Source organism: Mya arenaria, chromosome 4, assembly GCF_026914265.1.
Source record: "Mya arenaria isolate MELC-2E11 chromosome 4, ASM2691426v1".
Lineage (NCBI taxonomy): Eukaryota > Metazoa > Mollusca > Bivalvia > Myida > Myidae > Mya > Mya arenaria.
This window is the reverse complement of record NC_069125.1, coordinates 7,318,700-7,379,072: the sequence shown is the minus strand read 5'-3', so window position 1 is coordinate 7,379,072 and position 60,373 is coordinate 7,318,700. Positions and strand designations below refer to the sequence as shown.

Here is a 60,373-nt window from a genome sequence, read left to right as displayed (position 1 = left end):
CGGACTCCACACACTTTGACCAGCCCAATTGCGTTCATACCCCGATAATGACATCAAGCCCGCAATTCATTCCCTAAATAAAGAAATAAATGGCATGTTGAATTTGGCCCCTTAATGGCTTCTTATAACCCTACCCGTAACAAGATAACAAAGCTGTTTACAAATTAATAGCTTTATATTAAAGTTGTTTGTTCATTTCAACCAAAACAATACAATTTCAATGTTGACAAATTTCGCCACAATTCTATGTTGACATTATTAGGTTACCTTAATCATACAGGTATCTGTTTACCATGATGATATGGGTATGTTCGACGATGCACTACTAGAGTACTGATGACATGATAAAAATATCGTGTTACCGTTGGATTCTCGACCAACTGATGACACGATAAAAATATCGTGTTACGTTTTTTTTGAAGTAGTAGTAGTAAAAGTAATGTCCGGAATACACGGTTCGTCACGAAGTCTTAGTCGACTATGACGCAATAACTATTAGTTGTCCAACGCTCACTTCGAAAGTCTCCAAGTAAAACAGCATACAAGTTTCAAATGTGATAATAATGAATAACAGTGGTAACAATTCCTTTTCACTAGTTTAAAATGTTCATATATTTTTCAATGTTGATAGGAAATCCTAACAGAGGTGTATCCTCGACGTGGTCAAAACCAGAATTGTTTTATCAATATCTTTTGGTCAGTATCTACCACGTGACTGTCACAAGGCTATTAATTGGTTAATATTTCCATAACTTTTATCCATGCTGGACCGCCGCATTTAGAAATAAGACGTTTTAACTTAGGGCGATATGCATTAAAGATAAACATCTGAAGCATGAACTTGTAACGTGGTGGATACGTAACGAACAAAAGAACATTGTAAAATTGATATGCAATGAACATTTAAATATAGCAAAATATATATGTATTCTTATAAAATAAAATTCAGTGACTGAAATGCTACAAGTAAATTATTGCAAATAATTGGCTTTGTAGCAGTACTGATTGGAATATCTTTTCATTTTTTTTAGTTTCTGAAATTATTTTTAATTATTATGTTATACAATTATTTACATTCCTTATCTTATCACCATGATATGCTTTTCATCATTTCAAAACAAAAAAGAACAAGAGACATATTTTATTGCATTCATACCGCATCTAAGGGACATTTTTTAAAAGTAAAGGACGATGCATTGACATTTGAGGGTTTACGTAAAATAACAATATAAACGATTTTTGTTTATTTCGGATAAAAATGGTCAACTTTATAATGTTCCATATTTGTTTAAGGTGAATTAAACCTTCTTCAGAAGAAAACCATCTTTAATTACCCACAATTTGGTATCATCTAGTTGGGTCATAAAGGATGCTCATGGTGCCTGATTATACTCCCGTCACTTGACATGGGTGCTAAATAGGAATCAGCTTGTCCCGTCCGTCCGCCCGTTCGTCTTTGGACATCAGGACAAGTATTCTTTTCTCCGTAACTCCAACAACAACAACAACAAAAACATTTATTTGCACAATGTAGCCTTCCATATGTTTTTGAGGTATTGACTTCAAACTTCAGACACATATTGACTATGTTGTAAAAAAGTACTATGAAAAAGGAACAATATTTTGTTTAGCATTTATAGAGTTATTTTACTTTAATAAGTTTTATGATTGAAACAAAATCGGCTTTAAAGAAAACTATAGTATATAGAGTAGGTCATGTTAATTATTGAATATACTTCATGTATATGCATTAAATTAAAAGTAGTCCGTTTTCGAGGTCACGTGACCAACTAACCGAATATAGCCACAATTACAAGGCACCTTGTTATTGGATCGTTTTGTATGCAAGTGACAGGATAATATCAGTATATACGTTATACACTTTCCAGGTACAGCTGCTACACGCGTATCTAGGATACAGATTGTGAATATAATGTTATTCTCATTATAAAATATTAAATGAATTTTCATTAAATTTTGATATTACATAGCCTTTGTAATATTTATAAGTCTTGCATTGTTCAGATTTCATTTTGTTTTTAATTATAAACATAGGTGTGAATGTGCGGGGATTGGTGAAACATTTCTCATTCTGAGTTATGAGATGTGAATTTAAAGCGAATAATTGCGATAACAAAAAAAAACAAAAAAACGTGGACGGTTGCTTTGGAATCAAAATCGCTAGTATTAACAAGACGTGATAAATTAACTTGTAGAAGTCTATGGACAATTTTGGGTAAGTTTGCATTCATATACATATAAATAGATTTGGAAAACAACTTGAAAAGTTAAGCAATATGTACTATTTCAAACAGTTTCATCATAACGTTGGTTTGTATTTCGACAAATAGGAGGACTTTCTACGCGCCTCTGCGTTCGGGTCGGCGTCCATGTCCGAGTCAGGTTAAAAAAATCGACAAGTTGGTAATTTTAGTCAAGAACTGTTCTTTCTGTAGACTTGCCACACCACACACTTTTTAGAACTTTCTTCGCATTCGTTGTAAAATATAAAATGTTTAAAGTAGATCCGCGTGACATTTAATTAAGACCTCTCTATATGATGTCGGAATTTTTAAGATCCCTGATTGATTAAGACTGATTTTTAAACCTTTTCGATACTTGGGGATAAAAAATCGTCACTGTAGTTGACATAATACTTCCCGTTAGTTTTCAGGGCATGAAGTTATTCTCATTTCATTTAAAGCTGCACTTTTTTATTTTTTGTCTTGGAACGAGCAAATTTATGCAAAAATGCATGTGAACCAGTCATATAAGACTGCTGACAAAAAATAGATCGCAGATTTTTATATGTAAGTTCAAAAAATGATGTTTTATGCAATTTTCTTAAACCGTTGGAACGAAAATATGAAAATATGCGATCTGATCTTTTGTCAGCTGTCTTTTATCACTGGTTTGTAGATATTTAGGCAAAAATTTGCTCATTCCAAAAAAAATAAAATAAAACAGTTGTAAAAACGGTAAATCTGTGAGAGTGCAGCTTTAATACAACTCTTCATGATTCACAAAACAAGTTATGGCCCTTTATTGACTAAGATAGTTTGGTTGATATTTGAATATATATGATTTTTTTTATCTAAGGTGCTAAGGCCATCAAAGTAAGATAACTCTATGCGATACAAGTAATGGCCCCTGACTTTGACTTGGAAAGTTTGGTTATTTTTTTACGGTAAGTTGGGTAATAAAGGTCATACATAAAAGAGTGTTCATTGAATTGACTTCATCCACTACACAAGTGTTCAGGGCCATCAGAAAAATAAGAAGGGAAACTGTATAAATTATGATTCTGATTATAAACAATGTCCTCTTTCAGTGTGTGTATACCACGTGATAAATTACGTCATATATGCTACGTCGAAAGGCAATACTTTGCTTAAAATGAAGACTTAAATCAAAGATAACTTTTCTTTTACTACACCAATTTAAATGAAATTAAGGGCAATCTATGCCGCTTAAAGAGCCCCGCCTTCGTTTCATTACCGGAGTTTGATGAGGTGATTAATTTTATCAAACACTTCGACAAACCTGTTTCCAAAATTACGTTTTGACTGTGCTCCGTCAGACGGCCGTATTGTGAAAAGGTTTGTCGAAGTGTTTTAAGAAACTAAACTTTCAATCAAACTCTAGTAAAAGACCGAAGGCGTGGCTCCGTAAGCGGCGTAGACTGCGCTATGATTCATTAAAAATGGTAAGGAAATAGTGAAAATATATTTGTTTAAAGACTTCATTCGAAGCAAAATGTTGCCATCCGACGTAGCATTTATGACGCAATTTATCACGTGGTATACACACACTGTCTTATCTCATGGTCAAAGTGGCGTATATAGTCACTGATATCTTACGACAGCTGTTGTATAATGCACCAGTCAATTGTAACCACGCCCCCCCCCCCCAGGGTCGGGGAATAGCCGGGACTTTGACTTTCGGTCCAGCCAACCCCGGGTAGAATCCCCGCTTTGTGGGGACGAACTGATGGTTAAACCCCGGCCAAATGCCCCCGCACCCCAGAGACTTTATATAAGGCCCAATCTCCGCTAAATTTGGCGCTATGACAAAACCACCGTGATCACCCGGCCCTGCGGGGCCACCTGGAAAGTAAAAACACGGCCCTTTCCCCCGGCCATCCCCGGTATACCCCCGGACCTGGGGTGGCCGTGGTTCCAATTGATTGGTGCATAAATTACATTTGATTTCAGAATACAGAGGCATACACCAATGGTTTATTCAGTGCGATGATACTCTATACATATAGAGACAAAACCAACTCTGAACGGAACAAAACATTCATCTATTTCATTTCAAACAGTCAACATAATAATATGCAATGGAAGGTCAAAGTGACCCTCGATCATAGATGAGAACTAATACGTGTTCATTTATACCATTCGGAGCTTCTTGGTCTTTTTTATCGAAAACAACCTCGGATGCATTTGGACGGTTTACATACTCAAAAAGTGGTACGTTTAAGTCCGCTGCAAGTAGATCGCGTAATAATTTTATTTAGCAGTTAAACTTTATGACTTAACTCTCGGGAATCTTAATTATGTTTGCATTAATAGTTCACTGGCAATCAATTTAAACTTAGATAAATAAATACAACTCTAAAAAACTACATTTAATTAATGATATAATTTAAAAAAAAATACGAAATACTTCAACTGATGTACCGGCATACATCCGAGGTTGTTTTCAATAAAAATGGCCGAGGAGTTTCGAATGCATATATACATGGCGATCGGCGATACATGAAGTAAAGGAAAAATTAGAATTTGAGCACACAAAACAGCATAAATTATTATTGTAGAAATGTAAATTAGATTCTAAAATAAATTCAAAAACATGTCAATAGTTTTTCAACGTTTTCTGAAGACACACACACACACGCACGCACGCACGCACGCATGCACAAGCACGTACGCGCATGCGCGCACAATTTCAAGATAACAAGAGAGGCAAAGTTTAAGTTTGTGGATAGTCATGCGCTTTTTCCTCTTTTAAATCTGAGCATGCTTCCGTAGTTTTTAATCATTGACCTCATTTTTGATTGCACCCATACAGCAGCTAAGGGATCTTTTAAATTTTATTAAGTTAAGGTATTACCCATGTAATACAACTCGGAAAACATCGGGTAACATCGACATATATCGCCACTCGCCGTAACAGATCGCGACTAACATCGCGCGTATTCGGCCTGTACTGGATGTTACTATTTTTAGAAACAGAAGGTATTTCCCCGCTATTCATAGGTCAATGATGGAATTTCTACATCGCAGTATTTGGAAACTCGGTGATGTTTTCTCATGAATATACGTTTAAAATAAATAAACACTAAAAGTGCACGCTGACAGTTGATTACGATACATTTAAAGATTTAAGTCAATACAGTTAAACATGGATTATAAGTGAATTATTCCCGTAAGAGGAGATATTCTGTCGAAAAAACGAAATGTCAACAAACATAGCATGGGTAGCCACAATAATGCGCGTATATGGAACGTTTTTAACATTTGGATATTTATTGTGTTCCCTAGAGTCGCCAACAAAAAAATCGTCAAAGACTCTGAAGCGGCTGTTTATATGGATAAGGAACTGGGATATTCAGATATTCTTATCAAAGGGCTATGAATGTAAGTATCCTTGAGCAGTTTTGTACGTTGATGTGTTCATAAACGTTTGTGTTTTAATTTATCTTTGGAATTCTTATATCATTTTGATTAGCTTAATGTTAAGACAGCATGTTGATATCTTTACATGTACTTATGTACATGTTACATATTTTTATATGTACATTATTTATGTAAATTATATAAGTATGTAATCTTTAATTTTATTGTTTTATCTTAGAAAAAACTTAGACTTAAATTGTGTTTAAAAATGATGTGCTTTGATACGTGCCGAATTTTAACATGCCATAATACATGTAGATACCCGTTTATTGTTTACAAAATGCATATTTTCAAAATTAACCTGTGAGAAAATGTTGTACATGTACGCGGTTTGGAGCTTGAAGCCACGACTGCTTGGACACGAGCGACATTCATTTGCTTGGTGGTGTTGGTCTCGTTAAAACACCAGACTGTCGTGAATCATTATTCATCATTTGCACAAAAAACTATGCATTTGTGCCTACCACCCCTTACTCTTGGCTAAATCGGATATACGCGCAGAATTTGAATAATACTTGTGCATTTGTATTTTACGGTGGTAGTTTCTGCTGGATGATAATCAGAAGTCTAATTTCTTTCAGGCAGGAAAAATGACTGAATATTACTAAGTCAACAACACTGGGTTATGAAGAATTCCAGCCTGCAATAGATACTATGTCGGATCCTTGAGAGCGGATTTTACAGCAATGTTTATCCACAAGGCAGTTGCATCTGATAGAGATGATGTGAGTAATAAATCATATTGTACTTGGTTTTTGTTTTTATAAACACACTGTATTCAATATTCAAAGGGTGGTGGTGGTGGTGACCAAGTGCTAGTGGTGGTTGTGGTGGTGAATGTTGATGATGATGATGATGATGATGATGATGATGATGATGATGATGAATATTATTGATAAATTTAATAATTTCCTTTATATATACATATATATATATATATATATATATATATATATATATATATATATATATATATATATATATATATATATATATATATATATCAGCTTGTTGTTTTTTTAGAATAATGTCGAGAAATATTAAACTGTTTATATTTCATTGTGTATATGTATGGCAGTATAATAATTTAATAATTAGTTTGAAAGGCTTTAAAGTGCAACCTTTTTCCTTTACAGCACTAAACATTCTAGATGGGTTAAGTACCTGAAGTGGCATGAAACCAAATCAGCATTGACTCAGCATTGAGTAGTTATCATCTGTGCACACACTTCAAGTACAAACGCATGGGAACAGACCAAACTTCAAACGTTGGAGAGTAAAGACTTATTGTGAAAAAATCTAATTGTTAGAATACCAATGACAAAATAAAACAGATACTACGACATCAAAATACCCACAGAGAGTGTTTACATGTTATCAAATTAAAATACCGGTAACATTAGTTGAGAACTTTCCCTCTGACAATTTGGAGGGGCATTTCCGCCTGCTTAGTATTCTCGTTTCTTCACATATTTTAGCTTAAAAGTACACTCATTCCTTTGAACATTGAGTTAGGATCATAAGTAAAATTAATTTGTTTGAAAAAGTACATTTTATGAATAAGTCCAATTAAGCTTTTTTTAAATTTTTACAATAAAAAGTTTGATTTTTAAGCATTTTATTAGCTATAAAAATGTATGGTCACATGACATTATGTATATTTTCTTCAAAACGGGATGGTAAACTATCACAAATTGTCTTTAAAATTGTTCAATAGACATCATAGATAATACTTAAAATGATTTCGGCAGCTTGCCTTATATTTAACTATTTTTTATGAATTTTATAAAACTGCTATATATTTTCAAACATCGAAAGACTGCTCTTTTCCGAAGAATCATAAGATCAATCAAAATGATTTTTTTCAAAGTATATCAATAATGTGTTCGTTTGAACATAAATTTTCTGTTTACGGAAGTTCATTTTACCAGAAACTGTTGTGTTTATTTCATAATCTCTGATAATGCGAAAATAAATCAAATATAGACAAAATATTTACTTGTCGATCTTTGTAGCCCTTTGAGTTTGGGGGTGGGTGTAATGAAACATAAATAACTTTTTTAATTCACGGTAAAACATCTTCAAAATTTGGATTATAGTCCCATTTAATATGTTGTCGATTAAAGCTTTTATAAAAGTGTGTATTACACGGCTAATACCTTAAGCACAGTGAATTGACATATACTCCATTTGGAATTTATACAGAATATAAACGATTTTCGTGAATTTTGGCTAAAATTGTCAACATGATAACGTTTTGATTTTTTAACGTCTATTAACACTGCTATTGTTCCTAAGCTATCCATTTTTGTCCACAGTTTGATAACAGCTAGTTTGGTAATAAGGGATGTCAAAGGGGCCTTATAATGCTCATTATTTTTACAAGCGTTTTATAGTATGTTTTGCATAAAACTACTCAAACTAGTTTGGACTGGTTTGGACAGTTCACATACCTGGTGGACGCACACATCCAGGACGGAAAGTGTTATCGGGCAACTGAAGTGTACGTGTGTCTTACGGTGATTGATGCGTGGGCGCATTTTTGAGTTAAAGTCATGTGAAGGTGTTTTTGAAAGAAAAGTGTCATTTTTCATGCTGTTAATGCCTTTTCCATTTGTTGTCAATGTCAGAACTCGTATTGCCACCTTAGAGTGAACCTCCATTCACTGGCAACGGATTTTCAAACTCAATCATTTTTTTTTAAATCATCAAAATCATATAATTCCAAACTAAAAATTATTATACCGAAAATATGAAAAAATATTGAAAAATATTTTTGTATAAATATGCACTTTTACTGTTTATATATATACAGTACGAAGTGCATATTTATAAAATTTTTTTTATTTTATTCCCATTTTCGGTATTATAATTTTTAGTTTGGATTTATATGATTTTTTTGGATTTTTTTAAGCGTTTGAAAATCCGGTGCCAATGCCTCCATTCTATGTACAAAGCAATTACGATGAATTCAAACTCTCGTGGCATGCTTATCAACGTGGGCCATCGTCAGGTACCTACGGATGACCCATTTCGTTACACTCAACTTAATCTGTAGCGGAATGGTTCAGCCGTAGGTATCTCAAGATGAAAGTGGTCCGACAATGATAAAAAAAGTCAGATGCAGTCAAAACTCGCTATGTCGAAGTCGTTTTGACCTCGGGAACTACTTCGAGATAACGAACATTCGACATAACCGAACAACAAACAGTACATAACTAAACCCAATACATTCGAAAAACTTTGACATAACCAGAACATTGAGAAAACAGAGTTCGACATAGCGAGTTTTGACTGTACTTCAATCAATAAGCATTTATTCCATGTGTCAAGTACTCTGCTGTCAAGTTCTTGGTACAAAACCAAACATCCACTCATAATTAAACTAAAGCTTCTAAAACGATTTCAGCTAAAATTCAATAATGATGGGGATGTACATCCAGCGTTTGAGAGTGTGCCATTTTTACATTTCTTGTCATTGTCGATCAACGTTGTGATCATGATACGTGCAGCTTATTTGTTATTATTTTGAACACACCAAAACTGCTTTTTCAAGCAGATTGTTCAATTTAAGATGGAACTATGAGCTCTTGTTCAGTGTGTGTATACCACGTTATAAATTACGTCACATATGCTACGTCGGAAGGCAACATTTGGCTTAAAATGAAGACTTAAATCAAAGATAACTTTTCTTTTACTACACCATTTTAAATGCCACGCCTTTATTTTATTACCGAAGTTTGATAATTTGATTAGTTTCATCAAACACTTCGACAAACCCGTTTCCAAAATATTTTTGACAGTGCTCCTTCAGACGGCCGTATTGTGAAAAGGTTTGTCGAAGTGTTTAAAGAAACTAAACCCCCAATCAAACTCTGGTAAAAGACCGATGGCGGGGGTCCGTAAGCGCTGTAGACTGCGCTTTTTTCATTTAAAATGGTGAATAAATGGAGAACTAATCTTTGTTTAAAGTCTTTATTCGAAGCAAAATGTTGCCTTCCGACGAAGTATTTATGACGCAGTTTATCACGTGGTATACACACACTGTTGTTGTCGACAACAGGCTCAAGACCACAGTTATCTGCCCCCCGTTGACCGAAGATCCGGATGTGAATACAGAATACAGAAAAAAAGAGTGCTTGTGTTCAAGTATCAATATTTTATTATAATTGAATGAAAAAGAATCAAAAAATGTTCTTTTTGCAGAGAACTTGACTGAATTTGACACTCTATTGCAGAAATTGATAGTTTTTAGAGTAAATATTGGAAAAATCATAGCTTGTGGAAGTCTGAAAATTAGTTGTTTGTAGCCGATTGACTCCTTGGCGGAAGGGTTATGTATTTGAACTCAATTTTGACAGTCGGGTCAATGGTCAACATGGTGTTTTCTTGTGATTATATTTTGTGTCTTGAATTGTTCCAGAGATGCCATGTCTTTGTTTTTCAATTGGGATGTGTATAAAGTCAAAAGCCAGGTTAGTGTCTATATGAAACATATAGTAACAATAACTGTGGTCTCACGCCATATGGTAAAACGTACAAAAATGACCCTACCTACATTCAATTTGATCAACGCCGAAGGACGCATACCTCAATTTAACGGTAACACTGCCAGTGCTGAAGGTGTGCGTTGACCAGGTGTGTTTGTGTTCATAATATAAATTAAGTTTCAGTGGTTGCGTCATACAGTGCGTATGCAATGAATTCACATCATTCAGATTATTATAGTACACGGATGATTTACATATGTAACTGATGATATCACATAATCATTTACGTAGTAACAGCTGCAGTGGTACTAGACAAGTAAATCAAGTTAATATTGTTGTATTATATTATGTTTTGAAAGTGCAATTGAAATTTCTACTGACAAATGCGAACAGAAACATTCTAAATGGAATATTGTAAATGTGTTTTAAAATGGTTATGAATAAATATGAGAAGAGCATTTTAAAAACGATACTTTAAAACATGAATCTAATATAGATCGCTCCGACTTTAATGTTTCAGTTTCTTAATATTGGATCTAATATAGATTGCTCCGACTTAAATGATTCAGTTTCTTAATATTGGATCTAATATAGATTGCTCCGACTTTAATGTTTCAGTTTCTTAATATTGGATCTAATATAGATCGCTCCGACTTCAATGTTTCAGTTTCTTAATATTGGATCTAATATAGATTGCTCCGACTTTAATGATTCAGTTTCTTAATATTGGATCTAATATAGATCGCTCCGACTTCAATGTTTCAGTTTCTTAATATTGGATCTAATATAGATTGCTCCGACTTAAATGATTCAGTTTCTTAATATTGGATCTAATATAGATTGCTCCGACTTTAATGTTTCAGTTTCTTAATATTGGATCTAATATAGATCGCTCCGACTTCAATGTTTCAGTTTCTTAATATTGGATCTAATATAGATTGCTCCGACTTTAATGTTTCAGTTTCTTAATATTGGATCTAATATAGATTGCTCCGACTTCAATGTTTCAGTTTCTTAATATTTGATCTAATATAGATTGCTCCGACTTTAATGTTTCAGTTTCTTAATATTGGATCTAATATAGATCGCTCTGACTTCAATGTTTCAGTTTCTTAATATTGGATCTAATATAGATTGCTCCGACTTAATATTGAAAGCATTTTGAGTGTGACCATTTGAAGGTAACAAAACATCTTAAGAAGTCTTCCGAATTTTAGGAATATAAAGCAAGAAGAAATGAAGAAACAGATTAAATCGTCAGATATGGAGAAGCCAGTTGAAATAGAGGCCATGCTTGGCCATGCTGAGGACGAATACAACAGTGGCACAACTCCGAGGAGCAGAATGTTGTTTTCATCCACATGTAGCACTTACATGACTCTTTTAGGATTTTCCATCGGCATGTCTGACTTTTGGAGGTTCCCATTCCTCGCATACAGAAATGGTGGAGGTCAGAATGAATTTATATCTCTAAATTTTACTATTTTTGTGTTTGAAATTTTACGTAATTTGCAAAATCCAACACATCTTACACTGCATTCTCACAAATTGACCGTTTTGACAACTTTTTATTTTTTGTCGTGGAACGAGCCAATTTATGCGAAAATGCATGGAAACCAGTCAAATAAGAATGCTGACATCGTAGATGTTCATACACTCGTATAAGTTTTAAAAATGATGTTTTATGCACTTTTCTTAAATCGTTAGCCATTAAACATTAATTTTCGAACGGAAATATGAAAATTTGTGAAATGATCTTTTGTCAGCAGTCTTATATCATAGGTTTGCAGATATTTGCAAAAAGTGGCTCGTTCCAAGACAAAAACAATATATAAAACATTGTCAAAACGGCAAATTTGCGAGAGTGCAGCTTTAATGCATAATATAACGTTCATAACAAAAGCGCGCGTATTAGCTCGCGGATAATGTTCTTTCTAATTTTATTTCAGGTGCATTTCTCATACCTTTTGTTGTTATGATAGTGCTGTGTGGATTTCCCCTTTATTTCCTGGAATACTCGGTTTCAAAGTTTTCCGGAAGAGGCCCGTACAGGATCTGGGATATCTGTCCTATGTTTCGAGGTAAAACTTATAAAAAATAGAAAATTGACCATTTGCTATATACTAGAAACCAACTGATTAACGAAGACCCTGCTCAAAAGAAGAAGTTACCTACAAACACTAAACGAAAAACACACATACTTATGTACCAGTCAATTGTAACCACGCCCCCCCCCCCCGCCAAAGGCCCAGGGGTATACCGGGGATAGCCTGGGAAATGGGACGTGTTTTACCTTCCAGGTTGCCTCGCAGTGCCGGGTGAATGCGGTGGTTTTGTATTCGCACAAAATTTAGCGAGAAATGGGACTTACCTAGGGTCCCTGGGGTGCGGGACATTTGGCAGGAATTTTACCATCAGTTCGTCCCCGCAGGGCGGGGTTTGTACCCGGGCTTGGCTGGACCGAAAGTCAAAATCCCTGCTGAAGGGCCGTGGTTACAATTGACTAGTGCATTACAAAACAACTAAACAGACAACATATACATTAAAATAACTAGTTGCCACCTATCAGTCAAACAAATAAGTAAACCAACAGTAAAATAATAGTTTGCACATTTATGTTTGTCCCTTTCATCCAAAGAAGTCGATGTAATAGTCTTCGCGGCGCCTCAAGCGTGCGACAACTACCTAAGCAATATAACAAACACGTTCAAATTATTCCAATACAAAAAATAAACACATCGAGGGGTGAAAGCGAACATTTTCTATCTTCTTTTTTATTTAAAGTTACTTAGAACCGTTTTGCATTCACCACGACATGTGGCCAGAGACAATATACACTTTGTAGTGGGGCACATAACCCTTACTTTAACAATAGTTGAGTTATGTCCCTTCTCGACTTTAAAACAACAAGCATTAGCTTTGGTATCCCTTTGATCTTGTGTATATGTTATGGTTGAATTAACTGTATGAACAATCTGGCCAAAGAACTTCGATAATCCATTAGGGAGAAAACGCTTCCATAAGCATTTGCTGAATATACTATTTGTTATAGAACTTTAGTTGGAACGGACTTAAATATAACTGAAACTTCTGACTGTTTTGAATGTATTAAGCGTGACCTTGCATAGATAATGCCATTTGTCTGCAACTGTTTTCCTGAAATTAGATCCAAATAGGCATGGCCTTCCTCTTGACTTTGACATTGTAGCATGGTAATCTAAATGATGCGCCCATGAATAATTCATTCACTTGTACTGACTTACTTAACTTATTTAAAACTTAATTGTTTTCGGACATATCTTATTAAATATGTGCACAAATATCAACATGGCGATTTGCAATGACTTCCGTTTAAACCTTTTGTACTCACTTTAAGATCACTGCCCAGAGCACTTAAGCCCATGAATAATTCATTAACTTGTACTGATTAACTTTAACCTACATCACTGTCCTGAACATTTAATGGAATACAATGTAGTTATATCGACAACACTTGAATGCGACGTGACTGTAAAAAAGAATGGCAAATAGCAACTTTTGAGGGAAAAATGATTTGAATGTCAGTAATACAATTAATTTAATGAAAGATTGCACCATGTAGGGTAGATATATAAATGTTCAAATATTGTCGTTAAAGTCGTCGACTTCGAACTGTGTTAGTGACGCAATTTAAAAAAAAAATTGAAAGTCGCAGCGCAGCTGATGAATTAATTATATTACTTTAAATATATAATAGGGTTATAAGTACTACGTTTTGATCCGGGAGGTTGTATTCGACTCGAGTGGATTTTTGCAGATTTAGATTTTAAGAGGCGCAAGCGAATCACAACGCAGTACTAATAACCCTTTTATTATATACATTACTGGCTAGATCACTTAAAAGCCACATGTTTTTCGCAATTAATGTCATTTTAACGACGCGCTATTTTGTTTTATGACGTCATTTTAACATCGCGCAACGATACTTGTTATGACGTGACGTCACAAGAGTGGAATACGACCGTAGTGTACTGGAGTGGAATACGGACTACCGTTATTTGCGACATGTATTGTGTGTGGATTTATGATGGGTATATAATAAAATTTGGTATATATTAAGTGTGTGGGTTCAAGAATCACTCGTTTCAAAATTGCGTACAGTTAATTTACATGTTATACAATATCATCAAGTTTCTATGAGATATACATCAACCCCCTTTTATAAAGCAAAATATTTCATTGAAATTAACATCAGCTGTCTACTATGAATAAACCAATCATTTCGCATGACACTTCTTTTGAAGATGGACAAGCATTCGCTATAAACAAGACATTAAGATATCATTTTACAGGGGTTAAAGCACTTAAACTATCCACACTATTCTCTCTGTTATCAATATCACCGTCTCTGTTTATGACTATTATTTCTGGAATATAATTACAAATCCGGGTTGTCAGCTTGTTTTGATAACCTGTCCGATCTTGAAGCATAATGGGAAACACTATCAGTTTCAGCGCCCGACCTTAAAGCAACTGTGCACCAGATTTTCAATTTGCAAGAAAAAAGAAGATAATTGTCGAAAACTGTCATAAACTTGGTATTAATGTGTACAATGCATTGAAGCTTACTAGCTGAAGTACCACATAGTTTACAATTTTTTTAAGTTTAGCAGATATTTCGTATTTTTCCATTTAAAAAGATTACTGGGTATGTCTACCTACTAGAATTCATTCCTTATGCGTGATTGGCTGGTCGATGTTATCACGTGATATTACCGAGATAGGTTTATAGCTTAATTATGTCACCCAAGTACAGTAACCTTTGTAGCCCATGCGACGCTGGACAGCAACACAGCTCCGACACAATTTTTTTTGTATTTTTTTTATTACATTTTGGTATTATTTTTTTTAAATTATGATATCAACGCGTAACACATTCTATTAAATAATTGTCCTGAGAATCGTTACAGAAAAAAAAACTTTTTTTGGTGCCAAACTGGTGTACAGTCCCTTTAAAATTGTCGAAGTGAACAGTTAATTTCTATATGGTAAAGAAAAGATTGCATTAATTACACCGAAATGCACCACTTTTGACTGAAATAAAAGCCAAACTTTTCTAGAGGAAGTACACTCAAAACCCTCTTTCCACATTGACATCCTATTGGCTCCTAAGGTGCAACCACTCTGACGTCAAATTTATGGGACCGCCCCTGGGAAACATAACTAAAAAAATCCTATAATTAAACAAAATGTAAAGGGGTTTAAAAAGCTAAAAGCAAATATATAGAGGATATTTATTTATTTCAGTGTAAGATCGTATTTTATTTCACGAGTGTCATAGAAAAACATATTTTCACGAGTGGCGAAGCCACGAGTGAAAATGTAGTTTTTTTATGATCACGAGTGAAATTAAATACGATCTTACACTGAAATAAACAAATTTTCTGTTTCTTTTATGCTTATTTTCGGAGTTTTATTTGTTTTTTATTTATTTCTGAATCACCCCCTTTTTTGAAAAGGGTGGGCTTTACGCCGCTACCCGTGGGGCGCCCCTCATGCATAATTATAGCTGTCAACTTTTCCACTTTTGGTTTGCTGAGAAATAGTTCTCTGCTATTCATTCTTATAGCTTAATATTCGCTCGTTTTTTATTGCAAAGCTTTATGAACAGTAAAAAATGAAGTATTATTAGTGCACACATGTTCCAAAAAATAATGAAAACACTTTTTATTTTAACCAGATTACTACGCCGCTATTTATAGAATGAAAATTTGGAAGGTCAAATGTGTTAGCAAAACAAATGTGGATACTCATTGGATTTTAACCATTCTTCTTAGTTTAAGACTGCATATACGCGTGTTTTTATAGTAAGTTAATATTCAGTCATCTTACTGTCAGAGACCAGTCTGTTTCGCTTTAAAATGTTTGTTTTCCAGAAGAGTAAATGACACGCTAGTTTGTTGACACATTTTGAGATGTGGGTGGGGTAAAAAATATCCGATCTATCTGTAAATTGTTGTGTGAATTCTCCAGGAAGCTCATTTTACGTACTACAACGGTTAACAGTTCAAAATACATTTGAACGATGCTATAAAATTTTATTTATGTTCGAACAGTTGTTTTTGTCTGTAATTTGTTTGGAATGAAAGCAAATGTTCGAACATTCAGCTTCAAAGATCAGTAAACTGTTTGATAAACGGGATAACCGGTAATAAACGGTAAGTTGTTAATTTCCAATTATATATTTATTTAAATTTATAATATATTTTTAACATGTTTTGACATAATTTACTGAAGTCCAGTGTTCTGTTTTGACCAAGGCAAGTACATGTAACACCAAAGGATTTTAAAGGTAGTTCTGATAATTGATATTTTCACTCCTTATTTTGCAGTGAAAATATCAAATTGATATTTTCACTGTTGTTATTTCACTGTTAAAACCCCATATTTCATCGTAAAGCATGAAAGAAAAACATTTAAATCAAACGACTTTCGAATGAAATAAATGAAAAAGAAAGACATTATTTCTTTGAATTTATCTTGGAAAAACAATCTTCATATTCTAATATGGATCGGTATTAATTTACCTTCTTGAATAAAGCAAAATAAGTCACCTTTTGCTTAGAAATAATGTCAACATGTTTCGCTGGTTTCTTCAGTATGAATACAATGTTTCACGTACTTATTACATCCTTTTTAGTAATATAGATATCTTGAATTTTTTGTTTTGCAATGCCTTAAAATTACTTGGAACGTTTACAATGGTAAGACGGTGTGGCGTGTGCAAGACTCATGTTTGTCGGTCAAGATTGGCCAAGAACCAATGGTCTATTACTTTTAATTAGGTATGTTCGGACTGTAACTTGGATATTCATTATTCATGGTTCTCTGAAGTATTGATAAATTTTAGCCAACATCAACATTATCATGAAAGAAAACAGTTTAACTAGTTAATATTAAATATCCAAATTAGTGTTGATTTAAAAGATTGTTCATTTTGATGCCAAATGAGTGAATCCCACAGCTGTCTGGGCCGCTATTCATAAAACATTTTAAGTCAATTCGTAACTTAAGTTATTTTCCTATTCCACTTAAGGAATGAAAGTTGTGGTGAAAATATTGGTCATATGATACAATTAATGAAGAAGATCTAATCATTCTCATTAATTTGATGTTATATACGAACTTTTTTGTAAGAAATACCTAACATTTCTTTATATTTGACTAAGAAGATTTTAGGAATTTGACTTCAGGTAAGAAATAACTTAGAATGCTTTAAGAATACCGGACCTGGTCTGCTGTATTAAAATAAAGGCTTACTCTTTTATTCTTTTAGGTATCGGTATAACCATTGTCCTTGCGTACTCTCTCTGGATGATTGGTACCACCGTCCTGCGATGTTGGATCATTGATTTCCTCCTCAACTCCTTCCGGGAGACACTTCCATGGACCCATTGTGATAACCCTTGGAACACCCTTACTTGCAGAGATCTCGAAAACAGTTTTGAACTTGCTTCAAATGTGTCTCAAAGTATCACCAATTCCTCTTTGTTTACGAGTAACGACACATATGTCACAGACAATGCAATGGCAATTAATTCCGGTTTGTCAGATCATCTTCTTTCGAATGCAACTATATTTGACTCGATGGCTAGTTTAGCGGAAGGAATTGCGAGAAACTCGTCCACTTCATCAGCGATAAAACTCCTTGGAGCCAACATGACTTCAGCTGAAGAGTTTTGGCAGTAAGCACGTTATTATTTGTAGTTTATTCATTCTTCTTCTGGTCCTTCCGAACCGCTGAATATACTAAGATTGAGACATCCTGAAAATAGATAACTGTTTCAGCTGTTCCCAGGGAGGAGTTACTAATATTGCACTGAATAGCTTCAAATAAACCATGATTATTCCTTTCATACTTTTGGTGTGATTTTAAGGGTCACCTTTTTATGATTTTAGTTCATGCTTTTCGGGGCTTTATCGGAAATTAACGCTTAATTTTGAATTGATAAACTCAAACAAAGAAATGAAATATCATTTTACTGTTTCTGGCATTCTAGCCAATTTCACTGTACGAATCGAAAGGTAAACGCACCCAGAGTCAGAAATAATAGTCAGTCTTGATTTTTCCGACATAAGGTTATACGGCAAAAATGTTGTCGCGACTTTCCACGAATAATTTTATATCAATTTTCAATTTATTCTTAAAAAATAAGGAGTGAACAGAAATGTTACAGACATGTTTATTTCAGTGTAAGATTGCAATATATTTCACCTCGTGAACACCAAATGTCAAATGCTTAGCAACTAATAAAACACTAGGTGCTTATACACCAGTCAATTGTAACCACGGCCCCTTCAGGTCCGGGGAATAGCGGGGACTTTGACTTTCGGTCCAGCCAAGCCCGGGTAAAACCCACGCCCTGCGGGGATGAACCGATGGTTAAATCCCCGCCAAATGCCCCCGCACCCCAGGGACCCTAAGTAAGGCACATTCCCCGCTATATTTGGCGCGAATACAAAACCACCGCATTCACCCGGCACTGCAGGGCCACCGGGATGGTAAAAACACGACCCATTTCCTCGGCTATCCCGGGTATACCCCCGGACCTTGGGGGCCGTGGTTACAATTGCCTGGTGCATTACTCGGTAAAATATATTGCTATTCTATACTAAAACACACATTTATTCTCGGTATGATCCCATATACTAAAAGAAGTATATATCACTTGTACACTGCCATATAAGTGAAGTCGTTAGTATCTTATAATAAATAGTTCATGAAAAGTATCTTGCCACTTTCTTAATGCACATTAAGCATCACATAAACTTGTTTATATGTTTCGTATCACATTCTGTTGCAGATATTATGTTCTTGAGTTATCGTCCGGGATGTCCGACTTTTCCCATATTCAGTGGCGACATGTCGGTACATTGGTTATCATCAGAGTTGTTATCTTTTGTGGCCTTATAAAGAGCATAAAATCCATAGAGAAGGTAAGTTAAATGCATTTTTTTAACACATATTTGACTGCATTTACATGTTTCACAGTACAACCGTGCCATGTCATACCACTGCACATACACGGTGGTAATGTGTATAATATTCATCGTTATGCAGTCGTTAAAAGTCGAAACTCCCTATGTCGAACTCTGTTATCTCGATGTTTGTTTATGTCGAACCTTTTTTCGAATAAATTGGGTTTTGTTAGACATGTTGTTTTTATGTCGGATATATCGAATTATCGTTTCCTCGAAGTATTTCCAAAGGTCACAACGACTTCGACATAGCGAGTTTGGGCTGTATACATGTATATATATATTTGTTGTTTTTAAACATTATTATTGCTTTAATAATCCATCAGTCAAACAAAACCACAGATTATAAAATAATTCATTGAAGATGAAGATAACGAGAATGTATGGAAACTATTATTTCAGGTCATATACGTGACGGCGACAGTACCATTCTTTTTGACAGTGGCCATCTTCATACGATCACTGATGCTGCCGGGAGCCGCCAACGGACTCATTCATTTTATCTACCCAGATTTCGAGAAGATAATGCAGCCAAGGGTAACCTTAATTAATTTCCATCGAAATATAAGAATCAAATTTCAAAAGGAAAAAATAACAAAAATGATTTCGAAAAAAGGAAATGTAAGTTTGACCTTATTTTTTTACTTGATACGAAACATTTCTCCTTTTTTAAACATTATCGTCCAGTGCACATTTGTTTCATATCCAATTTAGTTTTTACAAACAAAAACTTACGGTAGAATTACAATGTATATAATATCTTTTAATCATATACACTTAAATTGGTATTCAATATGACTTAATTCACTATATTGGTCAGTTTATAACCAGTAATCCGATTGGCTACATCGTTCTTAGATCCATTTAAGACCAATATTGAATACCAGCCCAGGTAAAGGAAAGTTGAGAAACCGGTCATAGATCGGAGGTACTTTTTTGAAATAAGCAAACACTTGTACATACTTTTAATTTAATCTAATGGCTTGCTAAAATAACTTGAGGCTTTTTGTCTAATTTAAGGTGTGGATCGAAGCAACATTAATGACGTTCTACACCCTTGGTTTCGGTTGGGGCGGGAACATGCTCCTTGGTTCACATGCACATTTTAAGGAAAACAGTCTCAGGCAAACAACTTATTTCTCTTTTCACTATGCTTTAGATATTTCAATTTTGTCATTTCATCTCTAAATTTCTCTCGAAACTCGCTATGTCGAACTCTGTTTTCTCGATGTTCTAGTTATGTCGAACTTCTTTCGAATTTCTTTTCGATTAAATCATACACTTTATATATTTCGGTTATATCGAATGTTCGTTATCTCGCAGTATTTTTAGAGGTCCAAACGATTTCGACATAACGAGTTTTGACTGCAATTGACATAACCATTTAGATGTATCCCTGTTGTGTCAACTGTAATAATCTTGTTACAATTGTGAAACCTTTGGAATATTAAACGTGTTTAACTTATCTGCGTATTGATGAATGTTTCATAAATTTTAGCCCTATATATCAAATTATAATATGCTTTCCTCTGCAGAACGTCTATCGTCTTACCCCTGTGTAATATGTTTATGGCTGTGTTCAGTGGAATGGTTTGTTTTTCTGTACTTGGCAACATGGCTCACAGCTATGGCGTTGAAATCACAGAGGTCATCAATGCAGGTACATTCTTAAAGTGACACTATTATATATATATTATATATATATAAGTGATATATTATATATCAAAATCAGTACATACACATGTATAACAAACATAAATTTAGACTGATAAACCTTTAACTGCTTACTAAATAATGCATTTATGGAAAATATTAACAATTGATAACAAGATTGTAACCGTGAATTTAATAGCAGAAAGCCCAAAAATTTAAATGTTTGGTGAATGCATAAAGATTTAATGTGGTCTACTATAGTCTCTTAAGGGAGCAATACTGTGTTTTATGTTCATTTCTTTCAAATTAAACTCGATATCCTTCATAAGAACCATAATTTTTGACATTTCTTCATCCTTTTTGGAATATCAAAACAATATTATTAATTTTGGTAAATATTATTTGGAAGTAAGAGTGCATCTTTAAAAAAAGCCAGTAAGCATACGGATGAAAACGAAAATAAGAAAATGAGTTACTTCTTCATGAAAATAAGAAAACGAGTTACTTCTTCTTTGAATACATTTCAGAGAAAAACAACCAATTTTCACTAAGCTAAAATGGTGAACGTTATTTTTATTTTTATTATTATTACGGGGGTTCTTCTTTTAAATATTCAGTTCCCTGAACTATATTTTAATTGCGTTATTTTTATACTTTTCTTGTTAATCATTTACATTTCATATTTTATTTAAAAGAAATAATGTGAAGTATATAAATCATTGTCAAGGAAGTTTGAATTGAAATAATTGAAAATTAAGTCAGCCTGTCATTTAAAAAACAACGTGAGTGGCAGTTAACATAACGGACTAGTTCTCACACTATTCAACGATAATATCCATGTTAGGTAATCAGCTTTGACAGATCTTGACCAGAACTTCATTTTTTTACATGCTATAGTTTTTAAATTACACGTTTTAAAGGATTAAAGAATCCATAGATTATTCGTACGTAGGATATGAGCATGGTAATAATAAAACAATTGATTGTTCTTGTCACAAAGCTTGTTTGTTTCCCCAAGACAGAAGGGGTTTGTATAGTCGTGGTGACGTTGTCAGCTTACATCGGAATCTGTGCCGAATTGGTGCAGACAGTTATAACTTACAGCCATTATTGACAGAACACGTTCCATATATTCAAATGAAACTTAGAGCATATGTTGCGAGAGATAAAAACCAACGTAATGTTAGGTCCATAACTCTCACATTTATAAACTTGCTCTGCTAAAAAGGCACACGCATCATATAAACGTTTGTGTTCGATCCGTTGATCTATTGTTTGGCGAATATACCACAAACTGGTGGGAATAAAACGCCTCCTATAGCCTCAAAAATATGTTTCAGTCACACTAGGGGATGTGATGGGGTCAAGCCAAAATGCAGCCATAGGGCGCAGGCAAACCTTAATAAACCCAACAACAACAACAACATTCAGTAGTGTAGAGCTGTGGGACCACTCTAGATGTCATTCATCGCCGGTTCCGCGTCATTTTGGCGAATATCCCATCAACCGATGGGAGTAATACTCCCCATTTGGCTTCAAAATTCTGTTTAAGTCACACTTGGGGATGTGACAGGGTCCAGCTATATTGCAGCCATTATAGGGCGCGGGCAGACCTTTATAAACTCAACAACAAACAAAGTTGATCCATTGTTGTCACAACCTTTCCTCCCCAGGTATGTCCGTTGGCATTGTGGCCTATATAACTGCCCTGTCTGCGCTGCCCTTCCCACAGATATGGACAGTCTGCTTTGTAGCAGCCATAATACTGACAGGGATAGACGGACAGGTACCGTTTCGTTAATAATTTTGTAAAATTTCGAACACCAAAATTAATTAATAAACGATACATTTACATTTCGTGTTGTTAAAGCCCGAAGCAACCAAAACCTCCTATATTGTTATGTCGTTCGATTTCTTTCGGGTATTTACCCTACGATTTGTGTAATATGTTGGTTGGTCTACTTCCATCATATTGCTCTAAACAATTCATTGCGCGGTTCATCCTTGTAGTAAGCATAGCATTATACAGCGTCGGATACCCACGATACACACGACGCTATGCTTCGTTGTGTACCGTGGGCAATTTGGCTGTGAAAATGTCGTAATCTTGAATAATTAATGAATCGATAACGTTATTCAGTGACAGGCTCGATGCATGCATAATTGAAACCATTTTAGGTAAACCTAGTATATTATTCATTGATCAAAAGGAATATTATTTTTCCATATCAGTATTGTCTTTTACATTACAGCTTGTGCCTATGGACATGTTGATGCAAGTCCTTGGCGATCTCTTCCCAAAATTGAGGAGAATTCCGACATTAATCGTGGTCGGGCTTGTATTCTTCATGTTTTCGTTGCCGACCTGCACTGGGGTAGGCAATTTAATACTTTTGTTAGAGTCATTGTATTGAAGCTTCTTTAACAGCTTTTCAATAATTCTTGAAATATCTTAACCCTAGTATAATTGAATTATTTCTATTCTGCCTGGTAGAAGCAATGCTCATGTGCATGATCAAATATAAAATTACGCATTTATTGGCACTGATTCGCACTACACAATGCCAAAAAGGCCAATGAAACCTATGGTGGCATATAACTGCCGTACGATAACCTGAGCACGTTCGCGATTTGTTTCGTGTTAACCACTTTATTATCTACCAAAATAGTATCGCGAAAATTTACTAGATAACTAGAAAATTATCGCGAAAATTAAGTGATTAACACGGAACAATTCGCGAACGCTATCAGGTTATCTTATGGCAGTAATATGCCACCATAAAATTAAAAACCCATTGGTTAATTAAGTTTGTAGGTCGTGGCCTATGTATTTCTGTGATATTACCTCTTTACCTTGGCGGCAGTGTCGAGGTCTACTGGTCAAACGCTTATGATAAACTATATTTATTTTACAACAATTGTGAAGTATGCTTATGCTAAGTCACTCCCTTCATTACGATGTTTCGCGAGACAGTCGTCTAACTTGTTTTGTGTGCGAAAACGGAGTACCAGGAACACCCTACTGTAATGTGGATCCAGTAATTACAGGCTCTATTCACCACCTCATAACTATAAATACTTATCGTCCTTTGTGGGGGACGTCTAAAAGAGTCGTGCTTGACAAATCTGACCTGGGTAATATTCGGTCTGTGCACTTTTCCCCACAACCTAACACAAGTTATACTCTCAATGACGGTGACGCCTTTAGATTGGCTAATGACATCGAAAAAATAAATGAACCACATCCAAAGAAAGGCTAGGCATACGATCCAATGGTTTATGTAAATCATTGTAGGCTGGGGCGTATATATTTTTGTGGATGGATTGGTACAACGGAGCGTGGATCGGCCCGATAGTTGCCTTTGTTGAACTGGTGACAATTGCTTGGATTTACGGTAAGTGCCTGGGATTCTTATTCCTTTCATGGTTATTTCCCTCTTTGTTTGAAAATAACAACACAATACTATATTATTCGTAGATTTTACATATTTTTTAACAATTATAAATATTATGATTATTCTTCACGTTTTCGGTTCATTATTCATGCGGCTGATGCGTATGCATTTGTTGTATGTTAAACGTTTTTACTTTCAATGCGATTGAAGAAAGAAACGTGAGTATAAAATTTTGGATTTAGACATTTTGATTTTTTTGTAAGTATCGGTTAAGAAAAAACATAACTTTTGATTAAACGTTTAAAGCTGCACTCTCACAGATTGAACGTTTTTTAACTTTTTGTCTCGGAACGAGCCAATTTTTGCAAAAATCCATGAAAACCAGTTATATAAGACTGCTGACAAAAAATTAGATCGCAGAATTTTATATTTAAGTTAAAAAAAGGATGTTTTATGCATTTTTCTTAAACCGTTAGTAAACCATAAAACATTAATTTTCGAACGCAAATATGAAAAATCTACGATCAGATTTTTGTCAGCAATCTTATATCATTAGTTTGCAGATATTTATGCAATAATTTGCTCTTTCCAAGACAAAGAATAGAAAAGTTGTAAAAATGGTATATCTGTGAGAGTGCAGCTTTAACTTGAACATAATTGTTTGAGTAAACTTGATAGCATGCATTATTTGTTATGTGCCCTTTCTCTTGAAAACATACACTAGGGTTATTAGTACTGCGTTTTGATCCGGGAGATTGTATTCGACTCGAGTGGATTTTTTGCATGTTCGTATTTCACGAGGCGCAAGCTGGGTGAAATCAAAATCTGCAAATACGATATTCCGGATCAAAACGCAGTACTAATAACCCTTTTATTATATACATTACTGGTTACATCACTTTAAAGCCACATGTTTTCATTATAATATCGTTTTAACGACGCATTATTTTGTTTTATGACGTCATTTTAACATCGCGCAACGATACTTGTTATGACGTGACGTCACATGAGTGGAATACGGCCGTATTGAACTGGAGTGGAATATGGACTACCGTATTTTGCGATATGTATTGCGTGTGGATTTATGATGGGTATATAATAAATTTATTTATGATGCTTGTATTTGCCAGGAATGGATCGTTTCAACGAGGATGTCCAGATGATGATAGGCAGAGATGTTCCTATGGTTCTTCGAATACTTGCAGCTTTTATCGCTCCAATCATAGTTTTGGTAGCACTACTGTAGTGATCCATTATTCAAATATTATAATTATACAGCTAAAATTTTCAAACAAACCATTTATCGACCATCCTACCTAAATTTCCACAAGAATGACATAAAGGCTTAATAGTTTTGATAGCAAGAATACATTTTCGTAACAATCAAAATCAGTCGAAATCCGTTGGCTCGAACTCGCTTGGCTCGATATCCTCGTTGGTTCGAACTTGATTTAGAGGACCGATTTATTTAAACTGAAGGTTAACAATCCCGCTTGGCTCTAAGTTTCCGACGCTTGGAGTATTTTCGCCGGTCCCTGGGAGTTCGAGCCAACGGGGTTCGCCTGTACAGCAAAACCCTCTATTCAGACCACCTATTAAGAACATTTATAACGGGGTGGTATCAGAAATACGACATTAACAATATACCGTTTTTCTTTCCCGCAGATTATATTTCTGACGAGCTGTGTTGAGTACGTTCCCCCATCGTACGGCGAGTACGTATACCCATCCCTGGCACGTGTACTTGGATGGGTCAGCGTCGCCCTTGTTATGTCTCCTATGTGGATACAGGCGGTACAGACTGTCAGGGCAGAACATGGGACAATAGTAAATGTATGTTCATAGCCGTTGTTCTCTTTTCGTCTATCACCTTCTGTAAATAACTGGATCAAGGGCCTTTCACAGTGCAAAAGTGGGTGGGGAAGGGGAAAAATTAAAAAGTTTCAAAAGTTCATGTTTTATTTAGTTTTAATGAACGACCTTTTTTGGAGTAAACATACATTCTTGGTGATATGTTTTGGGGTAGAAAGGAGTTGAACAAATTTTACAAAAGAAGATTTTATCAGATTTTGGATAAAAACGCATTCACCTTTATGAAAAAGTCTGTCGTCATTTTTAATTTTTTTTTTGTGTTTAAATGACCTAGGCTACCTAATCAAAAATGTCTTGAGAGTTCTTGATGATATCTTTAATAAATAAGAAAGTTATTCAAAACAATTGTGAAAATAGTGGATGAAATTCATTTCCTGGTAACAAAAATGCGAATATCCTTTTTAAATTGGCCGCAGTCATCACAAAGCCTCAAGACATTTCTGATTGGGCAGTTCCGATAATTTTGACTCATAAACATATTCATTTTGTATCAAGACATTTCCAGGAAAACGTAAATGTTTTTTGATTGGAAATCTGATAAAATATTCTTTCGTAAAATTTGCTCAACTCCTAATTACAGATTCACATGTTGCAACGTATATATGAAATATGCTTGCTAAATATTGAACCTTAAAACTAAATAAAAATGGATTTTTTTTTGTCCTTCAAACGACGTTTGCATCGTGGCCGGCCTTTAATGAATTATTTATATATTCCACGGTCAGCTTGACTCTATTCACAAACACGGCCGAAACCATTACAAATATGCATCCTTAATTGTGATACAACCATATCTAGCAGTTAATCATGCGCCAACTGGCCTGTTACAAATTAGTTCGTTTGTCCACATACATTTGATTTAGTACGGGGGTGAAAATCAATTTTCTTAAATTTGATTTCAAACACGACCTCAAATAAGACCTTTCAATCACTGTTTAACAAAATATCAGGTCCACAACAACAAACCCACCGCAGATTGAGGTCTTGATGCCTTAACATCTTCTATTTCTATATTGATCTACAACCGTCATGGCCGTGATATCAGATCGGCAGCAAATACGGCCTTACACGGTCATATGTTTGTTTACTTCATTAAAGTATTTATTTCAGTATCAACTTCCTTTTGTTACGCGCAAAAGTTACCTCACATAAAAGACAATCGGTTGTTCGCCAGAAACAATGGTGACCACATGGACATCGCGAAAATGTTTTCATCTTTTAGTTCGTATTCCATGAGTTTTGAGGAGTCTGTGCAAACACTTTTAAAACAAAATGTTTTTGAAGGGAAACACACAAACAGAGTTATGAGAGTATAGAACAACGCTCTTTATTTGATGAATTATACAATAAAAAGTACTGGGACAAAGCCGAGTAGTCGAAATTTTCAAAAATAAATTCGAACAGGAGGTACAAAGCAAGGGCCGAACGCCAATGAACACAGACGTGTGTACAAACACCACATACACAAATACAAACACCCCATACACAAATACAAACACCACATACACAAGTACAAACACCACAAAAACAAAAAACACCACATACACAAATGCAAACACCACTTACACAAATACAAACACCACATACACAAGTACAAACACCACAAAAACAAAAACAAAACACCACATACACAAATGCAAACACCACATACACAAAAACAAACACCACATATACACGTACAAACACCACATACACAAATACAAACACCACATACACAAATATAAACACCACAAACACAAACACACACCACATACACAAATACAGACACCACATACACACATACAAAAACCACATACACAAGTACAAACTCCACTTACACACATACAAACACCACATTCACAAATACAAACACCACATACACAAGAACAAATACCACATACACAAATACAAACACCACATACACAAGTACAAATACCACATACACAAATGCAAACACCACATACACAAGTACAAACACCACATACACAAATACAAACACCACATACACAAAAACAAACACCACATACACAAATACAGACAACACATGCACACATACAAACACCACATACACAAGTACATACGCCACATACACAAATGCAAACACCACATACACAAGTACAAACACCACATACACAAATACAAACACCACATACACAAAAACAAACACCACATACACAAATACAGACAACACATACACACATACAAACACCACATACACAAGTACATACGCCACATACACAAACGTACAAACACCACATATAAAAATACAAACATTACATACACCAATACAAACACCGCATACACAAATACAATCACCATTTACACAAATACAAACACAACATACACAAGGACAAACACGACATTCACACATGCAAACACCACATACACACATGCAAACTCCACATACACACATACAAACTCCACATACACACATGCAAACACCACATACACACATACAAACTCCACATACACACATGCAAACTCCACATACACACATACAAACTCCACATACACACATGCAAACACCACATACACACATGCAAACACCACATACACACATACAAACTCCACATACACACATGCAAACACCACATACACACATACAAACTCCACATACACACATGCAAACACCACATACACACATACAAACTCCACATACACACATGCAAACACCACATACACAAATACAAACTCCACATACACACATACAAACACAACATACACAAGGACAAACACAACATACACACATACAAACTCCACATACACACATGCAAACACCACATACACACATACAAACTCCACATACACACATGCAAACACCACATACACAAATACAAACTCCACATACACACATGCAAACACCACATACACACATACAAACTCCACATACACACATGCAAACACCACATACACACATACAAACTCCACATACACACATGCAAACACCACATACACAAATACAAATACCACATACACAAATACAAACACCCCATACACAAGAACAAACACCACATACACAAATACAAACACAACATACACAAATACAAATACCACATACACAAATACAAACACAACATACACAAGGACAAACACAACATACACACATACAAACTCCACATACACACATGCAAACACCACATACACACATACAAACTCCACATACACACATGCAAACACCACATACACAAATACAAACTCCACATACACACATGCAAACACCACATACACACATACAAACTCCACATACACACATGCAAACACCACATACACAAATACAAACACCACATACACAAATACAAACACCCCATACACAAGAACAAACACCACATACACAAATACAAACACAACATACACATATACAAATACAACATACACAAATACAAACACCACATACACACATACAAACACCACATACACAAGTACATACACAAACGTACAAACACCACATATAAAAATACAAACACCACATACACCAATACAAACACCGCATACACAAATACAAGCACCACATACACAAATACAAACACAACATACACAAGTACAAACTCCACATACACACATGCAAACACCACATTCACATATACAAACACCATATACACACATACAAACACCACATACACACATACAAACACCACACATATACAAATACCACATACACACATACAAATACCACATACACACATGCAAACACCACATACACAAATACAAACACCACATACACACATATACAAACACCACATACACAAGTACAAACACCACATACAATAACACAAACACCACATACACAAGTATAAACACCACATACACACACTTACAAACACCACATACACAAGTACAACTACGAACAGACTTTTCTTTATAAACAAGCTTTAGGTACATCAGAAAACGCAACCATTTAATTCAAAGTGTGTATCTTTTTTTCTTCAGAAACTACAACAAGCACTGTCTCCGTTATCAATTTGGGGCCCGTGTGAAGGGGAATTCGAAAAGGAATACAAAATGAAGCAATCCAAGTTTAAGAACAGAAATATATTCGATTTATTCGTTTACAATTTATTTGGAAGAGTAAGGGAGCAGAAAGTTGACGCAAATATCTACAAGAACGGATTGATATGAGGATGTCGTACATTGTATTTAACCGGATTTTCAAACTCAATCATTTTTTTTTTAAATAAAAAAAATCTTATAATTCTAAACTAAAAATTATAATACCGAAAATGTGAAAAATACTGTATATTTAGAGGATATTTGTTGAATTCAGTGTAAGATCGTATTTTATTTCACGAGTGGTCACAGAAAAAATATTTTCACGAGTGGCGTAGGGAAGTAACGAAGGGAAGTAACTGCGGTATAATCGATATGTCAAAGTTACCTCCTCTTCGCGCAAGCAGTCCTTCCACTAAAAAAAAGTTCCACACTTTATGAAAATGGTTGTTGGAATTTGAATTTAGATTAAACCCTAGTTCCATCAACGAAACCTATCATGTTTAACATTTAATGAGACAAAAAACAAGTATTTAAACAAAAGCATTTCGTAAATAAAAAAATGTATCGCGAAGAAATACAATTCAATGAAACTTGAGCATGTGACATTTTTGTACATTCAAAAACAATTTCAACAGATTTAAATTAACAATGATGGACTTTTACAAGTGTGTATTTGTAAAAGCAACGGAAGTCACTGTCGCTTCAGACTCTGGATCTTACGGGGTTTTTTCGGGGTGAATACATGCTCAGTGCAGCCGAAGGATGTTTTGTTGTTGAGACAGCGAATTAGTTTCATATCTATTAAAGTTGAATGTCACATTCCCGTGTGTTTACGAAGACCCCAGAGGAAATGTCGAGGATGTGCCCGAAGATGCTTTTGAGAGGGATGCAGCGGTCACATGTACGCGGTTAGAGTTTGTAGGAAGAAATGGTCTATCAACTCTATTACTAGCACATGTGGCAAAGTAAATATTCAACCGATACCTACCAATTGTAACAGTATTTTCCATGAAATAGTTCATACATAAATTGGTAAGCTTGTTCTTTTTGATAGTTATAATCAATCGCAAAAAAAAAATGTTTGTTTTATTAAAATTATTGCATAAAGATGGACAAAATAGTCCCGAGTTGTCTGTACAGAGTGGAATTGAGCAAGGGTTATCATTTCACTCGAGCCAGAGTTATCATTCAGTAATATTTTTCACTCTTTCACCGGTATGCATGAAATAAGTACTGTATATTATACTATGTTAGTATAATATACAGTACAAAGTGCATATTTATTAAAAAAAATATTTTTCAATATTTTTTCACAAAATCGGTATTATAAATTTTAGTTTACAATTATAAGAATTTTTGTAGTAAGTCATATCATATCAAGAGATCAAAAAAAAAAATGTCGGTTAACAGCATGTGTGTCTGTCACGTAATTGTAACTTTGATAATAAAACTTTAATATGTATTGACTTCAGTCCATTGCAATCTTATCATATATTTCAAATATAGCTCCCTGCCGTATTATTTGGAACAGGGGTCACCGAATCTCAGTTGTGTTGTAGAACTGTAGAAATGAAGGTGTTGGTTATAATTTCTATACTCTTTGGAGTAGCTTATACCCTTACGTGGAGGGACTGCTGTAAGTACACAATCATATACGTATTATAAATATATTGCTATAACATGTATATTAAGTAAAAACTGTATTTTCAAATAGCAAAAAAACACAATTGTATAACAGCCGAAATTTTGCTTTTTTTATATGGATGATTGCGTTTTATGTTAAAAAAAGATCCAGTTGTCTAATAAGTTTTTGTTGGTAAAAATTAATTACAATTAAAAATATCGACCCAACTCACATATTTATATTATTATATATCTATTCCCATTCTTACCGAGACTAAGACTAGTACTTCAACTACTTTGAAAACTAATTTTTAATTTTCTATTTGTTGGCCTGCTCCTGTAGTTATCAGTGTATGAATTTTATTAGAAATTTACATTACATCAACAAGAAATCATTTTTATACATGGCTTGTCCGTGTTTTTTCCTCATTTATTCGTTATCCCAATATTTTGTTTAGGGGTACTCATTTAATATGAGATTAATATAAAACTCATGGATTTGGCTATGTAATCTATTATTTCACTAAAAAGAATAATTATCTAAACATAACTTAGACGTTGAAATTTTCACACATACACACAATACACTGACACGTAACTGAAAATAAAGCAGGGCTGGTATTCAATATTGGTCTTCATTATATCTAAGAACGATGTAACTAATCGGATAACAGGTTGAAATTAACCGACATAAAAGGTGAACGAAGTCAAATAAGGAGCAAATTTCGGAATTGATGTCAATGTCGGGGTATGAGTGCAGTTGGGCTGATTAAAGTGTGTGAAGTTCGAATTGTTTTGCCATTATTTATTTTTTCAAATGCTGGTCACGATTTCCCCTTTCAGTTTAGCGCCAAAACATCGCACAGATATTATCTGTACGTAAATCTTAAGGATTTTTTTCGTTTTGATCATTACGATCAAATGAGTTAAACACGGTTATGTATTAAAGTAAAGAAGAAAAAACAACAATAAATTAAGTCTTCTTTGCGTTAACCTATATTGTGTTGTATACTTCAAAAACATTCAGCCAAGACGCCCGACACAGATGCCGTCACATTTCACGACTTCCAAATATCCCCGGACGCGATAACCTTCCCTGGACAAGTACACCTTCACCTGAACATGACCTTTCACAGGGTCGTGGAACACGCCTTCATCGATATAGAAATTAACAGAATGCTGTTCGGCATTCCCATCAAACTGCCATGTCTTGATGAGTCCATGGTAATCGGGTCCTGGTAGGTCTTACCTTACAGCATACTCAGTTTTCATTAAATTTAAAATAATTTACTTTGTAGAGAGTAATATCAGTCTTAGAAATTTATATTTATTAAGAAATCGTATGCACATAGTTTAGTGCACGGAGGTTTTAGAGTTTACAAGGGGACCCCGCATCCATTAACTGCATCGTTGATGGGCAATACCACATACAATGTTGTGTAAGTGTTACCTTTTAACTGGGTGAAGGCTAAAACTAAAGATAAGAGTCTATCTAGAGCAGGAACAGTGTGTAACAGCGATGAATGATATCTTAATGACCCATAACCAAACGAGAGGCTTAAGAAAGATGATGCAACTCCCTGGCCATGAGCGGTCCCCGACTGAGGCTCTGAATGGTCCCCATGTGGGGCTAGGAGAAGTCCCGAGGGAGGCTCAGAGCGGTCCTCGGGAGGGGGTTCATAGCGGTCCCCGACTGAGGCTCTGAATGGTCTCCGTGTGGGGCTGGGAGAAGTCCCGAGGGATGCTCAGAGCGGTCATCGAGAGAGGGGCTCATAGCAGTCCCCAAGGGAGACTCTTAATCGTCCTTAAGAGGGCTTTGGAGCAGTCCCCGACGGAGGATTAAAACGGTCCTCAAAGGGGGTTCAGAGCGGTCGCCAAGGGAAGCTCAGGGCGGTCTGATAATAAATGTAATGGGATTTGCTATGTAAACAAACATGTTTATCTCACATATTTTAAAAAGCCTCAAAATTAACAAAAGTTTAAAAAATCTATATGAGTGGATGAAAAACCATAGAAATTTTCATTTGCACAAAATATATTCTGTGTGCACACAAATTGTCTTTCAGCAACAATGCGGATGCGTGCCACATATTTAACAGCATCCTTCGGGACCCAAACCATCAGACCGACTACGGCCACCAGGCGGAGAATGTCTTCTTCGCGGCTATTGGCCACCATATTCAGTGCCCTATTCCGGCAGAGAATATTGTCGTTAACGACGGCAGTTTCACCTTGTTTGCAGTAGCTGACTTCTTGAAACTTCTTACTAGCGTAAGTTTCCTTCATTTTAAGTAATTTTGAGAAGTAAATTTCTTTAAATACATTGTGCAAAATATTACCATATTATATTTCTAAAAAAAGATCAGTGACACTTTATTTTTCATCAACTTCTTTAAAGTACGAACACAGCTGTCCGCCTCCTACCCCCAGAACACCTGGCCCCAAAATCACGAAAATACTCAAGTTAAGCCTCAGTCCCAATCTCAACTCATTATACAACATAAAAGCATAGTATTATTCAAAATCTTGTATGCTTTTATACTTTTTGAAAACGTATTTTCTCATATAATATGTTATTGAAAGATTTTGACAATATTTCAAAGAAAACTTATTCTAGAGCAAAACATATACTTGGAAAATTGTTAAAAGGCAATGAATTGTACTGAAGTACATTTTTGGCTGTAGAATATTTTTCCGTTGGAATCTAGACCAAAGATTTATATCAACATATTCAACGATAAAATGCGGTTTTAAATTTTAAAATGTGTAAAATCAAATATTAATTTCAATAAATTTTGATTTTTTATTGTAAAATGAGTTGAGATTGAGTTTGAAATTTGACTTTTAAGTATTTTCGTGATATTGGGGCCAGGTTTCAGGTTTCGCAGTTCCTCCAAAATGCACACCATAGGGACTTGGTTCGAGTGTTATTCTTTTGTAAATTTCACGCTTTCGTATCATTCAAACAAAGTGAATAGATCTAAAACCTTACTAACATAGTGTTACATGTATATTTGGCACAGGGCAACTACCAATTTAAACTGAAGGCAAAGGACAGTAAAGATGGCCCCTACAACATCGGCTGTATGGAGGTCAATGCGACAGTATCAGACTCTGTGCAACCTGTCGTTGGATAGAAGTTACATAATAAAGAGTAAATGTTTGTCAAAGTGTTATTTTTTATGGTCATAAGCTGCATATGTTACTAACGGACCTTTATCAATCGGCATATTTTTGTTATTGTTCAAAGTGAATTAAATTGGAAATTATCACATTCAATTAAAATACATCATTATCGAGTCTTTTCATCTGAAGTATCATTAAATAGGACAAGCCTAGTACAGTTGAATCACTCCGGCCCGGCAAAATTCCCTCGAACTTCGGAAAATTCGAATCAAGTGGGAATGCTTATCTTCATTATATACAAATCGGTCCTTGACACCCATTTTGAGCCAACGGGGAATTCTAGTTCGAGCCAACGGGGTTCGACTGTAGTTCAAGATTAAACGAATGTCTTTTGAGGGACACGCTGTTATAAGGTCAGGTATATACCATACGAGATACAAAAAACAACAACACAAAGCAAAACTCTTAAAGACAAACTATACATTAATAAATACGTGGTCGATTAGTGTTGGGGTTACCGCTTTGGAACGATCATCGAAACGATTTAATTGGGGGGGGGGGGGGGGGCAGGTTCATGAAAACATCTCACATGTCCTTACATTGCGGTTACCGCTTTGAAACGGTCAGCGAAACAATTTAATTGGGGGGGGGGGGCAGGTTCATGAAAACATCGCACTTGTCCTTACATTAGGGTTACCGCTTTGGAACGGTCAGCGAAACGATTTAATTGGAGGGGGGGGGGGGGGCAGGTTCATGAAAACATCGCACATGGGGGGTGGGGGGCAGGTTCATGAAAAAATGAAAACATCGCACTTGTCCTAACATTGCGGTTGCCGCTTTGGATCGGTCATCGAAACGATTTAATTGGGGGGGGGGGCAGGTTCATGAAAACATCTCACTTGTCCTTACATTGGGGTTACTGCTTTGAAACGGTCAGCGAAACAATTTAATTGGGGGGGGGGGGGCAGGTTCATGAAAACATCGCACTTGTCCTTACATTGGGTTTACCGCTTTGGAACGGTCAGCGAAACGATTTAATTGGGGGGGGGGGGCAGGTTCATGAAAACATCGCACTTGGGGGGGGGGGGAGGTTCATGAAAACATGAAAACATCGCACTTGTCCTAACATTGCGGTTGCCGCTTTGGATCGGTCAACGAAACGATTTAATTGGGGGGGGGGGGGCAGGTTCATGAAAACGTCGCACTTGTCCTTACATTGGGGTTACCGCTTTGAATCGGTCATCGAAACGATTTAATTGGCGGGGGGCACAGATTCATGGGAACATTGCACTTGTCCTTACATCAGGAGTACGCAACCTCGCTATTGTCCTAACATGGGAGTTACCGTCTCAGAACGGTCTGCGAAAACATTCATTGGAGGGTTTTAAGGGGTTTATAGGTGTTCGACCATGTGAAATATTGTGGGATTTTTTTTCTTATTCAATAAATTAACCAAATGTGTTATTTGGTTCAGACATATACAGAGTTTTATCAATTTCTGCCCAAACAAAAGCACCTGATAAGATATGTCTATATAAGTGAATAAAGATATATGGAATGCCAGTTCAAATGTATGTATACTTTAAAAACAAATCGTGACCAGGTCAATACAAATTGGTACAACCGTACCGGAAATCTAAACCTTTGAAGATTTATATCGCCATGTACCATGTCCACCTGTCCACATTATCGGCGTCCGTAGCGTCACACTGTCAGCTCTCTTTTAAACATTTCTCACCTAATACTTAGGAAGCTTTGAAACAGTTCTAACGAGCACACTTTTTCGGGCCGATTCGAGAAACAGTTAGATCGGTCTTGTTTTCGAGTAGATCTCAATATCGCAAAAAATACTTAAAGGCCTAGTTTAAGGAATGTTTGGCATGACAATCCCCTGCTGTGCATCTCCTGCTTATTGAACTGATGTCACGGTAGGGGCCAATTTCCTGTGTATTTGTTTATTGGCTCAGGGCCATTTAGGGTCAATTTCTATAATAAAATCTCAAAAACTGCACAGCGGGATATTTTTTTTTGGTGGGAGGGGATAACTTATAAAAGGATTAAACTAGGCCTTTAAGTCAAATCTCAATCTCATTTTCAACTCATTTTTCCTCATTACAGTATGAAGTCAAATCTCAATCTCATTTTCAACTCATTTTTCCTCATTACAGCATGACTTTATTCAAAATGACGTATGTTTTACTATTTTTAAAGCTCTTTCTCTTGTGCAGTATGTTGATTAAAATCATTGCTCAATATTCTTAAAAGAGATATGTGTATAGCACAAAATGTACTTAAGTAAAGCATAAAATAGATAATTAGACTCAACTACAGCTTTTGCTCTCAAATATTCTTTCTATAAATATTGACCAAATAGTTAAATCAACATAACCGATGAGGAAATGCTCTTCTAAAAAGGGTAAAACATATAGAATTTTGAATCATATAAAGTTGTTATGAGATAAAATGAGTTTAGACTGAGATTGAGATTCTTCGTGATTTTGGGGCCAACTGGTTTATGGACATCAGGGATACCTTGGGCTTTTTATCATCGAAAGTGTAATGTCCAGTTTCGTTTGGTTCCGTTTGCCGAATTTGTCACAAGTTACGAGGTGTTATCATGTTAATTATTACACACACAATCGTACTTTTTCAGAATATATCACTTCATAGCAAACGCCGACAAGTATTCAACATTTGTGTGGATTACAATTGGGCTATTTATGCAGCTGTATATATATTTTTTATTCATTATGTATAATGGATTTCCAATATTAATTCAACAGTAAATATGAAAATATTACACATTATAACAATAACATGGTGATAAATGATTACATGAGTATAAATGTATAAATGTCTGGTTAAAAGGCAATGCAACACATTAACAGGTAATTTTAGTCCTTTTAAAGAATCGGCAGTTCCAGAGAATTAAATGACCTGTGCCGATTGTGTTCAAAAAATGTTTCATTCACTCAACGTTTTAATTAAGCCTTAAAGATGCACTATTACTCCCAGATAGGATTTACAACAATTAATACAATTGTTTTAATTTACTAAAAAGGATGAATAAATATCGAAAACAATGATTCTTATAAAGGATACCGAGTTTAATTTGACAGGAAGGTGAAGAAAACACGGTTTTTTTCTACCTTATGAGACGATAGTAGATCGCAGTTAAACTTTTAGCACTCACCAATCATTTTAAAAAAAATACGTTTTCAGCTAATACACGGTTAGAATTTTGTTTTCAGTAATTCATATTTTCCATAAATGCATTATTTAGTAAGTAGTTAAGGGTGTATCACTCAAAATTTATGTTTGTAATACATAAGTATGTAGTGATTTTGAATAAGAATGTCACTTTAAGTAGGGTACCAAAGCTTTAATGTTCATTATTACAACTTTTTCCTGGCATGTAGGTGTTACTAGGGTCACCAAATTCGTTTTTTGTTGATGTATTAAACCAATTAAATGCTGTTAAAATTTCTTAGATACATTCCTAGAAGATACAACGGTTACGCCCCATCGGGAAGACCATATTTAACTGGATCCGAGTAAGCATAGATATCTTTACTATCATAGACGCCGTTTGAGGAAGGTCTTCTAAGAATGGCCTGTACAGCTGATCCAAGATTTGTATTTAGCTCAAATTTATGTCCTCGCTCCCTCAGACCATTCATTATCGCCTGAAATAAAAAAAAATGTATTTAAGTGTTACTTAGCATTGACACACGGAACAATAGCTACCCGAAAAGGTGATAATGAACCTTGAACTATATCTGATTTATTTTGTCTGAAACGGAATTGTTTCCTCACATAAAGACTAAAATGACTTACATGTACACGATTATTAACAGAATAGACAGGTCTGCTAGTGTCTAAAACCAGAATCATCGAAAGCTCGACGGAAGTATAATCGGTGACACAAATAAGGTTTTGCTAGTCGATATTATAATTCGTAAGCTCTTAAAGCTGCACTCTCACAGATTGACCGTTTTGACAAAAAAATATCCTTGTCTTGGAATGAACCAATATTGTCGAAAATACAAATGTATCTGGAAACCAGCGATGCAATTAATCCTGAGTTTAAATCGCAGTTTTTTTCATATTTTCGTTCATAAATTGATGTTTTAAAGCCAAACGCGATCCAAACGCTTTAAGAAAAATGAAAATTTCGGTAGCTTTCTCAACAATTGAGATTTGTTACATTGTGAAATATCTTATGTGACTGAATTAAAAGCATTGATACAAACATAAGCTGATTCCGAGACAAAAAACTTTTTTTAATAACTGTCAATCTGTGAGAGTGCCGCTTTAAAATGCTTTTGCAAATTTCATGACTTTATATTTTATGTCATCTATAATTCGCGAATGCTGTCATTATCTAAAAATTGTTAATCCGAAATAGCGTGATTTCGAAATATTTTTTAAAATATTAAATGTAAGACAAAAGGTGAACATCCAACGCTTCTGCAAATACCTGCGGCATGTCCTCTTCTATCCGAAGTTCCAGGGGCAAGAGCTGGTGGTGAAATCTAGGGTATTCTATTGCCTCCTTCATACCTAGGCCCAGCCACATAGTCTCAATCACCGACTGTAAAAGATGAATGTTATTACAGTTAAAACTCGCTAAGTGTCGTTAAGACCCAATGAAACACTTCGAGATAACCAACATTCGATATAACCGAAATACAGAATGTGAATAATTTAACCGAAAACTATAGAAAACTATTCCACATAACCAGCAAAAAAGAGATAACAGAGTTCGACATAGCAAAGTTCGATTGAACGCAAATATCAAAGTTCAATTCATGCGGTATACTTAATCACTGTATGCGTCGTTACAAAGCCTCCTTCAGGCCTAATGCTACCATAGCTAATCAAAATGTTTCAAGAGGTCATTATTTTGTTTTGAGGAAAATCTTCATCAGCAGTAAAGTATACTCTCTTTGTAACATGTTTCGGGGCAATAAGGAGCTGACCAAATTTACGAAAGAATACTTTAACAGATTTTGGACCAAAAAATATTTGCATTTCATCGGAAAAGGCTATTGACAATATAAATATGTAACTTACATGTAAGCATGTTGCATCGGATGAATATACATATTATGCTGACTTAATATTGAACCTCAAAACAAAATTAAATATGAACTTTTTAAAACTTTGATGCTTTGGTTCTTCAAGTGACTCTGGCAATGTGGCAGGCCCTTTAAAATTCACTCCTAATAATAATACATCATCATCATCATCATCATCATCATCATCATCATCATCATCATTCATCATCATCATCATCATCATCAAGAATGGAATGGAAAGATAGCTAGATCTGTACTTAACCAATGTAAAGCATTGTTTGGAGAATAATTTATAAATATAATTGATTACACTTCGACGTTTCCAATCTTGTTAAACATTCTAATGACAACGTTCGCCAAAAAAAATGAATTACCAAAGCCGTTGAAGTAAGAATGCGTGTTCCTCCAGAAGCTCCCGTTACCAAGACAACATCACCATTTTCATTCAGAACTATGGTCGGTGAAATGGACGACATTGGCCGCTTGTAAGGCTTGATGAAGTTTGCAGGAGACGCTGGGACATTAAAATAGTTTGTTGTGTTTGGCGTTGAGAAGTCGTCCATTTGGTTGTTAAAAACGATGCCCGTTCTGTTTCCCACCACCTTGGAGCCAAAACTGAAAAAGATACAAATGTTAGTGGTTATTTGCCTAAACATTGTTATTTAAGCAAAGTTAAGTTTGGTGTAGCAAAATTGAGAAGTTAAGATGGTTAAAGAATTTAAAGTGATATGCACACAATATAATTGATATTTTTTTCAAACGCCTATAAAAAACGTCGCTATGGTAAGTAGGAAATGGTGTTATACACATATACAGTCGAACCCCGTTGGCTCGAACTCGCTTGGCTCGATTTCCTCGTTGGCTCGAACTGATTGTTAAGGACAGACTTATTTCTACTAAAGGTAAGCATTCCCGCTTGGCTCGAATCTTCTGATGCTCGAGGTTTTTTCTCCGGTTCCTGGGAGTTCGAGCCAACGGAGTTCGACTGTATCTGATTTCATCCACAGCATTCCCCGAGCAATTATCCCGTTTAACTTATTGTATGTCATAAAGCTTAACGAAATTTGGGGTACCAGTGTATTCGACGATGATATGTTACATATTATATGGTTTTATGGTTAGGGTTAGGTTCACTACTTTATAATCAGACATAGATTTTCAGAATATGTAAAGCACAGAATAATTCGACAATTTATATATACTTACTACAGATTTACTGTACTCGTGATTGATACAGCGTCACCGTTCGGACCAAGAACCGACAGGTGGCTGGTTCCTGCGTCGGGGATGGCGAAATCAAATGCCGGCTCGTAGTAACTTGTCTCATGGGTGTTTCTGGTAATTTTTGCCCTTTTCGCTGCAGCGAAATCTGGTGACGTCATATTTGCAATCAGCTGAAAAATCCGCGGGTATGTTATAATTGACATGACACCGAACCACCATGACAGTGGCGTAGCTACATATAGGCCTTGTAGGCCTGGACCTACAACTTTTTGAAAAATGACAAAATTTAAATAACCCAGAAATGCAATACAAGCTAATAGCTACTCAAACACTTTGAACAACTCAAAGTTTGTATTATTTTAATCAGAGCAAGTTTGGTGTTTATCTAAATAACATGCAGTGTGTACTGCTTGATTTTATTATAATCGTTGCAAGAATAATTAAGTGTGTGTAATGTGCATATAAAAGTCCCTAAACTCACATAGAATCATCGCGAATACAAGTTTCTAAGGCCTTATGTTCGCCTCTGCCTGCCATATTATTCCTATGTGTTAAAGCAATAGAGAACTTTACTAGTCACGTGATTTTCGCAGACAAACAATTGCACTTGAATTTTTGTGTTAAACTAATTATAGAAGGTGGTTCTAGCTCATTTGTAGTATAGTACACTCTAAATACAACATGTTTTCCTTTTATCCAGCAAGAACCGCATTCAAAATATTAAAACTTGAGAAGGAAACTGCTTTAAAATGCAGATTTACCAGTACATGTATATGTAATTCAAAATATATACTACAGTACGGTCTTCAATGAAATACATATCTGAAAACCTATAACAGTTGTCAAACGTACATTAAAACATTCTAAAACATTTTCTTGGCGAGCATTGTCATACATTATACATGACAAGGGCGGCTCCAGGATTTGACACTAGGGGGGCGTAACTTAAGGGCGTAACCTTTTGACTTGCGCTCCCCTCCGAACCGAACTTTATTTTGGTTAAAAATGTTGGCAGGGGGGTTTCGGGGAAGTCCAACAAGAAAATTTTAACAATATCTGGTCTGAAATGGTGCATGAATATCAAAATACTTAGTTTACCTCTTGGACATTAGCTTTAAATGTAGAGTCTTCCATGTCGGAGTCCCCCAAGTTGGATCGGAGTGAAAATCCATGTTTAAATGATTCTATCACTCTATGGAGCGTCTCTGTGGCCCCTTCGTTGTCCATAAAGTTTTCGCTTGTCAATTTGTAACCTAAAACATAGTCAGTAACGTAAATAAGGGGAGACTTTGATTTGGAATACCTATTACTTTGATGTGCATCAAACGTGGGATTGACAGATTGTTATATCCGTCTCCGTGGCCTAGTGGTTAAGCGTCCGCCTACGGAGCGGGAGGAGGTGGGTTATATCCCCGGCCGTGTCATACCAAAAGACGCTAAAAGTTGGTACAAGTAGCTCCCTTGCCTGGCGCTCGGCATTTAAAGGGTAGTGCTTGGAAAAGTGATGTACTCAGTACTGGTTCAACCCAGGAAAGTTGTATCCCGTGTATCGGTGCTTTACATCGAGCACGTTAAAGAACCAAGGGGTCTCTTCGAAAAGAGCTAGGGTATCGCACCCGGACGTCCTTGTATCCCACCACCGTCTCTTCAGCCTGCTGGCCCTTCAGCAAAAACAAATGACCCCGTTGGAAATAAGTGCTTGCACTTCACGGGTTATCCTTGACTGCAAGGTCTAAAGAAATACATACATACATCTAAAATACAACCAGTGACGTCATAAAAGACAGAGTTTTCTTTGGAATCCTTATTACTTTGACGTATCGGCAAGATAATCGTAATAGATAGATACGCTCATTGATAAGATACATGAATAGATTGAACCTTATTATGTATCCATATTCTTAATCAGTGTGCATAATTTGCTAAAAATTTTAATGATCGAATTGAAATAATCATATACTGTTACGTAAGAGAATATGGGTCTATGTTTTAGATATTTGCTAATGTGATCAACTGGGTTTACTTCGTCATTGTTAACTTTTAAACGTGAACTTTTTGAGGCTATTTGAGGCTCTTTCATATAAATATTAAAAAGTACAGCTGACACATTTGATCCGAAACTTTCTAGAAATTCTGCAAATCACGAGTATACCCAACTAACGTATAAAACAGTAACGATTTCGAAGTTAACATTAATGAAGTTAACATTAATGAAGTTAACATTAATGAAGTCAACATTAATGAAGTTAACATTAATGAAGTTAACAACGTTATTAACTTTAACAAAGTTCTAAATAAACGGCCCTCTTTGTTCGGTATGACACATTTTGTATCTCAGTTATGAACTAGTCAATTGTAACTACGACCCCAGGTCCGGGAATACCGAGGACTTTGACTTCCGGTCCATCAATCTCAGGTAAAATCTCCGCCCTGTGGGGACAAACTGCTGGTAAAATCCCCGCCAAATGCCCCGCACCCCGGGGACATCCTATGTAAGGCCCATTCCCCGCTATTTTCTGCGCGGAAACAAAACCACCGCAATCACTCGGCACTGCGGGCCCACCTGGAAGGTAAAACATGGCCCTTTTCCCCCGCTATCCCCCCAGACCTGAGGGCTTTGGTTACAATTGACTGGTGCATTAAAGTAAAGACCACTAACCGTTTAAAATGTTGAGGATCAGTATAAGAACGCCCCCGCTGGAGGGTGGGGGAGGTGCAATCGCGGTATAACCACCGCTCATTTGCAACTCAATGGGTGACTTCACTGCCGAGAAGTACTGCTGTAGGTCCTGTTCCGTTATGATACCACCTAAACGATAAGTTCACTTAAGAATTCGATCCCTTGTAAACATCCTGCCAGAATTATACAACAGTCGAACCTCCGTTGGCTCGATCTCCAAGGGACCGGCGCAAATACCTCGAACCTCGGACAATTCGAGCCAAGCGGGAGTTCTTACCTCCAGTATAAAGAAATGGGTCATTTATATCCTGTTCGAGCCAACGAGTAAATCGACCCAAACGAATTCAAGCCAACAGGGTTTGACTGTATTAACGAACAGTTTAATCATGTTATTGGTATAACGCCAGATTTTCTCCAAATGCAGAATTATTTTTTAATCGTTGTTCTGTATACCCACACTTTTAACGAAAAGTAAAGCATTAAAATTCAATGTCAAACATAATTGTTTTTACTTATACTCTACAAAATGTGAGGAAACTAGTTTCAAAATTACAGTATTTCTCTATGAAATGTTCCTATCACTGCAAGATAAATGTTTGTTATGCTTCTGTAATAAGTTTGTATAATTTAGAAACTTTCGCGTTCAGCCTCGGTGTTTTTTTTCGTGATAAATGAATTATGAAAACTTCTAATGTCCGATTGTCCGATGTTTAAATGCATAATTATTAAATTTGGAATAAAGAATGATAACTTTTCGAATGATGGAAATTACGAGGTCATAAAAGAACACTGTAACTTGGTAAATTTTCGCCAAAAAATATATTCCCAAAACACCAAGTTTGAAACAAAAGGTTGGTTAAGAATGGATAAGAAGCTTACCCTCATCCTGAATGTCCTTGACAATGTCTTTGGCAAGAGTCCCGTTGTAGAATGTGAAAGGGTCCTGGGAAATCTTCCTCATAGTTTCCGCAAGCTTTGGAAGACGGATGGTGTCACCTTCTTTAAGAAGTTCGCCGTTGGCGTTTGTAACTAGAGCCCTACAAAATACACAAAAACTTTATATTTTCCAAGTACATGTATACGAATATTTAGACTCGTTTTCCTGACCTAAATTTCTCGAAATTTATCCAGTTTTTCTGAGTACCTTATATAACTACTGCATATTATGTTGAAGAAATGGAAAAGTATTTTTTGTTATTTTAAAGGGACTCGATCATGTTTTGGCACCAACTTTTTTCCGGTAAGGCATCTGAAACTCATATGGCATATTATAAAGGCACACTACAACTACTCTACTCTTTCATACTGAAATTGCGAAAAAGACTGACTTTAAGTATAAAAATACCTCCTTGTTTTAGTGGTGAACGAACCCACGCCGGTACATAAAAGTTAGAAAACTGACAACAAAACCACACGCCCACAATGACTCATACACACACAGGGATAACTTATTCTTGATGCCTTTTGTTGAAAAGCGTTATTATGTTATTCAAATATGTGGATCTGTGGACAATATGTAAGCATATATCAACATATGTTGAAGGGTTCCAGCCGTCAGTGTCTTAGTTCTAACAGTCCTAATGATTTGCTACACTCAAAATCCTCATACAAAAACACGCATTTAGCAATAAAACATGAGCGTGTCCCTTTGTATTATGATTTTATTTGTTCATTAATGTTTTGACTGTAACAAGGTCAAGATGGTTGATAACATTTCGAGAGTCTTAAAGTGCATTTCTGGTACTAACCAAAACATTGTACCAAGAGGTTTCACCCGGAGCGAATATAATTCTAACATGGAACAAGCACGCACACTTTTGAACAATATTAGATTGTATTGGAAACATGAATAGAATAATGAATTGAATAATATGAATATTAAAAATTAATCCCTATATTAGTTATGTTAAAAGAGTACGTTATGTGGCATCGTCGGATACCCCAAGTATACACTAAGCTATGCTTCGTTGTGTATGAAGTGTGACGGAAAAAGTACCTTGGTTAACGACGATGGTTATGTGGCAATCACTTATGTTTTTCTGTACAACTGAATCCACTTATGTTCCAAACAAAGATAAATTTACTGTGGAGAAAACACTTGACTAAAAAAGCTAGGGAGAAGCAATGGACATTTCCAATAACAACGTTCGTTTAAAGATGCACTCTTACTCCCCATTGAGTCATGTTCCACAATTAATACTATTGTTTTAATTTACCGAAAAAGATGAATAAAAATCACAAACAATTGTTCTTATGAAGGAAACCGTGTTTAATTTAAAAAGAAAGGTGCAGATAAACGGTATTTCTATCTTATGAGATGATAGTTGGTCACTGTTAATATTTTAGCACTCACCATTCATTTAATATATATATGTGTGTATTTTCAGCAATTAAGTACACGGTTACAATCTTGTTATCAGTAATTAATATTTTTCCATAAATGCATTATTTATTAATAGAAGTTAAACGTTGATCACTTAAAATTTAGGCTTGTTATACATGTGTATGCAATGATTTCAGATCTGAGTGTCACTTTAACACTGTTTTGTACGAACGTTTTTTTCAACTAACTGCTTTATCATACTATTTATACAAAAAATACAAACCTCAGAGATGAATAGGTCGGATAAAATCTTTCATTATTTTTAATATCTTTTGCAAGCAGGGGTCCTACTGGATATCCATCCTCACAGAGTTGAATGATTGGTCGGAATAATGTTTCCCATGGAAGGCGACCTCCGCGCGTCCACGCTTCGTAAAGGCCCTTAATTTCCCCGGGTATTCCTATCGCCATTGCGCCTATAAAGTATAATTTGCATAAGTATAACATAATGATTTGTATTGACATTAATGTTATAACAACGCCATAGCCATGCAGAATTACATACAATGAAATACGGTGGTAGAAGTAGAGAGACTTTGCAAGATCCTTCTTTTGAAGCAAACCTTCTGCCCTGGTAGTCAAGAAAAGGGCACCATTCTGTCTTCCTAAGATTAAATGCTGAAGAATGTCAAATAGTTCACTTGTTTTAAATAAAATTTATAAAATGATTGTATGTCCATGCACATGTTACATAATTGGCGGTATTAGAGCATGAATGAAATCGATGCATTAGAAGTATGATAACGAAATAATTTAGCGATGCTACGGTGCTTTGCAGAACCAAAACTGCGAACAATAAAATAGCCACCGTTTTTCTGCTTTAAACAGAGTAAGGGAAGAAAAACTTAGATTTGTCTAAATTTAGCGAACGTCACACAACTGGGACACTCTTTATTCCGTGCTGGCAGTTTAAAATTACTCACCCTCAGTAGAGCTTGCCTTGCCGTCGACGTACATATCTTCGCTCGCCGCGCCTGGTGCCATTTCCCTAGACATCACTGCAAACCGCTTCTGATCCTCTCTGAAAATGTATTTACTAATGTGAAATCGCGTAAGTGGTTGCACTCTTATTTTGAGTTAGTGTTAAGGTGGAATTACAACCTACATTTAAAGTCGATGAAATTATAGATAGGCAACTATAAAGTGCTAACTTCAACTAAAGGCGAGATCAAAGTTGGAATTATTGTGGCAAAACGCGTTGAATGAAACCATTTCTCAAACCTGCGGTAGAATGTCATAAAGAAGCCCCCTCCTATTCCACAACTCTGGAAGTTGAAGACTCCTGAGCACAGGATACCGGTGATGGCAGCGTCTACCGCACTCCCACCGTGACGTATCATCATCTCACTGATCAGAAAAATGTATACTGTAGTGATTAATACATTCTGAAAGTGTGTTGAAATTCAGGCCCACATTGATATAAACTTCTTAAGTCTAACCGGTTTAAGTAGCTGAATTCTATTAGCCAAAAAACACACTTAAATATGAAATGAAAATTGGCTTATTGTGAATATCATTAAGATAGCTCATTATTAAAGGGGCAACATTCGCTGCCTCGGCAGCGAGTAAATGGGGAGTGGCTTATTGTAAATTCCCTCACCTATGTACATGTCTGTTAAACTCAGTGTTCTATGTTTAGCACACACTGGAGATAAGTAAACAAACAGGGCTGATCAGAGCAGACGATGTATTTCCCCACACTACGATCTACTATATGAACTAAAAATGACCAAGCAAAGTTTTCCAGATGTTTTCTTTGAAATGATTATTTTCCTGTTCCTAACTGGCATTTTGTATGTTCGACTAGATCTTTTTTCTGTATGGGACATCCCTCTTAAGTGTTTAGAATCTACATTCTTATTCAACTCCAAAATAGCAAGGTTTATTATAAGTTTGGAATCCAAAACTTATTATATTGCCATTTAAAAACTATTATTAAAGTAGTAAATATTAAACAAATTATAGCAAAACAAAAATATAGAGCTTAGCTTGATCCTGTTATAAGGAACTTAAGAAGTCTCGAACAATTGAGACCAGTTAGATTGCCACTGTTAAATACGTAACACATTCTCATTCACCAGAGGTTTGATAATGATAAATATAACCTGTGGCACGCAATAACATCATACCTCTGATGTCCGAGAATGTACGTAACAACGAAACAACGGTTTTGAACAGTAAATATTACACCGTAAATAAGTGTGGCCATTCAGTGTACATGTTAAATCGATCGGTCCGTATATTACTGTACTTTAATAAAAATCTAGTTATATTATTGTTTATAATAACTACAATACTAAGTATTGCAAATTTCGATTATAAAAGTGAAGTATAAATCGAGAGATGAGGGAGGGGGGACGTTATATGCTTATGTTTTAATGTCGCTATTTCATGTTTTCGCTTTTACCCCTAAATAGTTTAGACTAATAAACCAAGTAAAGAACAAGCTTTAAGCTTTAAGATACCCCACAACTTAAACAAATATGCACATGCGTGCGGAATATTTAAATAGTTGTAATAAACCAAAATGGTTATATTAGAGAAACCAGCAGTTTAACATAATCAGTCTTGCAACACCGCGGAAAGAACTTCAAATATGTACACCTCAACTTTCATTACTTAAATGAACTGCCTTTGATCGGCAACTGCGAATATTTTCCGATGAGCACAACATGTTCGGATCGCGAATCAACGTATGACAATACACATGTAAATTGAAATTTGTTATTTTTTGTATTGTGTCAGCAGGCCCCAAAAAACTTAAATCAACATGTTACAAATTGTAAATCAATGATATGTTAAATGTATTTGTGCTAGTTGTGTTTCAATTTTACGTTAAGAGGGGATTTGATTGATTTTTCCCGCGTTATTGTTACGTAATCTGATAAACTGTTTCCGATTACGGTCGGGACGTTATATTTACGGAATGTGTGAAAAGAATAATGGTAAGGTTTTCTTAAAAGAAATGAAGTATTGTTTTAACATTTGTTGAATAAATTTATGAACTATTATTTAAATATAAGTAAGGTATAACGCGATTGATGTCATTATCAGGATATGCACGCAGTAGGGCATATTAAAGTATGCGTGGAGTCCATCGGACTCTACACACATTAACCAGCCCAGCTGCGTTCATACCGCGCTAATGATATCACTCCCGCAATTCATTACTTGATTGAAAGCATAATATTGTGTGAATAAAGAATATTTCTGCCATATGATTTGTTCCATAGATTTCGAGTCTAAGAGAGTCATAGTTATGTGATATCGGACAATAGTCCCTGTATAATCTTGGTCAATAGTTCATTTGTCCCTCCATAACCTCGGACAATAATATACTCGTCCCTCCATAACCTCGGGCAATATGTTACTTGTCCCTCCATAACCTCGGGCAATAGTTCACTTCTCCCTCCATAACCTCGGGTAATAGTTCGCTTCTCCCTCCATAAACTCGGGCTATAGTTCAAATGGCAATTTGTCTTTCCACATTGTCGTGGATATGGTTTTGACTATTGACCAGCCATCCATTCAATAAAAAACAAGCAACACTTACGATCCCATTGACGAGCACATTCTGGAATCCGCTGCGACCGTTCCAAATCTGTAGTTGCCTTCTTTGGTATCGCTGGGTCTAACATACAAGGGTGAGTCCTTTTTTAACCTGGAGGAAGACGGCATGGCGTCTGTTTCGCACTCCATGGGTACGTAAACGTACTCCTTTTCGTCGTCTCTAAGCCCGAGGGCAAGACCCAAAGCCAAAGCGACGATGCAGGCCACCATAAGAATGGTCACAATGACCCATGCCCGAGTCTTTGAGATTCTAAAATATTGGATAATTGAAAGATAAGTAAAGAAGCGTGTAAACGTGTTATAAAAAGAACATGAAATAATAAACAAGAAGCAATAAGCTAAATTATATCATTAGCAAGGATTTTTTTGTCGAGAGACACACCAATGCGACCAGAAAAGAGCACAAGGTATTTTATTGGTGTTGAAGTTATTATTATGATAAGTGTATTATTCAATGGAAATATATTGAAAGAAGAACTTCGTTCGGCTACACTATATATGTTTGCCCTCCTAATGTACTTCTTCGGGTTGTCAAGTTAGCGCAGTGGTTAGCGCACTCGCTTCTCACGTAGACGACCCGAGTTCGATTCCCGGCTCGGGCGCATGTGAGTTTGGTTGTGGTCACCAAGCCGGACAAGTGGGTTCTCCAGTTCCCCCCACAACACAAGACCACACTCTCGCGTGAAATCGGACCAACGAGAGTGATTAATATAATGTTGTAATAACTTGTTTCACAATCGTTGTAAAATATGTTTAAACTAATGTACTTCGATGCAATTTCAATGAAAACAGTCGCTGAAATTAGACTATATTTGTTTAAAATTTGTATTGAATGAGCTAAATATTTCATACTTTCATAAAATTATATGTACATGTCTTTGTATTCAAATTAGGTGTACAAAGACTGCGTTACTACTGCTATGGACGAATTGAGAGGCACGGGTCGCCCTACAGAGCCAGTCGAGCCATGCTCAACTGACTTTCAGCATGCACATTACACGTTCGACTTTGCTCAGAATTTGTGCCTGCCACATCACAGTCGCCAGATGGGACCTATGTACTTTGTCACTCCTAGGTAATAAGTCAAATATTTTCGTTTAGAAGCATTATTTTTTAATGACTCTGACCTTTGCGCCTAAATAAGTGTTTTCACCCGTTTTTATGTGACAATATCGTATCTCTAAATAGTTGATTTCCGAAAACAGATTCTGACTATTTAACAAGATGTTAAATACATCTATTTACAGAAAAGTTCATTTATTCGGGTTTCGGTACGACGCCCTTCCGATTCAGTATAATTTTCTAATCGACGAAGCCGAGACTATGATGCAGGATGGAGGTGGCATTCACGGGGCAGATGCTGTAATTTCGCTCGTGGATTACGCTCTGACAGAGTTTGGGCACGGGGAGCGAGTGACTACTCTTCATGCGGACAATTGTGGCGGTAATTAAAGCTGCAATCTCACAGATATGCCAATAGTACAACTGTTTTATTTTTTGTTTTTGTAATTGATTGCTGACAAATAATCAGATCTCTGATTTTCATATTTCCGTTCGAAAATCAATGTTACATGGCTTAAACCGTTCTTAACGGGTTACGAAAATTGCATAAAATATCAATCTTTGAACTTCAATATATTTTAGTAATGAGTATAATTGGTTATTTCTAAAACTTAATAATTTTCAGGACAAAACAAAAACCGCTACCTGCTAGCGTACTTCTGCTGGAGGACCATGATCGGCCTTAACGAGGAGATACGCTATTTGATGCAGGTAGCAGGTCATGCCAGGTGCATAATAGACGCTGGGTTCGGGCGAATCAAGGCGCTTTACAGGCGAACGGACTGTGAAACCTTGAGCGACCTAGGTTAGTTGAATAGAAGTATTCTCATTCAACAAAAACAACAGACTGATTTAAGTTTATTTAAATCAAATGATTGAACAAAAACATCGAAATTATATCGTGAATGTGGTGAGAAATTTTTATCAATCATTTTCAGAAAACGTTGTTGCATCTTCTTCAACTACAAATGAGGCTGTCCTTTACAAGAAACCTGACGGGACCTCGAGGTTTGAATGGCGAGAATGGAAGACATTTCTTGGGCAACAGTTTCGTGCACTAAAAGGAATAAGGTCATATCAGCAGTTTCGATTCACCTCTGAGTCGCCTGGCATCATTTTAGAAAGGAGAAGACAACGAGGAGACGAGCTACTGTGTGTTCCGTGGTGGAAATGTACTGCGAAGTAGACCGCAGGAAGTACAAGCTGCTGGTTTAAGCCGCGAGCGCCAGGCATACTTGGCAACTCACGTGCAAAAATACTTGCGGGCGAAGAACAAGGACACAACATGTCCGCTTTCTGAGGAATAGTGCCAAGTGTCTGACATCACTGAATAAGTGGACATATTTCGCGTGTTGTTGGTGAATTGTTATTGTGCTGTTGTTTGTTGTTAAAATACAGATTGTAACGGTATATCTGTTATATCGTTTATGTACACATAGATATTGAACATTGATACTTTAATGTTTTTTTTGTTTTTTAAATGTTAAAGACGATGGCTTGAAAACACACTTCAAGATACTCCGCGAAACATATAGGGACTGTTTTTATATCATATGGGTATACAGCATTTATTAAGGTAATATCACTACGGGAGATTCTTCAATACGTTTTATCAAATATCAGAATATATTAATTAATAGAAAATTTACTAAAAATTTGTTGAAAAATAAGCCAGCGATATTTTCATTCTAAATTGCAGTACTCGTTGCCATGGTTACATCAACATTTATACAGTATTTGTGCAGTTACCGAAATACTTTTCTATTGTTACCATTCCGTTAAAGTTTCAATTTATTACCAATAATTGCATGACAGTAAACTTGCAAATGATTATATGTCTTCGTTTTTGTTTTGTTCAACGTTCCAAGAACGGCATGGTTATGGTCTTTGATATTGAATTTTAGCATTAAAAAAAGTATGCATTTAATTTTAGTTGGTATTTTTAGAACACACAGAAATTGTACTTTGTATTTTTGCAAAAAAACTAATTTTGATAAAATATGCGATAAGGGTCGTTTTTACAGGCCGGCGGTCAATTGTGTTAAGGTTTTTCATCTCGTTTTGTGATAAGATTTATAACACGTTTCAGTTGAGAGCATTTGTATTGTCAGCCTTTGCCGTTCCACATGAAGTGGTATTTAATCTAAATAATGTCCACATCTTGCGGCTCAAGGTGATCACCAATCTGCATCGAACATGATATTAAAACTTTTTTCAACCGCGGTTAAGATACAATTTACCTCTGTTATTATTTAAACTTGCATTCGGAACACCTCGGCCATTTCCATCAAAAACAACGTCGGATGAATGGCAAGAATTTCGTAAAATTGTAATTAAAGTTTTTATTACTTGTAGTCCTTTTTTTGTATTACTTTAATTGGCTGCTAGTGAAGATCTTTATTGTATAAATAATAAAGATTCCCAAGAGTAAAGCCATTAAGCTTAACTGCTTAATTGAACTGACTACGCGATCTACTTGCAGCGTAGTTAAATGTTAAGATTACGAACGTTGTAAACCGTCCATAATGCGCTGTATATGATATACGAGTACACATGAGGTTGTTTTCGATAGAAAATGGCCGAGGTGTGCCGAATTGTTAAACTTATTGAAACTAGTTCTTCTTATTCTGAAATTGACGCTTGGGCAAATTATTAGAACCAGTAATAGGAACATACTTCATTTGATGATTAGATTTTACTGTGATTGTAAAACTATAATCGATGTGAAATCTAAACCGTATGACGATAAATTTAGTTTGATCAGTTGTTTAAATGCTTCTTTTATAATCGCAATATGCTTAACTGATGTGTTTGATTAAATCGTTAAATTTGAAAATGAATTTTCTTATCGTTACACATAATCCACATTTATAAATGATTTCAATCTTATATTTTGATCTGTTAACACTACCTGAGCATATAAATCGTAATATATTAACAAAATTAACCTGAAAACAAACACTCAATCATTTGCATCTTAATGGATGCAAGTCACAAATATAAAAACAAATCTGCACTTACTTTTCCCCCATTCCGATCTGTGTGCAAGTCTTTCGAAAGCAACAAATTCAATCTATTTACTTTCCAAACATAAATTGCTCAAACAGAAAACCCTCTATCATTCGAACGCACTCAACCATTCAACCCGTCTGGCTGCTAGCTAGCGAGTCAGTCAAGCTCTGCAAAATTAAAGAGAGTTATTTGTAAACTGTCGTCAAAATGATATACCTATAGTAAATATTCATTCATCTTTGTAAGCTAATGCATTCTGAAGCAACTGTAAGCAAATGTGTAGATATTTTTAATCAGTGGAGGAATCTGCTCGATCGGGAATATTTATTTTTCATATACCGTAGTAAAATTGTTAAGATCTTAAAAAGATAGTGAATGGCTACTCCCAAATCACTGTTTCATAGTAGCTACTAAACTTCATGTAGCTATTAATACCATCCACTTTGAATTTTTATCTAGCTTATTAATACATAACATGACATACATTACTATAATTTGTTGAATGTTCCTTTTTATTCGTTGTAGATCAAATAATCATAAATGTGAAATATCAAACCATTTTTGTCGACAGTATGTTCAAGATGCCTCGTCAATATAACCTTTCTATTTACTTTTTCATTTGGTTTAAATAGCATTTATTTAAATAACTTGTACTTGTTAGATTATGGAGCAAACACTACGCATGCGCAAGCAAATAGAATGCGTGAAGATAAAAACAAATTAGACATACGAAAAATGAATAATTATACGTATGTACATTTGTAGTTCAGCCACAAGGTCTCGCTTCTGCTCCGTTAAAGCTAGTTAATTGGGACTGTAAAGTTGTCGGTTTAAATACTGGTTTATTTCCCCTGCGTATATGTACTGGTTGAGAGTTGCGTATTAATAAACACTTTTTAGGGAGAGTCCAGGATATTTGTTGTTAGACGGGGTCATAACATTGGGAGCGCAACTTCGGGCGTGCATCCGGCCCTGCTCATAAACCCAAATATAGTATAATGTAATTATGGCAAGAGCGGCGAGTCGAGGGCTTCTGTTTAAATCCCACGAGTTTATAACGTTCAGCTACTGCCAGTCTAAAATGATGCATTCAAGTGTCTTCTATAAATGGATATTCTCCGATAATGCGACCTCCTTAATTCGCTAATGGTTGTTTCACGCGTCTATTTTTAGTTATATACACATGAGATTACATAGTATGTTATATCAAATCAGACCCTTCACGTTCACATAGGGGCTTTACGGCGGTATGACTAGTTAGAGGAAAATGCACTTTAAGTACAAAATCCTACGGAACGTACATGCAAAATACACATTTTTATAAAATTTCACTTATTTTGTTTACAATTACATTTGAATACGTAAAATAAGATATGTGTATAATTTTTGTACATTTTGGATACTATTTGGAAAAGTTATTTGAAATTTACATACATGTATTTTGAATTAGCGGAAAGAACGAAAAATGCACATGCTTATGAAATTTAAAGAAACAAATATAAATTCGCATAACTAATGAAAATACGTGTTGTGTAATTTTTTTGTACAAATCGGATGATATTTGACTAATTTCCTCTTATCAAATTCAAGTAATTTCAAAAGAGCAGGTAAAGTTAATGACTGTACTCTTGAGAATTCTAATTATTTATGCAATGATACGCTTCACTGGCAATTAATTAAAATTTAATAATAAAAATACACGTTATAAAACTACAATGAATTATAACTATTATATTAAATTTTAGGAACTTCTTCTTCTGATGTACCGGCATACATCCGAGGTTGTTTTCGATGGAAAATAGCCGAGGTGTTCCGAATGTGTTCTGTTAATGCCGTCGTTTGTTTGCCCTAACGCGAAGAAGCAACGACGTGAAGGGACGAAAAAGAAGGCCCAAAGATACGAAGGCACACACGCGAAAGTACGAAGGTGGTTTATATCATGAACAGAACAGAAAATTTATTTTTGACTTAAGCATATATATACAGCTCATTCTCACATTACAAAAAATATAAACATAAATATAGAATACACACACACGTAAACAATCAAAATATATAAAGGTTCATGTATAAAACATTTTAAATGAGTTTAGCATCATTGACAGATTTTTCAGTAAATGCTCAAAAATGGAAAGAGCAAAAGAAAAAAAGGAAAACATCAACCAAGTTACACACAAATCAGCGTGCATGATGGTTGATATGGAAGTGAGAATGTTAAATATATTCTTTAACACGTAAACCTTGAAAATTGTGGAAAGATATCGAATAAGACACGAAAATAGAAGCAGTATTGCCGTTTATAGAGGAACCTAATACCAATAGATTGGAGATACATCATGTGTGATAAAACAACAACAGGAAACAAAACAAACAAACATGTAAAAAGGAAATACAAAGACATATACAGCTCGTCTAGTTTTTGATGACAATTTATGAATAAAACCATTAGGCATTGTTCTTTCTTATTTCAAATGCTTTTAGACAAACAATTGCTAAATTAACAAGAAGTGATTTATTATCAGTTTGCAGTAGAGAGAAAAACTTATCCGGAATGTTGTAAAACATCTGGAACATTTGAGGCCCAATTTCTAACAGCACGGTTTGCATCTCTCTTAATTCTTTACCGATAGTTGTCTTTAAAATACATTTATCAGTTTTGCTAGTGAATAGTTTGAAACAATATTTAATAATACGAATATATCGTTCGATATATAGCGAAAACCGACCTAGCTCACTGTTTAAAGACAATGTATTTGTAGACCGTTTTACTTTAAATATCCATTTACAAAATCGTTTTTGCACTCTTTCCAAGCACTCATATTTCCCAAATACCCAAACCTCCGATCCATAATTAAGTATAGACACAACATATGAGTCAAACAGATTAAACATAATTTGAACTCAGGGTTTCCGCCAGGAATTTCATAAGGCATGTCGGGAGGGGAGGATGCTGGAGGGGTACCCCCTCCCGACGTCGATTTGTTTTTTATTTTCGTAATCAAAATGGTGCAATTTCGTGCATTTTAAACAAGTTTACAGCTATGTTCCTTTGATTTAGAATTACAAAATCAAGTCCGAAAAATATTTGCGAAAAGGTGTAATTGTGTTTTTTACATCATTTATTATTGGTATTTCTCAGGTATTCCGACAATACAATACCGACGATATCGATCGACTCATGTTTCGTTTAGTGTGGGTATTATTTATATTGACACAGTTGACGTCACAGCAAAATGTGTAAAACACGCTGTTTGCATGCTGAAACACAAAAAAGCCCGGAGCAAAGCGACGGCTCGTGGGTGTATATGAAGCTGCAACAGCTAATAATTTTGAAGCCGGGTCGGCTAAGTAAAAACTTAAAGGGAATGTAAGATTTATTTATTTTTCTAAATAAATGAAAAGAACGATAATTAACCAAAGTTTAATAATAAGCAACACAAAATATAGCTTCACACGACTCAATTACATTCGACAACATAGCATGGCAATCAAACTAGGAGGCGGCGTTTCTTTCTCGCTCACTCGGACACCATCTTCTCTGCCTCCGTCTTCGAGAAGTCCGCTACACTAGGGCCTTCCATAGAAACGCGTAACACTGCGTTTAGCGCTTCATTTTGCAGCCGGTTTCGCTGTGCCGTCTTTACCCGTTTCAGTGTGGAGAAACCGCGCTCGCAATCTGCGGTCGATGTTGGGAGCATCCCACTGCTGCCAACAGACGAAGGTTGGGCATCGCCTCCTTCAGCGGGCCGGCGACCTTCTCAATTAGCACGGTTGTCGACGTTTTCTGGAGCCCGAGGTCTTGATGGATGGTGTTCTTGAAGACCCTGTACTCGTAGGCGGCCTCGGTGGCATCTGGTACAACTGCGGTAAACCGCTCAACCAGCATCTGCAAATTAGAAATAATGTTTGAGTTATTTTTTATTAAACTAAACTTGCGCAACTCTTGTGAAAAAAAATCGCATCTTTAAGAAGATGGTGTTTGTTTTCACGTGTTAAAGAAAAATAATGTAAAAATGATATACGTAAACTATATTAATTAACACTACAACTCTGGTAGATTTCCATTCCTCTAATTACCTGTATTTCGTCCTTGCAGTGGTCGTTCCGCTCCACCTGGTCTTCCGGTACTGTAGTGGGGTTAAACATAGAGAATGCCTCCAGCACGGGGATGTCGGGAAATCTGCTCTCCAGATTGTTGACAACGGCGTCGATGAACTTGTCAAAGACGTTACTCTTAAAATCGGAAACGTCGTTCGCGCTAGGTTTCTTGAAGCGAAACGGCTGGTCTGACAGTTGTCCTATTGTAACGGGAAGCTCTCTGAAGTTAAGCTCTGGGTGCTCCTTCATAGGACGGACCGTGGTGATGGCACCCATCACAAGAGTTCCGACCGTGCTGTAGACCGCGTCTTTCGTCTGAAATGTGAATCAAAAGTGCACCCATGACAGTGAATATATACTACAGGTGCTCAACTATCAATGCATTTTTACTTCATTTATTTGAACATAAAACATGTTTATATACTAGCTTTTGTATCAAGGTAAAATATATATTGAACAAATTCTCATTTTAATAAAAACGGATGTTTTCATTGTTCATTGCGCTGATGTTACATACCTGCAGCGCAAGGGACAGGTTCGCCAGTACGGGCAACACATCGGACATCATCATCAGAGCTGCCACGAATCTGTACTGCTGCATGAAAATCGCAAGCCCCTGTGCCACTGCGAACAATTGTATCTTTTACAATAGAAAATAAGCCATTCATTGATCGAAGAGCTTTTCCAGGTAAAGTTTTAGCTGCTTGAGCAAACGAACCACCAGACGTTAGTACTACACCTAGGTAATTAAAAGAGTTAACTATTTCAACATCGACACCGGCATATTTCCATTTGTCAGTTCGCGAAAGTCTACCACCTTTTTTGAAGACAACAATTTTAGTTTTCTCAACATTCACTGTGAGTTTCCAACGATTACAATAAGTTTCCAGTTGATCAAGTGATTCCTGTAAGCCTTCTTTTGATTCTGATATTAGAGCGGCATCGTCAGCAAACAACAATAGGTAAATATTAAGTTCATCAATGGTGAGCCCGGCGTTGGTTCCTTGTTGCAAATGTAACTCAATGTCATTTAAAAATAGGGAAAAACAGATCGGGGAAGTTATCTCCCCTTGAAATAATCCGACATTACTATTAAAGAAATCAGACAATGTACCTACATGTTTAACACATAGCTTCACTTCTTCGTACATTGAGCGTAACAGAGCCAAAAATTTACCATCGATACCTGATTTTATTAATTTATACCACATCCTACTCCTATCAATGCAGTCATATGCTTTTTTAAAGTCAACAAAACAACAGTATAACTTCTGCTTAGAATTTAACTGTCTTTGAATCAGCGAGTGTAAAATAAAGATAGGATCAACGGTACTGTAACTATTTTAAAGCCAAATTGAGCATCAGTGAGAACATCATCCTCCTTAGTCCATTCTTTAAGCCTCTCGTTTAATATAACTGTAAATAATTTCGCAAAGCAACTGATCAACGTAATGCCACTTTAATTATTTGGATCCGACTGATCGCCTTTTTATATACAGGGATTATTGCACCGTTAGCCCAGGACTTAGGGAATGTTTTCATATCAATAATGGTATTGAAAAATAAATGTAAGGCTTAATCAAAATCGGGACACTGGCTTTAAAATACTCATACAAAATATCAATGGAACATGCCTCGTTATTTCCAAGTTTTCTAAACGCCTTCAATATTTCTTCTTCACTTATATATCTATCCAAACAGCCAAAGGTGGGTGAATTGCTATCATTATTTCTATCAAAATCAGATAAAAAATCAGAGCTAAAATCCTCGTTATCATTCTGCAAACCAGACATAAGCCCTTGGAAATATACCTTAAAATCCTCATTTGAGATACTATCGCCGGTCTGACTTTTGGCTTTTAATTTAAAAATCTTCCAAAATTCCCTCGGTGATTTTCTACGCATTTCATTCATATGTTTACTACGCTGTGAATGGAATAACATCTTAGACTTCTACATTGATATTTATAATCTTTCTTTGCTCGTAAAACCCATTCCCTTCCCTCATTGGCCAAACATTCCTTATAAACTATAAGCTTTTGTTTGCAATCGTCATCATACCAATCTTTTTTATTTGGGTCAACTTCGTTAAAAAAGTACGATTGGGAATGTTCGACTGTTTTTCAAAATATTTATTGCCTTTATTCAAAGGTACTCTGTAAATATAGAAGTTAACGTATCGATGTTACATGCATCATTGATTTTTGCAGTTAGATCTCTCTCAAGGCAAAGTAAATCTGTTGATAGGTCTTCAACAAAATTAGCCTGGAGATTAGGATCCCATTTATAAAAGGTACCTCTATTTTCAGTCAACCCCTTAAACTTCGTATTAATTTTAATAGAAAATTCCACAGGCGCGTGATTAGAGAAAACGTTAAAATCTCCAACTTAAAAACCGGCCAATAAATCAAAATTATCTAATGACGTAAGTAAATAA

The 60,373-nt window shown here is 35.6% G+C and overlaps 3 protein-coding genes and 1 long non-coding RNA gene across 5 annotated transcripts; 3 read left to right on the top strand and 1 right to left on the bottom strand.

The window, feature by feature from the left end:
- The first annotated feature begins 2,111 nt into the window (after window positions 1-2,111).
- LOC128232177 (sodium-dependent proline transporter-like) lies at window positions 2,112-31,538 on the top strand. Of its 2 annotated transcripts, none has more exons than XM_052945585.1 (14): window positions 2,112-2,236; window positions 11,392-11,624; window positions 12,124-12,255; window positions 17,490-17,898; window positions 19,018-19,150; window positions 19,595-19,729; window positions 20,213-20,316; window positions 20,728-20,852; window positions 22,519-22,631; window positions 23,098-23,220; window positions 24,141-24,240; window positions 25,371-25,471; window positions 25,906-26,073; window positions 30,019-31,538. In XM_052945585.1, exons 1-14 carry the CDS (start codon window positions 2,223-2,225, stop codon window positions 30,205-30,207), a joined length of 2,079 nt encoding a protein of 692 aa, XP_052801545.1. In that variant the 5' UTR covers window positions 2,112-2,222; the 3' UTR covers window positions 30,208-31,538. The 2 variants fall into 2 exon arrangements, with proteins under 2 accessions (XP_052801545.1, XP_052801546.1); XM_052945586.1 differs by lacking the exon at window positions 2,112-2,236 and adding an exon at window positions 10,393-10,490.
- Window positions 5,293-7,638, top strand: LOC128232178 (uncharacterized). The gene is made up of 3 exons (XR_008260504.1): window positions 5,293-5,645; window positions 6,266-6,409; window positions 6,821-7,638. It is a non-coding gene; the product is annotated as an uncharacterized LOC128232178 (long non-coding RNA).
- Window positions 31,539-31,615: 77 nt separating the features above from the next.
- On the top strand, window positions 31,616-34,864 carry LOC128229713 (uncharacterized). The gene is made up of 4 exons (XM_052941519.1): window positions 31,616-31,714; window positions 32,729-32,939; window positions 33,768-33,972; window positions 34,725-34,864. The coding sequence occupies exons 1-4, from the start codon at window positions 31,648-31,650 to the stop codon at window positions 34,836-34,838; spliced, it is 597 nt and encodes a 198-aa protein (XP_052797479.1). The 5' UTR covers window positions 31,616-31,647; the 3' UTR covers window positions 34,839-34,864.
- A 2,669-nt stretch (window positions 34,865-37,533) lies between these two features.
- LOC128231584 (glutathione hydrolase 1 proenzyme-like) lies at window positions 37,534-54,006 on the bottom strand. The gene is made up of 12 exons (XM_052944598.1): window positions 53,849-54,006; window positions 49,749-50,015; window positions 47,417-47,542; window positions 47,119-47,216; window positions 46,419-46,611; window positions 44,692-44,849; window positions 43,792-43,941; window positions 42,231-42,385; window positions 41,115-41,302; window positions 40,283-40,523; window positions 39,308-39,421; window positions 37,534-38,513 (listed from the first exon to the last, which is right to left on the bottom strand). Exons 1-12 carry the CDS (start codon window positions 53,857-53,859, stop codon window positions 38,343-38,345), a joined length of 1,872 nt encoding a protein of 623 aa, XP_052800558.1. The 5' UTR covers window positions 53,860-54,006; the 3' UTR covers window positions 37,534-38,342.
- Between the last annotated feature and the right edge of the window lie 6,367 nt (window positions 54,007-60,373).

Bases quoted from the DNA above. Each gene is read 5' to 3' on its own strand.
- LOC128232177 (XM_052945585.1), top strand. The intron at 20,317-20,727 runs GCAAACAACTTA...TTTCCTCTGCAG, and splicing joins TTTAAGGAAAACAGTCTCAG to AACGTCTATCGTCTTACCCC. The intron at 25,472-25,905 runs GTAGCACTACTG...TCTTTCCCGCAG, and splicing joins TCGCTCCAATCATAGTTTTG to ATTATATTTCTGACGAGCTG.
- LOC128231584 (XM_052944598.1), bottom strand. The intron at 42,386-43,791 runs GTTAGTGGTCTT...ACTATGTTTTAG, and splicing joins GATCCTCAACATTTTAAACG to GTTACAAATTGACAAGCGAA. The intron at 39,422-40,282 runs GTAATTCATTTT...CATCTTTTACAG, and splicing joins TTCTTACTTCAACGGCTTTG to TCGGTGATTGAGACTATGTG.
- LOC128229713 (XM_052941519.1), top strand. From the start codon at position 31,648: ATGAAGGTGTTGGTTATAATTTCTATACTCTTTGGAGTAGCTTATACC. The intron at 31,715-32,728 runs GTAAGTACACAA...AAAAACATTCAG, and splicing joins CCTTACGTGGAGGGACTGCT to CCAAGACGCCCGACACAGAT. The intron at 32,940-33,767 runs GTAGGTCTTACC...ATTGTCTTTCAG, and splicing joins TCCATGGTAATCGGGTCCTG to CAACAATGCGGATGCGTGCC.